Source organism: Nicotiana sylvestris, chromosome 5 (genome assembly GCF_000393655.2).
Source record: "Nicotiana sylvestris chromosome 5, ASM39365v2, whole genome shotgun sequence".
NCBI lineage: Eukaryota > Viridiplantae > Streptophyta > Magnoliopsida > Solanales > Solanaceae > Nicotiana > Nicotiana sylvestris.
This window is the reverse complement of record NC_091061.1, coordinates 62,605,617-62,677,705: the sequence shown is the minus strand read 5'-3', so window position 1 is coordinate 62,677,705 and position 72,089 is coordinate 62,605,617. Positions and strand designations below refer to the sequence as shown.

Sequence of the window (72,089 nt, the reverse complement as noted above, 5' to 3'; positions counted from 1 at the left end):
ACTGAATTCAACATAGCAAGTCAAACTGAATTTCAGCATTGAACTAAGATCAAACATACACAGGAGCATTGTCAATATACTGACAATGCCCTGTTCAGAAAACAACATATACAACATACATTTGAATTCACTGATTCGCAAACAAACATGATTTAATTGACGAGTATTAATCAGTTGACTATTTACAATATTTGTCCATAATCAGTCTAAAACAAAAAAACAGACTGTTTCAATCAGCATTATCATAAATGAGAATTCATAATATAACTAATCGACGAACTTAATCGAGTCGATTACTTACATTGTGAATAATCACAACCAACAGAAACAGTTTCATATTCTGATCATATAGACGAGTATGATACAGTATAACAACAAAAGATGGGAAAATTACAGACTAATGAAACAAACATAAAATACACGTAGAATACACAAAAGAAATAGAAAAAATACCTCTGAATCTTCAAATTTATTCAGACACAGACTCAAGTTGAATTCAGACATTTTTGAGGCTGAACAGACTTTATTCGAAGTATTCTCAGTTGAGAATACCTCGATTAAAGTCTATTAGACCTCAATCCTTCACTCGAATCAGAAAAATTCCAAAATTGGAAAATTTTTAGGGTTTCAGGTTCTTGGATCTTAAATCCGAACATTTTCGGGCTGATTCGAAGGGAACCAAAGATGACACAAGGGTGAGGGGAGCCTAGGGGTCATTTGGTGTCATTTTAGAACAAGTCTGAGTTTGTTCTTGTTTGGTCCGAATCTTCAAAAGAAGATTCGAGAAGCTCGGAAGTGAGTCGAGCCAAACAAGCAACAGATCCATACCTAGGGTGGTTAGGGGAAGCTATGGTGTTATTTTGGAAGCCATTGGAAAGGTTGGAGTTTTCAGACCCACCTTCGATTTAGTATTCGAAGAGTTGGGGTCTGATTCGAAGAAAACTAAGGTTAGATCTGTGTAGAGGATGTTCAGGGGATTCTAGGGTGTTATTTTGGTGACCGGCGGCGTTGATGCCGCCGGGTTTCAGGCGGTGGGAATCTAGGGCGGCTAGGGTTAGGAGTGGGGGTTTGGGGACGATGATGAACAGTGAGAGGAGGGGGGTGTTCAGTTCGGGGCCGGGGTAGGGGCTTGGGACTTATATAGGGGTGGGGTGGATTGATCTCATCCGTTGGATCAATTAAGATGCACGGTTGAGATCAATTCATTTAACCAAACGACATCGTTTGGTTTGAGTTGGGGAAAAGGGTCAGCCCGGGGTGATATGGATCGGGTTTTGGGTGAATTCCTGAGGCCGTTGGATCAAGATAGATGAACGGTTCAGATCTGACAGTGTAAAACGTCGTCGTTTCGTTTAAGCAATGGCTGAACTGGACCGTTTGATTGAAACGAATCAAAGGCCCAGATTTGAAGTGCCATACGGCGTCGTTTGGATTTGGTTGTATTGGACCGGTACCTGGGCTGCCTGGATTGGGCTGAGGGAGGGGTTAACTCGATTTGGGCCTGGATTTTAATCCAGGTCCGATTTTGTATATATATATATATATATATATATATATTTCATTTTTTCTAATTTAAATTTCTAATTTTAATTATAAAACAATTTTAACTTCACAAAAATATATTAATTACTCTATAACAGTTATTTAACACATAGACAAAACATCAATCACACAGTGAAATATTTAAAATAGAACTATTGCATATTTTTTGTGATTTTATTTAAATTATCTTTTAAATACATAATTAAATCCTATATGCATGCAACATGTATTTTATTTTAATTTTCAATTTATTATGACAAAGTAAACATTTACGGACATAACACAAATATTTAACTCCACGCAAATTCAAGAATTACACAGTAAAAGAAATTTATTTTATTTTTTGATTTATTTTGGAGTAGTTTTCGTAAGGCAAAAATCACGTGCTCACAGCTGCCCCTCTTTGTGCGGAAACTCGAAGAGTTTTCGTGCAAAGATAAAGTGAGCGGATACGAGCGATTTTTGCCCGTTCGAATACTCCGTGGGAAGCATTTTTTGAAAGATTTGACCGAACCTCTGCTTCAAAGGTTTCCTACATATCCTTGGCTATAAAGGAATCAGGTCAATGTAGTTCGGGAAGTTTTGGGTAGCTGGGACTACCTTGGGACTGTGATATTACTGCTGCTTCGTGCTGTTTTTACTACTTGCTGACCTCCTTATTACACCTTACTTCAAAGGAAATACAAAAAAGCTAAACTAGACTATGGTACATGAATTATAAAAATCTTATCTAGATCATGCCCTTGCGTTTCTTGTTGTCTTGATATCTTGGTGACTCTTGGGCATTTGGCTTATTCCGTATTCCTTTTCATTGTGTCCCGTATTTTCTTTTGGGACTCTTGTTGTTTCTTGCTGGGGATTTTGTTGGACTTCTCTGCTTTATTGATTCTAAATGTGCTCCTTTATCATATGAGCGGGCTTTTGATTTCAAAACTTCAATTGTATTCCCTCGTTCTCCAGGTGGGTGCCTTGACTGCTTCTTTTCTTTCTTCATCCTCGTTCTCCAGGTGGACGCCTGACTTCTTCAATTCTCCATCCTCATTCTCCAGGTGGACGCCAGATTTCTTCTTTTCTTCATCCTCATTCTCCAGGTGGACGCCTGACTTCTTCTTTTCTCATCCTCATTCTCCAGGTGGATGCCTGACTTTTTTAATTCTCATCCTCATTCTCCAGGTGGACGCCTGATTTCTTCACTTCTTCATCCTCATTCTCCAGGTGGACGCCTAACTTCTTTAATTCTTCATCCTCATTCTCCAGGTGGACGCCTGACTTCTTTAATTCTTATCCTCATTCTCCAGGTGGACGCCTGACTTCTTCTTTTCTTCATCCTCATTCTCCAGGTGGAAGCCTGACTTCTTCTTTTCTTCATCCTCATTCTCCAGGTGGACGCCTGACTTCTTCTTTTCTCATCCTCATTCTCCAGGTGGATGCCTGACTTCTTTAATTCTCATCCTCATTCTCCAGGTGGATGCCTGACTTCTTTAATTCTCATCCTCATTCTCCAGGTAGACGCCTGATTTCTTTAATTCTCATCCTCATTCTCCAGGTGGACGCCTGATTTCTTTAATTCTTTGTCCTCATTCTCCAGGTGGACGCCTGACTTCTTCTTTTCTCATCCTCATTCTCCAGGTGGACGTCTGACTTCTTCAATTCTTCATCCTCATTTTCCAGGTGGACGCTTGACTTCTTCTTTTCTCATCCTCATTCTCCAGGTGGACGCCTGACTTCTTTAATTCTCATCCTCATTCTCCAGGTGGACGCCTGATTTCTTCAATTCTTATCCTCATTCTCCAGGTGGACGCCTGATTTCTTCAATTCTTATCCTCATTCTCCAGGTGGACGCCTGACTTCTTCTTTTCTCATCCTCATTCTCCAGGTGGACGCCTGACTTCTTCTTTTCTTTGTCCTCATTCTCCAGGTGGACGCCTGACTTCTTCTTTTCTCATCCTCATTCTCCAGGTGGACGCCTGACTTCTTCTTTTCTTTGTCCTCATTCTCCAGGTGGACGCCTGACTTCTTCTTTTCTCATCCTCATTCTCCAGGTGGACGCCTGACTTCTTTAATTCTTCATCCTCATTCTCCAGGTGGACGCCTGACTTCTTCAATTCTTCATCCTCATTCTCCAGGTGGACGCCTGACTTCTTCTTTTCTTTGTCCTCATTCTCCAGGTGGACGCCTGACTTCTTCAATTCTTTATCCTCATTCTCCAGGTGGACGCCTGACTTCTTCTTTTCTTTGTCCTCATTCTCCAGGTGGACGCCTGACTTCTTCTTTTCTCATCCTCATTCTCCAGGTGGACGCCTGGCTTCTTCAATTCTTTACCAGGTATTTCCTAACACAAATATTGTATTTGCCCCTGTTTTAAATCAAAGAAAACTTCGTTAGTTTAAAGCAGGGTGGTTAACTGGGGTATTCTTGCCGATGGTGAGGCTTCTCTTCGTCTCTTTTTTATTGCCTTGGAATGGTTGAAAAAGACCGTTTTGTCCTTGTAATTGATCCTTGACTATAGGATTTCCCTCTGTATGTTTTCCTTCAAATCCTTTTAACTGTAATCATATGTCCCTTCTGACTTTGCTGATCCACTTTTGATTTCACTTTTCTTACACCAATATCTTTTTATCTCCCGCCTTTCATGGCCGTATTTTGCATCATGTAACCTTGAATCTTGGTAGTATACCTTGACATTCCTTCTTATTTGTTTGGAATAAAACTTATCTCAAAGCTTTTAGAAAAGTAAGATTATTAGTGACGAAACACGCTGATTTCGACAATTATAGAATGAAAAGAAAAATCCAAGTTTGGATGACTGTTGGAGAAAGAATAAAAACTTATCTGATTGGAGTTACTGACGCCAATGATCAGGGTATGCATTTCGGATTAATCAACCCAGTCTTTTAATCAATCTCCTCTTAATTGTCTCATTTTTTGTTTTCCCCAAAATTTCCATAATCCATCTTCACAGACCTGTTGGACTTGCAATATCTCAAAGAGTTTTTCACCGACAAACCTTCCTCATTTGTTCATTTCTCACTTTCTTTTCTCCTTATGGTGCCTACGAAGGTTTTCACCAATAAGACTCTTTTATTTTTACTTTTCTCTCAACTTTCGTCGTCTTATGGTGCCCGTGTGGGTTTTCACCTATAAGACTCTCTCATTTTTACTTTTTTTTTTGTACCAGAGTGTTATGAACCATCTTCATTTGCTTGTCTCAGCATTTTTCTAAGATTGATCGAAAGGTCTTTTTGGTATGGGGTTAGAAATGAAAAAGGTATTAAAAGCTAAATAGCTTTGGTATGGGTTTAAAATTACAACTCTTGGAATCTTTTCTTATTTCCAATACAATTCCTGCCCCAGTTTCTTGACTGGGGTCTCTTAATGTTTCTTTTCGTGCACATTGGGTATGTTGTGCACCCTATGACCGAGCCGTGAGGCGCCTACGTATCCTTCTTTGAGGAATCAGGTCAAACGTAGTTCACTAAGTAATAGTGATGTTTTTTTTGTACCAGATTTTCATTGCTTCCAAGAGGGGGTAGGAAAGAAACAAGTATGGCTCAAAGGGGGGAAACAAAGGGTATAGTGTTTGGATAGCAGAATAAATTGTCTTTGTCATTCCAATCTTCGAAATAATACTAAATACAAACATTCAAAAAGTTATGCATAATATCTCTTTACCGCGTCAGAATTGATTGCCATGTCTATGCATATGCCTTCAATGTCTGTTAAGCATAGTACACCATTTGATAATACTCTGGTCACAATGAATGGTCCTTGCCAATTCGGGGCAAATTTGCCTTTTGCCTCGACCTGATGTGGAAGAATACGTTTCAGCACATGCTGACCTACTTCAAACTTCCGGGGACGCACCTTTTTGTTGTATGCTCTTTCTATTCTTCTTTGATATAATTGACCATGACATACTGCGGCCAATCATTTTTCATCAATCAAGTTTAACTGTTCCAGACGGGTTTTGACCCATTCATCATCATCAATCTTTGCTTCGGCGATGATCCGAAGGGAAGGAATCTCAACTTCTGCAGGAATTACTGCTTCAGTGCCATATACCAACAAATAAGGAGTTGCTCCTACTGAAGTGCGAACAGTAGTGCGGTATCCCAATAATGCAAATGGTAATTTTTCATGCCATTGTTTTGAACCTTCTACCATTTTCCGAAGTATCTTCTTTATGTTTTTGTTGGCTGCTTCTACTGCTCCATTCGCCTTGGGCCGATATGGGGTAGAGTTACGATGTGTAATCTTAAACTGTTGACATACTTCCTTCATTAAGTTGCTGTTAAGATTAGCACCGTTATCTGTGATGATCACCTTCGGGATTCCGAATCGACATATGATATTTGAGTGGACAAAATCGACCACAGCTTTCTTGGTCACTGATTTGAATGTCTTTGGCCTCAACCCATTTGGTAAAATAATCAATAGCTACCAGAATGAACCTGTGCCCATTGGATGCTGCCGGCTCAATTGGTCCAATCACATCCATGCCCCAGGCAACGAAGGGCCATGGTGCCGACATTGTGTGCAACTCGGATGGTGGAGAATGAATCAAATCTCCGTGTATTTGGCATTGATGACACTTGCGCACAAAACTGATACAATCTCGCTCCATGGTAAGCCAATAGTAACCGGCTCGGAGGATTTTCTTTGCCAACACATATCCACTCATGTGGGGTCCGCAAACTCCTGAATGTACTTCAGACATGACAGTTGTAGCTTGTCTGGCATCTATGCATCTTAATAATCCAAGATCTGGTGTTCTTTTATACAAAACTCCTCCGCTTAAGAAGAATCCATTTGCCAATCGCCTAATGGTCCTCTTTTGATCTCCTGTGGCTTGTGCGGGATATATCCCCATTCTGATATACTCCTTGATGTCGTGGAACCATGGTTCACCATCAAATTCTTCTTCAACCATATTGCAATAAGCGTGCTGATCGTGGACTTGAATATGTATTGGATCTACATAAGCTTTGTCCGGATGGTGCAACATTGATGCCAGGGTAGCCAATGCATCGGCAACCTCATTATGGATTCTTGGAATATGTTGGAATTCCACTGATTGAAACCGCTGACAAAGATCATGTAGACATTGTCGGTATGGTATGAGCTTCAAGTCTCGGGTTTCCCATTCTCCTTGAATTTGATGTACCAAAAGATCCGAATCTCCCATGACTAAGATTTCTCGGATACCCATGTCTGCGGCTAGCCTTAACCCCAAAATGCAAGCTTCATATTCAGCCATATTATTGGTGCAATAAAATCGCAATTGAGCCGTAACAGGATAGTGATGCCCTGTTTCAGAAATGATTACAGCTCCTATTCCGACTCCTTTCATGTTGGCGGCTCCATCAAAGAAAAGTTTCCAGCCAGGTTTTTCAATTTGTTCCACCTCGTCGATATGCATTGTTTCTTCATCAGGAAAATAAGTCTTCAACGGCTCATATTCCTCATCGACCGGGTTTTCGGCTAAATGATCGGCCAGTGCTTGAGCCTTCATTGCAGTTCGAGTCACATAGATGATGTCGAATTCTGTGAGCAATATCTGCCACTTTGCAAGTCTTCCCGTTGGCATAGGCTTTTGAAAAATGTATTTCAATGGATCCAACCGAGAAATGAGGTAAGTAGTGTAGGATGACAAATAGTGTTTCAATTTTTGAGCTACCCATGTTAGGGCGCAACATGTCTTTTCCAGATGAGTATACTTAACCTCATAAGCTGTGAACTTCTTGCTAAGGTAGTAGATGGCCTGTTCTTTTCTGCCAGTGAGGTCATGTTGCCCCAATACACAACCAAATGAATTTTCCAAAACCGTCAAGTAAAGAATCAAAGGTCTTCCTGGCTCTGGCGGGACCAACACGGGTGGGTTTGACAAGTACCCTTTTATTTTATCGAACGCTTCTTGACACTCATCGGTCCATTTGACCGCAGCATCCTTTTTTAACAATTTGAAAATTGGCTCACAGGTTGTTGTGAGCTGAGCAATAAACCTGCTGATGTAATTTAACCTTCCCAACAAACTCATTACTTCAGTTTTGTTTCTTGGAGGTGGCAGTTCTTGGATGGCTTTGATCTTTGATGGGTCTAGCTCGATGCCTCGTCGACTGACTATGAATCCCAGCAACTTTCCAGATGGAACTCCAAATGCGCACTTGGCAGGGTTAAGCTTGAGGTTGTACCTGCGAAGTCTTAAGAAGAACTTCCTCAAATCCCCAACGTGGTTGGCCTGATGCTTTGATTTTATGATCACATCGTCCACGTATACCTCAATCTCCTTGTGTATCATATCATGAAACATTGTGGTCATTGCTCTCATATAGGTTGCTCCGGCGTTCTTTAAACCGAATGGCATTACCCGGTAGCAATAAGTTCCCCATGGTGTGATGAATGCCGTCTTTTCTGCATCTTCTTCATCCATTAGAATTTGATGATACCCGGCATAACAATCCACGAAAGACCCTATATCATGCTTGGCACAATTGTCGATCAAAATATGGATATTGGGTAATGGGAAATTATCCTTTGGACTTGCTTTGTTGAGATTGCGATAGTCGACGCATACTCTAATTTTGCCGTCTTTCTTTGGTACAGGAACGATATTAGCCAACCAAACAGGATATCGAGTGACTCGAATGACCTTTGCTTCCAATTGTTTGGTGATTTCTTCCTTAATTCTCACACTCATGTCAGGCTTGAATTTTCTCAGCCTCTGCTTGACAGGAGGCACCGTTGGATCGGTGGGCAATTTGTGAACCACTAAATCAGTGCTCAGGCCCGGCATGTCGTCATACGACCATGCAAAAACATCTTTGAATTCTATGAGTGCTTTAATTAACTCCTCTCGGATCTTTGGCTCAAGATGGACACTTATTTTAGTTTCCCTGACATTACTCGTGTCCCCTATATTGATGTCCTCGGTATCACTCAAGTTAGGTTTATTTTTTCCTCCAAGTGAATTAACTCTTTACTAATCTCTTCAAAAACCTCATCTTCATCATATTCTGACTCATAATCACAATATATTTCTTGAATTAATATTTCGGAACCAGATTGATTTTTAAGACTGGGCCGAGGATTCCTCATGCATGCCATATCACTAGAGCCAGCGTAAAAGGAACTGTACAGGAAAGAAGAAAAAGAAAAGAAAACTATCAGGAATGATAATAATAAAAGGGAAACTACTTTTTATTGGATGATGAATGATAACAAGGTTTTGCACACTTCAAACAAACTGTAAGATAAGCTTTGGGATTACAACCCTGAAGTAACCCAAACAAACTTGAAAGAAAATCAAAATAAACTACCAAGACTCCTTTCGAATGGGGAGAGGAGTGGCTTTCCAATTATTAAGCTTTGTTTCTGGCCCAACGAATTGAACTTCTGCGTTGCTACACCCTTCTCCGCTTTCCAACATATTCACATCATCAAACAATTTCTCGAATCTTTCAATTAATTCTTTTTTAGGAATTGTTGTTGTCGGGCGATTTTTAGCACCGGTCTTGACAAAAGACTTTGACAAACGTGGGACTGGTTTCGGAAGAACCCATGCTTGGTGTTTCAACTTCCTGGCCCTTATCACGTCATTGGCAGTGGGTATGAACCCTAAACCGAATGTTCCCCAGTTCTCGGGGAGAGATACTGGTTTTATAATTCCTTGTAAAGATAAGCCCAGACCTTTGCCGGGTATAAAGTCATTCTTTAACATTTCATAAGCTACCATGACTGATGCAGAGGATATCTTTGGATTCGGAAGGTATTTCCCCTCTGGAATTTTCTCTATCGACACTGTGTCGGACACTTGGTATACCCATGGTTCTTGGTCATTTTCTGTTCCCTTGACCGGTATAATGGTATTGCTGTGAGCATTTAAACTTTCTTCTCCATGCACGACTATTTCTTGATGATCCCATTCAAACTTGACAGCCTGATGTAGTGTTGACGGGACTACTTTAGCAGCATGGATCCATGGTCGACCCAACAATAAGTTGTAAGAAATAGTTATGTCCAACACTTGGAATTCCATTGTGAATTCAACTGGCCCTATTGTTAGTTCCAACACTATGTCACCAAATGAATCTCTGCTTCCACCGTCAAACCCCCGTACGTAGATACTATTCTTCTAGATCCTCTCCTCTTTAATTTTTAATTTGTTTAAAGTGGAGAGAGGGCATATGTTTGCACTTGACCCATTGTCAACCAATACCCGGGTTACTACGGAGTTTTCACATTTCACGGTGAGGTAAAGAGCTCTGTTGTGCTCGGTACCTTCCACAGGTAATTCATCATCAGCAAATGTAATTCTGTTTGTCTCAAAGATTCTGTTGGCTATTTTTCCCAAATGATTTACAGAGATCTTTTCAGGAACATGAGCTTCATTCAGGATTTTCATCAACGCCAGACGGTGTTCCTCTGAATGGATCAGTAATGACAACAATGAAATTTGAGCGGGGGTCTTCTTTAATTGATCCACAACAGAATAATCATGGAGTTTCATTTTTCTTAAAAACTCCTCCGCCTCTTCTTCCGTCACAGCTCTCTTTGTTGGCGTTGGATTATTTTTAGTTTTTCTTAACTCTTCGGGAGTAAAACATCTTCCCGAACGAGTCAAGCCTTGCACCTCACACACTTCTTCCTTGATTTCTTTGCCCTTGTACATTACAGTCACCCGTTCATAGTTCCATGGGATGGCTTTGTTGTTGATGACCGGCAGCTGGATTACAGGTGCAATAATAACCCGATCTGTACGGGCTCCTTCCACGAATACAATGGGTTTGTTAGCAACCCCTGGTACTATCACTTTCGGCCTTTCTTGTTTTGCGGCAACTTTGCTCGATGATCCCTCATCGACTATCATAGACGGTTCATCACCATTTTTGTTCTGCTTAGACACCGGCTTCTCCTCCATTAACTGCTTATCTGGCTTGGTTTCATGAGACTTGATCATCATGACAGTTTGTGACGGCTTCTTTGTCTCCCCATCAGCTTGTATGATTTCTATCATATTAGCCTCTTGATGGGCTGGCATTGGATTTCTATTGATATTTGGGGCTTCGGGGGTTTGAACCTCGATTTTATTAGTATCAATCAGCTCTTGTATTGCATTTTTCAAATGCCAGCATTTCTCCGTATCATGGCCTGGTGCACCGGAGCAATATTCACAGCTAATGGTGTAATCCAGATTCTTTGGAGGAGGATTGGGTAGCTTGGATTGTATTGGTCTCAGCATGTCTAGCTGTCTCAGCCTGTGGAACAGACTAGTGTAAGACTCTCCCAATGGAGTGTAAGTTTTCTTTTTCTGTTCCCTTTCTCCCCTGAATGCTGGCCTAGGCCTGAAACCTGGTCCGGGATAGGCTCGTGGGTAAGTATTTGGTGTGACAGGAGCACGCCAATTGGTGTGAACAGGTGGCTGATTGTATGCTTGAGCATGGTTAATGGAAAAATGAGGCTCTGAAGGGTGATAGTAGTGTTGGGATGAATCATGGTGGTAAGCTGATTGGTGAGGTCGTTGTTGATTATAGTAAAGCAGTGAACCTCTGGGTCCTGGCCAAATTCCTGAATCAACTACCGCTGCTTCCTCCCTCTTCTTTCTTCCGATTCCTCCTACCCCGCCTTGAATAGCTTGAGTAGTTGCCTTAATTGCTGAATAGCTCATGATTTTATTTGTCTTGAGGCCTTCTTCCACCATACCTCCCATCTTCACTACTTCGTTGAATGATTTCCCAACCGCTGAAACCAAATGGGCATAGTAAGTCGGTTCCAAGGCTTGGAGGAAGTAGTCTACCATTTCGCTCTCCTTCATAGGAGGATCCACTCTTGCTGCCTGTTCTCTCCACCGAAAACCATACTCTCTGAAACTTTCATTGTGTTTCTTCTCAAATTTTGTCAAAGATAATCGATCTGGGATGATTTCCAGATTGTATTGGAAATGGTATGCGAATGCCTGTGCCAGGTCATCCCAGGTGTACCATCTCCCATGGTCCTGGCGTGTATACCACTCCAAAGCTGATCCGCTTAAACTTTGACTGAAGTAAGCCATCAATAATTCATCCTTTCCCCCAGCTCCTCGCATCTTGCTACAGAAACCCCTTAAGTGGGCTACTGGGTCGCCGTGCCCGCTGTATAGGTCAAATTTGGGCATCTTGAAGCCAACTGGCAATTGTACATTGGGGAATAAGCATAAATCTTTGTATGCTACACTGACTTGCCCGCCTAATCCTCGCATGTCTCTGAACGATTGTTCTAGACTCTTGACCTTCCTGAACATCTCTTCTTGTTCGACATTTTTAGCTGGCTTGTCAATTTCGGTTGGGAGATCAAAACGAGGAGTAGTTCAATGAATTTCGGAAGCTTTGAGGGTGGGCTCCGGGGGCAATATTGGTTGTCCTGGGCCTGGAATGTAGGCTCACTAGGAGATTTGTGGAATGTAGCAAGGGGAGGTGCTACGAAAACAAGAGTCATAGGTGGAGGAAAATATGGAACGGGTTTCGGAGGAGGAGACTGCGGTGTCTGGGAGGTGGTGCCTCGGTAGTGCTGGTAAATGGGAAATTTGGGGATAATTCAGTGGTAATATTATCCTGAGTTTGGGTCGTTGATGGAGCAGGGTTATTTGGGTAAGATGGGGGTAACTGTCCTGTAGACCAGGCTTGGTACATCTCAGCCATTTGCTGCTTGAGTTTAAACATCTCTTCTTTCATTTTTCCGACATCCATCTCCTCTAGCTCCATACCTGTGTCAACATCTGGGATAGACATACTTTCGGGTATTGGTCCTTTTGATCTTGTGTGATAGTGATAATATGCCAGTATACTCTTTAGAGAAACTAACTGCTTGAATTCTGGAAATGAACAAACTTGTTAGTTTTGAGAGTTTAACACATATATAATCACACGTTGAGATGCAATGCTCCTAGACAAATAATCCCTTTCTATTATGCATTTGCTCGGCTGCTTGTGTCGTCCCAGCTTTCTTGAAATTTTTTATTGTTATTCACTTTTATTTATTATATATATCTTTTATCGTGGTGGTCGAATCTTAGAGATTGCCTACGTATCATGCCTTTACATGAATCAGACCTTGCGTAGTTAGGACTAAAGGCAATCACTTTTATTCATTACACAAAGATGGAATTACATTTGAAAACTTTAAGAAAATGGCTTGAAACACACACACTTAAATCAAAATAAAAGATACAATTCTTAACATCTCACAACGTGCCCCACTTTCCACTTGTGTTGTATATTATTAGACTATTTGCTCAATGTGGAGCTTGACCTGGATGACCTCCCAGCGTACGATACATCCTTTCCAATTCCAATGCTAGATGACGGGCAAAAGTGGGTGCATGTTCTGTAAACCTTTCATAGTCCATTCCCTGACAGTTTACGTAACTCTGAGAAGTGTAGACCGCCAGGTCGTGGATTTGTGCCCTGAAATCTTGGAGACGTTGGTCTTGGTTCTGCAATTGCTGCTGACGAGTGGTGGCTATATCTCTGACACGATTTTCCCGATCTAGAGCTGATTCTAATAGAGCTCGGAGTCTGGCCTGCTCTAATCTTGCTTGCGATCTTTCCTTGTCGAGGTCTGCTTGTTGATGTTCTCTGTTGTATCTTCTTGCCTCTTCTAGTTGTGCACGAAGCTGGTCTTCTGATTGCATCCAATAGTCTTTTTCCTTCTTGAATTGTGCCTTGTCTTTTTCGGATTGCCTATCTTGGCGTTCCTTGTTAGATCTGGCTTCTTCGTTTAATTGTTGGATCCTTTCTTTTGCTTTGCTCAATGCCCTTTCGTTTTCCGCAAGAATGGAATCATAATCTTGCATTCTTTCAAAGAGATTGGCGATGGTTTTTTGATCCTTCCAGCTCCTCTTTGGCGTTTCAGAAACTCTTTTCATTTTTTGGAATCGAGCATGAAGATTTTCATTCTCACAAGCTAGACTCTTTTTCTCGCCTTCGGCTTCTTGTGCTTGCAAATCTTTCTCCAAACTGAGGCTTCTTAGATTTTCTTTTAGGGCATGGATAGTTGCTTTGTACCCTTTTTCCTTTTCTCCCCAGATCAACCGTTCTTGGATTTTATCATTGAAGTTTTGAACATGGGGTCTTTTTGTTGGCCTTCTTAGCTCAGGCTCTGGTACATCATCCACGCGAGACCGTTTTTCAAACCACCTTGCATATCCAGGATTTATCTCACCCTTTGTAGTGTCTGGGACTTGAGTATCACTTTTTAAGTATCGACATCCATTCCACATCTGCTGAAGTAGAGCCTCGGGAATAGTGGCTTCTGGGTGTAATTCGATTACTTGCATACTCAAATCTTCATCATCAGGAACTACTTGATATCTCCCTAGTTGCCTTAAGACTCTTAGTGGCGCATACGGCTGAATGCTTCTCAATCCCAATAGTAGTAGATAACTATTTGAGGTTGACATGTGTATTACTTCCCTCATCGGGAGCCATCCCAAAGTCCATTCAATCTGATTTGCCGTTAAAGCCTTTAGATGAGATACCCATGCTTCTATCCCTTCTGGAGCCTGATAATTTTTTGTTCTTTCCTCATAGCTCTCGATGCAATTATCATTGTTTGACCCATACTGTATGATCTTGGGCTGTTGTTGGAGATGTTCCATCACCCACATTTGCAACAAAATTTTGCATCCTTCGAAGACTTTTGCTCCTGATTTACATAAAGTCAAAGCCCGATAAATATCTGATAGAATGATGGGGATAAGGGTGTGATTTTCTTTGGTGGTGAGGATTTGCACAACTTTCGCGGTGCGAATATCAATTGTTCGCTCTTTGTTTGGGAAGACCATGACTCCTAGAAAAGCCACCATGAAGGCAAAGCGACGGTGAATCTGCCAAGTGTCTTTGTTTTGCTTGTTGGTAAGGCCTTTCTCATGAATTTCGAACCCATCTGACTTTCCGAACCTTGAATACAAAAAGTTGAAGGAACAACATCCATTGATGACATTGTTTTTCCTGATTTGACTGCTGATGTTCAGAAGACCGAAGAATCGATGTACCGAAGGAGCCTTTGTGAATATCAAGCTTTGATTTCTTAGACTTCCGTCAAAACCAGCATATCCAGCTATCTCCTCTAATGTAGGAGTAAGCTCGAAGTCAGAGAAACGAAAGACATTGTGAACAGGGTCCCAAAAAGTTACTAACGCCGCAATCAGATCATCACGGGGTTTAACTTTCATAATGTCCGTGAGATTTCCCAAATGCTTGACGACCCATTTTTGACCATCTTCGCCTAAATCATACCACCACATTTGAAGCTGAAATAGAAATTCTTCTGTACTCGTGGATGAGGGGCTTTGTGTGGTGCTCATTTTGTATCTGAAATTTAATTTTAATAAAGTCAAAATTCATTTTGAAAGTTTATATTAAAACAAAATCATTTTCAAAAACTTTTTATTTATTAAATACCTTTATTTCAAGATTTAAAACTATTTTTCTTTTTCTTTTTTTTTTTAAAATTTTTTAAAACAACCCATTTTATTCCTCTCTTCTCACCATGATTTCATTTAAGCTGGTCAACAAGCATGTTCGAGGCAAATGAATGCACAAGTAGCAAGTAGGATGCATCATGATGGTCTTTTTATTTCGGGTTCACCTGTCCTAGACAGACCCAACCCCTGTGTTGAGTCTCCAAGGCCAAATGTACATGATGCAAATATACGTTCCTACTAGGGATCCGGTACATGGCTGAGTTATTCTAAGTGAAAAACCTGAGGTTGATTGTTCTAAACCTGGCTTACCCAAACGGACAGTTTGAGCCGAAGCGGGGGCAACGTACCGGGAGCACGAAAGTCTACCCGGCCTAGTTACTTGTCCCAACTTCGTCTTATTTGGTATGACTTTAACAGAAAGGTGGGTCACGCGCACGTGTACACCATAAATTTAGAAGACTCAGAAAGAAGGGGGTTTCGTAGCAGTTGTATATATTCACAATTCAAATAATATTAAAGCGGTAAAAAGCAACATTTAGCATATTAGCATATAAACAGTTGAAAATCATATAATAAATAAAGCCAATTAACACAGATATTTTCAGCTCGAATTCTTTAAACCCTGAATCAGAGATTCTGGGTTATAACACTTTGATCCCCAGCAGAGTCGCCAGAGCTGTCACACCTCCTTTTTACCGCGCTCGCGGGGCGCGTGGGGAGTTTTCTCCAATTGAAGGACAGTCGAAACGGGATTTATTTAATTATTTCAGAGTCGCCACCTGGGATTTTTAAGGCATCCCAAGTCACCTGTTTTAATCCCTGAATCGAGGAGAATATGACTTTGTTTATTATTCTGCGAACCAGAAATCCTGAGTAAGGAATTCTGTTAATCCGGAAGAAGGTGTTAGGCATTTCCGAATTCCGTGGTTCTAGCACGGTCGCTTAACTGTTTTTATTATTGGCTTAATTATCTTGATTTTACTAAATACGTTTTTATTGCATGATTTTACTACCGCTTTTTACTTATTGTTTACAATTATATGGACGAATTACGCGTACGTATATTCGTATTATATACTTTTTATAATTATCGGGGATTGTGCCACGCGTACGTGTACACAATAAAATTGTCCATGTTATAGTTTTTATAAAAAATATATATTCGAAAAAAAAATATAATCAGGGTACACAAACACATCCCTAATTGCGTAAAATTTTTGTAATAATATTATGGATTTTCCACAAAATTGTTTATTATATCTACACATTTTTTATATGAAATTCCTGTAAAATTCATATTTTAGGGGATGCCTTTAAATTCTTAAAAGAATTCACAATTTATTAAGTATTGCCCGTTGACTATAATTTCCGAGTATTAATTATGTTCATCCCAAGACTATTCAAATTCAAAGTAAAATAAGAACATGATTAATACTATCCTTCACAAATACAACATATACATATACCAAAGGATGAATGCCATATGAAACTCACAAAGATAATTTATGAAGGGAAGAAGTATTTTTGAACAATTTTTATTTATTTTCATTAATGCAAATTCTACTTTTATTTATCATTGATATAAAGTGTTGTGATTTGTTCTTATACATATCACCTCATTCTCACATGCTTGTTTTTGATCCAGAATTATAATTGCTCCGTTTATTTATAACGATAAATAATCAAATTGATGAGAATAGAGTTATTATGCAAATTGATTCAATTCGAATTGTATTACATACAACATAGTTGTACGCCTAAACATTCATAATATTCTTAACATCATGACGAGCTATACCAACTCACTTTACTCATATGATTATACCTGTCATCATACCATATAATAACTTATACTAATCTAAACAAAATCATATTTGTTACAAGATATACTACTAATGTAACTTCTTAATATTTTCATTCTACTTTACATTTAGCTAATGGTATTATGGGATGTAATCAATGGCCCATTTTTATGCCTTGCTCCCTGTTTTGACAATTCACATATACCTATACCCATGAGATTTCGGAATGGCTAACATTATTACAAAGCTTTATATGAATTTCAAAATAAGACAATTAACTCATAGCTATCAAATTGAATTCACTACTAGTTAACTAACATGAAATAGAAAAAATGAAATTTAAACTAATGAACTTGGGCAATTGGAAACAGAATTGCAATTCAGGCTTCATGAATTTGTCATGTTGAATCTCTTTTCAACATAAAATTCAAAAGATAAGTACCTGGAAATGAAGGTAGAAGAAGTAAATTTCAGCAGTAACAACAATACCAAAATACTGGCAGAATATCAGTATTTCCACAGATTTGAGCAATAACAAGACCCGAGAAATCCAGATTCACAAGAGTAAAGCTTCTTAAAGAACTTCAGATTTTAAAACCAAATAGTATCAGTACACAGACCCGAACAGATTCCAAAAAGAACAACAAAGTTTCGGATTTTTTTTCTATTTTTTCTGTTTCAGCTTCACTGTGTGTGTGTGTGTGCGAATACTTTCTTTTCTATTTCTTTTTCTAAAAGAGCTCCTAAATCAGATTTCTTCTCCTTTCAAAATCAGATTTTTCTTCTTAAAATCTTTCTGTTTTAAAATCTGCCTCTTATCAGATTTTTTTTTCTTTCAAAAATGTCTCTCCAGCTCTCTCTGAAAACTGATCTCTCTTTCAAAATCTCTCTGAAAACTCCTCAAAAACTCTCCCTCAAATCAGTCCCAATCCCCTCTATCTTATACAGGTCTGTCTGGACCCCTTTTATCTTTTAAAAAACAGAAAATTTCCATTAAAAATCTGTTTTTCCACTTTAAATCCCATTAAGCTAACTTTTCCCTGATTTTCAGCAACCCATTACCCTTTGTTTCCCATTACCCCATTAAATTAAAAGCCACTAACACTCCACTATCAGCACACTACTATCCTCACTGTTTCATTACCAGTAGTACCCCTGAAAGCTTACTGTTATTACTGCCCTCAAGGAAATCAGAATCTGATACAAAATAGATTTTAAAATTTGTTCAAAATCGATTATCCTTCTGAATTAAACAGCTATAACCAATCCTATCAAGTTCTGGACTGAATCTTGACTGAGAATGCACTTTTCTAACACAATGGTATCTAACCAACATTTGTGAAATTGAAATTAAACCTAATATCACAACAAATTATACTGAATTCAACATAGCAAGTCAAACTGAATTTCAGCATTGAACTAAGATCAAACATACACAGGAGCATTGTCAATATACTGACAATGCCCTGTTCAGAAAACAACATATACAACATACATTTGAATTCACTGATTCGCAAACAAACATGATTTAATTGACGAGTATTAATCAGTTGACTATTTACAACATTTGTCCATAATCAGTCTAAAACAAAAAAACAGACTGTTTCAATCAGCATTATCATAAATGATAATTCATAATATAACTAATCGACGAACTTAATCGAGTCGATTACTTACATTGTAAATAATCACAACCAACAGAAACAATTTCATATTCTGATCATATAGACGAGTATGATACAGTATAACAACAAAAGATGGGAAAATTACAGACTAATGAAACAAACATAAAATACAAGTAGAATACACAAAAGAAATAGAAAAAATACATCTGAATCTTCAAATTTATTCAGGCACAGACTCAACTTGAATTCAGACATTTTTGAGGCTGAACAGACTTTATTCGAAGTATTCTCAGTTGAGAATACCTCGATTAAAGTCTATTAGACCTCAATCCTTCACTCGAATCAGAAAAATTCCAAAATTGGAAAATTTTTAGGGTTTCAGGTTCTTGGATCTTAAATCCGAACATTTTCGGGCTGATTCGAAGGGAACCAAAGATGACACAAGGGTGAGGGGAGCCTAGGGGTCATTTGGTGTCATTTTAGAACAAGTCTGAGTTTGTTCTTGTTTGGTCCGAATCTTCAAAAGAAGATTCGAGAAGCTCGGAAGTGAGTCGAGCCAAACAAGCAACAGATCCATACCTAGGGTGGTTAGGGGAAGCTATGGTGTTATTTTGGAAGCCATTGGAAAGGTTGGAGTTTTCAGACCCACCTTCTATTTAGTATTCGAAGAGTTGGGGTCTGATTCGAAGAAAACTAAGGTTAGATCTGTGTAGAGGATGTTCAGGGGATTCTAGGGTGTTATTTTGGTGACCGGCGGCGTTGATGCCGCCGGGTTTCAGGCGGTGGGATTCTAGGGCGGCTAGGGTTAGGAGTGGGGGTTTGGGGACGATGATGAACAGTGAGAGGAGGGGGGGGGTGTTCAGTTCAGGGCCGGGGTAGGAGCTTGGGACTTATATAGGGGTGGGGTGGATTGATCTCATCCTTTGGATCAATTAAGATGCACGGTTGAGATCAATTCATTTAACCAAACGACATCGTTTGGTTTGAGTTGGGGAAAAGGGTCAGCCCGGGGTGATATGGATCGGGTTTTGGGTGAATTCCTGAGGCCGTTGGATCAAGATAGATGAACGGTTCAGATCTGACAGTGTAAACCGTCGTCGTTTCGTTTAAGCAATGGCTGAAGTGGACCGTTTGATTGAAACGAATCAAAGGCCCAGATTTGAAGTGCCCATACGGCGTCGTTTGGATTTGGTTGTATTGGACCGGTACCTGGGCTGCCTGGATTGGGCTGAGGGAGGGGTTAACTCGATTTGGGCCTGGATTTTAATCGAGGTCCGATTTTGTATATATATATATATTTTTTATTTTTTCTAATTTAAATTTCTAATTTTAATTATAAAACAATTTTAACTTCACAAAAATATATTAATTACTCTATAACAGTTATTTAACACATAGACAAAACATCAATCACACAGTGGAATATTTAAAATAGAACTATTGCTTATTTTTTGTGATTTTATTTAAATTATCTTTTAAATACATAATTAAATCCTATATGCATGCAACATGTATTTTATTTTAATTTTCAATTTATTATGACAAAGTAAACATTTACGGACATAACACAAATATTTAACTCCACGCAAATTTAAGAATTACACGGTAAAAGAAATTTATTTTATTTTTTGATTTATTTTGGAGTAGTTTTTGTAAGGCAAAAATCACGTGCTCACAGTCTGATACAACATAAGTCTAGAAAATGCGGAAAAGAACAAGATAAGAAGGAGAAAATAGGGTTGTGAACGCCATGCAGCTACCTTGAAATCTCCGGCAACTCTGGATCAGCGGAGGACCCTCACTCTGCCGCTCGGGCACCTGGATCTGCACACAAGGTGCAGGGAGTAACGTGAGTATGCCAACTTCGTAAGTAAGTAAGTAACTAGAGTAAATAAGGACTGAAAGCAGTGACGAGCAGTTAAAATCATATAACTGAATAAACAACAGGATAATAAATCCATTTCACAGTTTAAAACCAGTTTCGTCGTAAAATTATCAACTTCAGTTTAAACACTTCAAATCATATACTTAGCAATTTTTCCAACAGAAGATATTTTAAAAGAAGAGTTAAATCATTGAAAACATCATAACTGGGCCCCTCGGGCAAGGTATCACTCAAAACATGGCCTCTCGGGCAGCCTCTCAGTCACTCGTGACTCACTCTCGTCACTCAGTACTCACTCTCAGCACTCGGGCTCATTAATATCTCATAATAATAGAAATCATAGTAACCGCTGCGGCGTGCAGCCCGATCCATAATTTGTAGTCGACTACGCTCACTAGGGGTGTACAGACTCCGGAGGAGCTCCTGCAGCCCAAGCGTCATATCGCTGCGGTGTGTAACCCGATATATATATATATATATATATATATATATATATATATATATATATATATATATATATATCGCTGCAGCGTGCAGTCCGATCCACAACTAACACATATATAAATATCTTCACCATTAGGTTCTCAACCTCTCTCAGTCATTAACCTCACCGCCTCTCGGGCACAACAATAGAAATTAGAGAACTCAGTCCGAACAGTCCTCACATTTAAAAGTGGAGTGATAAAACCAGTTTTAAACATTTAAACAGGTAAAACATGACTGAGGATATGCTTTCAACAAGTAAAGTGAGGAAAAATAGTAAAAATGCCCTTAAGGATCTCGACCGGTCGGCACAAGGCCCCAAACATGGCATACAACCCATAATACAGTATAAAAGACTAAAGTACGGAATAATATAAGATTCCAAATCAAATACACGACTTAATAGTCGCTACGGGATGGACCAAGTCACAATCTCTATCGGTGCACGCCCACACGCTCGTCTCCTAGCATGTGCATCACTGTATTTATCAAAACAGTCAAATACCAAGGTTTGTACCCTCAGTGCCAGATTTACAATGGTTACTTACCTCAAACAGGTGAAAATACTACTCGGCAATGCCTTTGCCCCTCGAATCGACCTCCACTCGCGTCGAATCTATCCAAAATCAAAATTACGGCGTCAAAATATGCTAAGGGAACGAAGTCCAAGCAAAAATAATCAAATAATACCAAAAATCCCGAAATGGGCCAAACCCGGCCCCCGTGCCCACGTCTCGAAACTCGATAAAAATCACATCAACAGACTCCTTATCCTCCCACGAGTCCATACATACCAAGAACACTGAAATCGGAGTCCAAATGTCCCCTTAAATTCTCATTTTAAAGTCTCTTAATCTCAAGTCCTAATTCCTCAATTTTAGGCGTAGATTCTATGATTTATTAGGTAAATTTCACAATAGAATCGAGTTTTAAGTCCAAAATTCTTACCTCCAAGTGATTCCCCTTGAATCCTTCTTCAATCTCCTTCAAATAGCTCCAAAAACGACCAACAATAGAAGAAATAATCTCCACATTCACGGACAAGACGACCTTTTAAACCTTCTGCCCAGACCTGAAATCCTTCTTCGCGAACGCGGTCAAAGCCTTGCGTTCGCGAAGCACAAATTAACTTTGACCAAAAATCCTCTTATGCGAACTCGACATGACTATCGCGAATGTGGTGGTTCCTCAAACTTACCCTTCACGAACGCACTCCCTCTCTCGCGAACGCGATGAACAACTCGACCTCAAACGCAGTTGACCAATTTCTTCTACGCGAACGCACTCCCCTTCTCGCGAATGCGATGCACAAACATCCAGCCCTTCGCGAACGCGGAGCCTCCTTACGAACGCGAAGGCTAAATTTCTAGCTTCCTCAACTGACCCTTCGCGAATGCGAGGACCCTCTCGCGAACGCAAAGGTTATTTTTCTGCAGCACTGACCTGCAATTTTTCGCAGGTTCCAATTTCATGGAATGGCCCGATTGACCACCCAAAACTCTCCCAAGGCCACCGGGACCTTAACCAAAGGCACCAACATATCCCAAAACATTATTCAAACTTGTACCAATCTTCAAAACACCTCAACCAACATCAAATCGACAAAAATACATCGAATTCAAGCCTAAGTTTCTAAAACCTTCTAAATTCCGCTTTTGATCAAAAACCCAACCAAACCATGTCCGAATAACCTGAAATTTTGCACACACATCCCAAATGACACAATGGAACTACTGCAACTCTTGGAATTCCATTCCGACCCCTATATCAAAATCTCACCTATCAACCGGAAATCGCCAAAAATTCGATTTCGCCAATTCAAGCCTAAATCTACTCCGAATCTCCAAAACTCATTCCGATCATGCTCCTAAGTCCCAAATCACGTCCCGAAGCTAACTGGACCATCGGAAGTCACATCTGAGTGCTCTAACACACAAGTCAACATCCGGTTCACTTTTCCAACTTAAACTCACTCTAAAGAGATTAAGTGTCTCAAACTTACCAAATCCTTTCCGAACTCGATCCGACCGACCGATACCACATAACACAAGTAAAAAAAGCATAAAGAAGCAGAATGGGTAAAACGGAGTGGTAACTCATGAGACGACTAGCCGGATCGTCACATGTGTCTCCTAGGGATAAAACTCAATTTAGGAAGTGCATCTCCTAAAACAAAATATGACATGAAAGACCCAGACTAGGAAGTGCATTTCCTAGGGGTGATGTGTGATCTTCTCAATAGCCTTTGTGTAAGCAGAATTGGGGCATTACACCTGGAAAATTCAAGCTTCCAAGCTTTGATATGAATATAGCCTTCATCCTTGTTTCACACAAAGAAAACTTGTGAGTTTAAAACATGGTGGTTAGTTTGTGGCCTTGACCTTGAAGGCAACTGCTTCTATATTTGCCATAATAACTTTGATTTCAACTTGGAAGACCTTGATTGTTATTGGCTAACCACTTTCTCTGTCAGCCCTTATCACAGAAAATACCTCTGATCCGTTCATGCCCAATACCATGTATCTATTGCATTGTGCTCATGAATTGACATTTACCAAACCTTTGCATTTCACATGAATCCCAAAGCACGTCAATTGTTATCAACTCAGTGCGCATGCCACTTTCCTGACTTATACCGTTTTGATGTGCTAGCCAGATTCCGTTTTGTGCAATTGGAAAGCTAGTAGAAAATTTTAAAATCATTTCTCACTTGTTCTGACTAAACGGACTCAAAAGAGGACGTAAACAAAGAAAAAGGAATAGAGTAAAGGACAATGGGAAGGGATGATATCTAACTAGAAAATTACAAAGTAGAAACTTATTTGATGTGGATACCAACTCTAATGACCATGACATGCACTTTTGGATTAAGTAGCCTAATCTGTCAAGCAAGTCTAATATTCAACTCTTGTTGTACCTCTTCGCCGTGAAACTGGGCTTCAATGCTCCAATTATCCTATCTGATTCACGATCCTTATGCGACTTGTAGTGCCCGAAGGGTTTTCACCATCAAGCCTCTCTCATTTTTTCTTTCTCTCAACTCCATATCGCCTTATGGTGCCTGTGAAGGTTTTCACCGATAAGACTCTCTCATTTTTTCTTTTCTTCTTATTTCCTCTGATTATGCAGATGACAAGGCATTAACCACGATAGAAATATCATATATTCCTAGCATGTCTGACTCAGCACTCTCAAAGATTATCTGGGAGGTCTTTTGGACTGTAATGTGGATTTTGGACAGGGTTAGAAAGAAGGGATATCATAAAGGCTCAAAATAACTAAGACAATAGAGTTAATTTATCTACAATTTTTGGAATCCATATAAAAACTTTGCCCCAATTTTTAAAACAAGGGAACTTGATTCTTTTATTCTTTTTTTTAGATGGAATTTCTAAGAAAGACTGTCCCACTCTCGACTTCGTGAGATTATGAAATATTTTATTTGGTGCGATCGAACCTTAAGTTTGCCTACGTATCTTGTGGTGATAAGAATCAGGTCGAACATAGTTCAAAAGAATACTTTTTGTTACTATTTTTCTTTTTTCTTTTTTTTTCTTTTTTTTCTTTTTCCTTTTTTTTTTGAATTTTCCTTTTGGAATGAACTTTCTAAAACAAACCTATGGGGACATGAACTTTTTTTTTTGGTATCACTCTAACTTGATTCCAAAATAGGGGAAGTTAAAGAAATCAGCATAGGCTCAAAAGGGTATCGAAGGGTATATAGTGTTTGGGTAGCTGAAAGAGGGTCTCCCAATCTCTGAAAATGCCAAGTACAATACCTGCAACTTGAGGATGAAAAGTGAAGATCATGCACAATATTTCTTTTGCAGCTTCGACATTGATATCACTCATATGCCTTCCACTTTTTTTAGTGCCTTGTCAAATACATAACTCTCATTGGGTGATTTTTTCTCCACGATGGATACCCTCCGTCTATTTGAAGCAAATTACCTTGGCTTTATCTCGTAACTTGAGATGCATTTGAACTCAAAGTTGTTCACTTCATATTGTCCGGGATGCACTTTCCTTTAAAGAATTATTGTCATCCTATTAACTTCCCGAATTATCTGCCCTAGTTTCATACAGTTCGGGCTTTAAATGATCTCAAAATGTCCAAATCTCTACTTGTTTCCCTCAAACGTCCCTATCATCTTCAAAATTATTTCATTGCTTCATAATTAGACTAACCTTTAAGACCAGACCTAGAATTATATATGCACGTCATGTCACTAGAGCCAGCATGAAAAGAACTATAAAGGAAAAAGGGAACTAAACAAAACTGACTAGAAATAACAGAAAACAGGAAATTGCATTAGACAGACAGTAAAAGGGTTTGAACCACAAAACAAGCAAAATAAATTGGGGTTACAACCCTGGAACAAAAATAGATAACACTAAACGAGTTACTATGACTAAATGAACTAGGCAAAACAAAAGGATAGAAGGGTTTGAGTTACAAGATAATATCCGGATTACAACTTTGAAATAACCCGGACAACAAAAATGACAACAAGATAAACCACCAAGACTCCTCCCCAGCTAGCCAAGAAAAGAGCATCTTTTCAATTACCAAGCTCGACATCTTAGCCACTGAGTTCCATATCAATATTACCAAGACTATTTTCAATTTTAATATCATTAACTTCAGTCAGCAAGTTCTCAAGAGGATTCTCATACTCCTTGTCACCACACATCATCCTCACAAAGTGTGCATCATCATGTGCAGGTAAAGGATTCTGCGCAGTATTCTGGGTGTCACTTTCCTGGATCACAATGATCCCTTCTTGAATCATTCTTTCTATTTCCCTTTTCAAAGCTCGACAATCTTCAATGCTATGCCCTTGGACATTAGAGTGGTACATGCACCGTACAGTAGGATCAAAACCATTTGCATATGGTCCGGAGTATAGCCGAGGAGCGGCTCAATCAGGCTAGAATGTTTTAACTTTTCAAACAAGCTTGTGTAGGATTCTCCTATTAGCATGAAACTATTTCTTTGCCTTTGTTCCCCTCTATGCCCCAGTTTTCTAGAGTTGTTGGATGCTCGAAAACATTGTGAAGTCAAAAGTGCATTATTCGGTGTTGGCGCTTGCCATAAGGAGTGACGCGATGGTTGGATAGATGACCGAACGTTGTTCGGAGGATAATATTGGGGTGGACAATGTGGAGCTCGGGGATAGGTTTGGGGTTGGGGTTGAGGCTGAGTATATTAGTGAGGCAAACCCCTTGGACCATGTCGTGATCCTGAGACAACTATGGCAACATCATCATGTTCCTTCTGACCCAGCAAGCTTCCTGTGTCATTCTGAATTGCTTGTGTTGTGGATTTTAAAGCAGAATAGCTCATGATCTTGCTTGACTTCAGCCCATCTTCCACCATTTCTCCCATTTTTACCTTATCATTAAAAAGCTTACCCACAGCCGAGATCAAATGTCCAAAGTAAGTAGGCTCTTGAGCTTGAAGAAAGTACTCGACCATCTTGTCTTCTTCCATCGGGGGATTGACTCGGGCAGCTTGCTCTCTCCATCTGAGCCCGTATTCCCTGAAGCTTTCATTAGGCTTTTTTTCCATCTTGGTGAGGTACATGCGATTTGGGAGAATTTCTATATTGTATTGAAAGTGTCGGGCAAAGTCCTGAGCCATATCATCCCAGGTGTACCACCTTCTAGCGTCTTGGCAGGTGTACCACTCCAGAGCTGCCCCACTCAGACTCTGACTGAAATACGCCATCAATAATTTGTCCTTCCCACCGGCGCCTCTCATCTTACTGCAGTAGCCTCTCAAATGGGACACGGGATCTCCATGTCCGTCACAAAAATCAAATTTTGGCATCTTAAACCCTGTAGGCAGTTGGACGTCAGGAAACAAGCACAAGTCTTTGTAAGACACGCTCATATAGCTCCATATCCCTTGCATGTTTCTTAAAGACTGCTCTATGATTCTCACCTTCCTGAATATCTCATCTTGCTCCAATGTCTTAGCAAGTTTTTCAGTTTCACCTGGAGGCTCAAAATAAGGAGCGTGAGAGCATGGATCCGAGACTTTGAAAGTTGGTTCTGGAGCACAGTGTTGGGCGTTCGGGACTTTGAACACAGTCTCGCTAGAGGATCGATGAAGAATAGCTGGTGGAGGAGCTACAAAAAACATGAGTGGTCAAAGGAGCGGGATATGAGGTAGTTTTGGCGGGTGGAGTAGGGGTGGGCATAATATCGATCGAGCCGAAAATACCGACCGAACTGATAATTTTGGTTTGTTCGATTTTTCGATCGGTTTGTGGTTTATATTTTTTAAAAGTTTGGTGTTCAGTTTTAGTATTTCGGTTTTTCGATTAACCAAAAAACCGAAGTTTTTTTAGGTATGAGTCCTACAGCCTCTCATTTACCAATGATGGATCCAATCTGAACAAAAAAAGAAAACTTGAGGTACATCTAAAAATAGAAATATTAAATAGCCCAAATTTTATAAAACTGAATGGGCATGAAAAATGCCTTAGTCTACAACAAATTCTTTTGTTCTTTTTCTACTTTCCTTTCCAATTCTTGTTTAATTGAAAGTGATCATCAGAAGCTATGAGCAATACTCCCTCCAGCAGATTCTGAAGAATGACCATTGAAATCCATCATGTTCAAGCATTCTTGAATCTCATTATCCCATTTCATTAATTGATCCCAAAATTCTTCTTCTTTTCCAATACCAACATCTGTTTTAATTCCCTGCTCTAACTATATCGGCTCTTGTTGTTGCTGCTTTGAACAAGATATTGAAGTGGTAGTATTGTGCTGTTGAATTGATGTGTAATCAGCAAATGAGAAATTAAGTTTAGCTCTAGGACCTCTAAATTCAATAGTAGCTTTATCATAAGCTCGAGCTGCATCCTCTAATGTATTAAAAATTCCAAGCCATACTCTAGCTGCCCTTCTTGGATCTCTAATTTTCACCACCATGATCATTATTCAACAAATTATGATATTTTTTGGTTTCCTTATGATAACATAAATCTCATTTGTTACTTTCAGTTAATGTGCAAATCATAACTGCTATTACTAAGAAAATATCGAATTGAAAATTTAACAATAAAAAAAATATTCATTCCTACACATTCTTAGCAAATACAATAAACATATATTCTCAGTGCATACTTTAAGAAAGAAGTACAATTTGACAAGCCTAAAACCAAAATATAAAACCGAAATAATCGCACCAAACTGCAAGAAAATTGAACCGCACCGAAAATACTGTACCGAAAACCGAAAAAAACGAACCGAACTTCTACAAAATCGAACCGAACCGACTGACACCCACCCCTAGGGTGGAGTGTGAAAAGTTTGTGGGGAGATATCAGCAGCAGTGAGAATCTGGGTTTGTGACAATGGCGGAATGATGACGAGGCTTTCAGTGTAGTTAGTGAGAAATAACAGTGGAGGACGCCCACTAATCCAGGCTTGGTATACTTCGTCCATCTGTCGTTTCAACCGTAGGACCTCTTCTTTCAACTCAGATTATGATTCAACAATCTCCTTAGACAGATCAACAATACCTGTGTCCAAGTCTTTGCTAGTCATGGCTACCTTGCTCTTTGACCTTGTGTTGTATGGAAGAGTTGCTAGTTTAAGAACCACAAACCAACCACCTTTTTGCTATAATGAAAATAATAAAGAGGAACAAAATGAAGTCATCATGTTAGCATTAGGGCATTTAACAATTAAAAATATCACATTGCTTGCAATGCACCTAGCAACAATTAACGATTCTAGAATGACTTCGAGGGTCACAAGGTCACTTGGCATCATCCCAATTTTGTTCATTTCAATATTCTCTTTTCTTTCTTTTCTAGCACTTTTTGGCTTGCTCATTTTCCTTTCTCTCTATTTTTTCTTCTAATTATCACTCTTTTCTTTCCTCTTATTTCTCACATCCCATAATTTTATCTCTTTTTTTTCTTTTTTTTTTCTTTCAAAAACGATTCGATCAAACCCTATGTAGGTTGCCTACGTATCATGACGCTGCATAAATCAGATCTTTGCATAGTTCGAAAAAAGTAATGGACAAAATAAACTAAAACAAAATCTTTTTGAATTTTTCATTTATAACTTTTTTCAGTTTTCAAATACAAAACAGGAAATACGATAACGAGAAACTTGACAAACTCAACTGTACTACAACAAACTCTGACACCAACTAAAAGAATCAGTACTACTGGACTTGACTAAAAAGTACAAGACAACATAAAAAACACAGACTCAAAACATAAAAAAATCTCCTTAAGCAACTCCTGGATGCAACGGTCCTGACTAAGAGGGTCTTTGGCCGTCTGTCATGCTCAAGCTTCGGGAAGTAGATCCACACCTGTATGGAAAAAAATAAGACCAAATAGAGTTGAAGACTTAGAATGTTATGTGAGACAATAACACTTCCTATTGGACACATGCAAGACATGATTGTCGAGAAGTGCAAAGTCAACAAAAGCGCTCTAAGACATGGAAAAATTACTTTACGTACATGACCCATTTTGTAGAAATGACCTATGTGGCCCAAAAAATGGCTAAGCATGAAAATTCAACAGAATGGACCTTAAACAGAAAGGACACATTGTTATGGACTTAGGACTCTAAGACATGGGTCACTGAACCACTTCTGCGAAAATGACCCGATTTTGCAAGAACGACCGATGTGGCCAAGAGTGGCTAAATATGCAAATTCCCGCGAAAGACGAGAATCAGGTGTGCGTAGTTCGGGAAGATAGGATACGGGCAAGAATTTTATTAAAAAAACTGATTTTGGAGAAAACATATTTTTTGTCCTTTTTTTTATTTAAAAAAATGATGGGAAAATGCAAAATCTTTTTGGATTTTTCATTTTCTTTTTTTTTTTGGGTCTTTTTATTGAAAAATCAATTGTGAAAGAAAAAAAAATATAACTCAGTCCTACTTGCTTCATTTCCACACTTTACCCTCTTTTCTTTCTCATTTACCTCAACTATCATTGGTCCGCCAAATGACCCCCTTTGAACTTGAAGAATGCAACATGTAGCACATAAGATGAATCAGGATGGTCTTTCATTTTTGTGTACACCTGTGTTAGATGGACCCAACCCCTGTGTTGAGTCCCCTAAGTCAAATGCACGTGATGCAAACAAATGCTCCTACTAGAGATCCAGTATGAGGCTATGTTATTCTAGGTTTTAAAACCTTGGGGGTGTGTTCTACACATGGCTTACCCAAGCGGACAGCTCGAGCCGAGGTAGGGGCAACGTACCGGGAGCACGAGAGTCTACCCAGCCTAATTGTTGACCCAGCCTCGTTCTATTTGGTATGACTTCTAACAGAAAAGTGGGTCACGCGTACGTGTGCACCATATTTTTAGAAGACTCGGAAGGGAGGCGTAAGAAGACAATTTAATATAATTCAAATAATATGAAAACGGTAAATAAGCAGCAATTAGCACATTAGGTCCACAAATACAGTAATATCAACAAACAATAAAGCCAAGCATAGATCATATTAACAAGCTTGAATTCTGAATCCTGAATTAGAAGTTTTGGGTTCTTTTCCCCAGCAGAGTCGCTAGAGCTCACACCTTCTTTTTTCCCGAAGGGGATAGAGAGTTTTTTCCAATTAAAGTGACGTAATCGAAATGGAATTATTTATTTTATTCAGAGTCGCCACTTGAGATAATTTATGGTGTCCCAAGTCACCAGTTTATTTTAAATCCCAAATCGAGGAAATTTGACATTATTTTTGTGGTCTGCGAAGACAGAAGACCGGACAAGGAATTCTGATAACCCCTCAGAATGTGTTAGGGATTCCCGGATTTTGTGATTTTAGCATGGTCGATTTAATCATACCCGGCTTAATCAAATTATTTAATTACGTATTTTAGAACCTATGTGTTTTATCTGTTACCGCTTTTAATTGCTTGATTATTCGTATTTATGAAATTATCTTGAAACGAGTCATGCGTACGTGTACTTATTTTGTTCGGCTCGTCAAGAATCATGTCACGCATACGTGTACACAATTAATCACGCTTTGTTAATATTAAGAATGTTTGGCCGAAGTTGCGCGAACGCATACCTCGATTTATTTTGAAAATCGTAATTATGTCACGCGAACATGTACACAATTACAATGATAGATTAACTCGCGCCTAAAGCATTTTCTACGAACATTTATTTTTAAATCGTACTCGTGTCACATGAATGTGTACACAATTAATAACATTTTATTATTAAGATTGTTTGCCCAAAGTGGCGCGAACGCATAGTTCTAATTTTGGAACCCGTTAAACAAACATAATAATAATAATAATAATAACCATTGTTCTAATTCATGAAAATGAAAATGTTCTCATATTTGCACACATGTGTAATGAAACAGTAATTGCACAAAAACTCAATCCCAATACAATTTAAGAATCCAAACATTCCACATTCGAACAAAAAGGTTTTTCGGTTAATAAATTAATAACAAAACCAAATCAAGAAAAAAGGGGAACAAAAATGCAAAAGAAATGCTGAGTTGCGTGAAGAGAGAGAAAGAAAGATTGGAGTTTATATCAAAAATGACAAATTCTATACTTACTACTGCTTGAATACATAACAAGTAATGGAGTAATACCGTGGAAGAAGGAATTGGACCTTTATTGCTGCATATTTTCTCGAACCGGCAAAACTCGAATCACCTCTGTCTGAGGCGTACAAATGAGACCGGCCAGATCTCAAACGGCGACTCCGAATCTCGACGACAACCAGTGAATCTGAATCCACCTTCGCTCATTTGAATTCCATCATTTCGAAATTTAAATCAAAAACCAAAAATTGAAAATGAAGAGAGATGCTCCTTTTACATATAGTTCTGAACTTTTTAAGAAGAGTTGTTCCCTTTTTTCTCTCTGTTTTTATCTGTCTCCGTTGCAGCAGCAACAGAGCAAAGGGAAGACGACGAGAATGGTCAGGGGAGAGGAACGCTGTTGTTCTTAGGGTGTTTGTTTTTGGTGTGGAAATGACTGAAGCTCTGAGCTAAGGAATTAGGGGTTTTAAAAGGTTTTAATTTGGGTGTAAAGGGTATTAGGCTCAAATCTTGTGGGCCATTTCGAATTGGGCCAAAGAAATCTGAAACTTACCACAAAATAAGTCTTTTCTTGTTGAAAAAGACAAACTCAAAAATCCTTAAAATATTAATTAAAATTTAATTAACTAATATTAAAATAAAACTATTTTTGTTATTTTTCTTTAATTTTTAAATACTAAAACAATAAAATTAAACTAATAAAGTGGTAATAAAAAATAAATTAAAAATCGATAATAACTCAAGTAAATATTTAAAATGCTAAAACTAACTTAAAAATTGTGCGGGTCAAAAATTACGTGCTTACATCGGGTTTTGTCGTTTTTTCGATTTTTTCGGTTATTTATCGGTTTTTTCTTAAATATAAGACATACACTACCAAACACATATTCCGGCGACCACATTTTTAACGTAACACTATCAAATCAATTGCCCTTTGAGAAATCTATTATTTACCAAGATATATTGATGATAGTTGAATCAAATAGTGATGAATAATTTAAGGACTCAATTAAAAATATATTATTTTTAACACGAAATGGATTCTTACACTTAACAAAAGAAAACTACCAATCAAACTAGAATGTAAAGGTAAAAAACTATACTAAAAGTGCAAATTTTACCATAATTTTTTTGAAACTTTGTATAAAAATATACATATATATAAGTGTAATAATAAATTTAAAATAGCTACTCCTATAATCGGTTTGGTTCGATTTTTTCGGTTTTTTTCTGATTAAAACCAAAACCAAACCAAATTTGATCAGTTTTTAGAATTCAAAACCAAAACCAAACCACATAAAAAAGTATCGGTTTTTTTGGTCGATTTGGTTCGGGTTTTTATGAACACCCCTACATGTAGCTATGGCTTTAACTCTGTGTGTGTTGCTATTCCAAATCTGTGCTCGTGCCCACCAAATCCAGGGCATAAACGCTATGAGTTTTAGGTTGAAAACACAGGTTAAATATATGTGTAATCCTCTCTATACTTGTTTTCACATATATACATATAATGTTCGCGTCAGAGCTATGGGAATAATGAAGGCTGAAGTAATAAGCCATTCTAAAATTGTTAGCGCTGAGCTATGGGAATAATGAAGTCTTCTATGGAAAAAATGACTCTTTTCATTTGTTAATTTTATTGACATAAAAAGGGCATACCAAATAAGCCTCTATTAATTGATATTTTTAATCCAGCAAAACTTTCTTTTCAGATGTTCTGTACAAGAGCTGCCAACCAGTAAAACTCTATGGACATATTCACATGTCCAGGGTTTAGATTAGATTAGTTACAAGTCTAACCATGCTTACCACTAGAATAGCTGATCCTGAATATCACATACAAAGAGTGACAGAAGCTTTAAAACATGGATACTAGTCTCAAGTAAAAAATAAAGAATTTTCATTAATTTATGGTAAATGTTCAACTAAATGCATATGTGAGATAGAAACTAACCTCTTCTAACTTCAAATAGGAAATACCAATTGCTATATGTATAACTGAAGCATAATAACAAGAAAGCAAACCATCACAAATAAATCAAATAGAATCCAAGATTGAGTCAACATCTGGTGTTATAATGATACGTTTAGTAAGCTCCCCAATGTTAGAACAATGCTTCTCTTCTGTATTAACAGCGACAACATCCTGGGCAAACGAACAATCCATACCTGGAGAAACCTGCAGCGCATTTCCAGATCAGTATTTCAGTGCGTTTAAGTTATTTACCATCAGCGTGAAGATACTTATTTTAACAAATCTGTCTCATGATGAATACACTTCTCCAGTTAAATGATTTTTAAGGCATATGCTAGTTTAGCTAAGTGTAAATTAGTTGCTCCTTCCAAAGATACAAAATGAAATTCATATGAAACAAGTTCTAGTTATATAGTAATGAAGCAAACTTACATCATAAAGGGTATCACCAAGCTTCAATTTAATCGCACCACTCTTGTACACTAACATTTTACCCATGAAGCCCCTAGGTAATTCGTTTATACTATAGGCCTTAGCCTTTGAAGGCCTTGAGCTGCTCGCCTCACTGCCTTCTGTTTTAATCGATTGCTTCAACATTGGCATGGCCGTTGGTAATTGAATGAAGAACATCTTTTCCTCGAGATTCTCCTCCTAACAATTATTGATGTAAGTATTCGTGGCAATTACTTAATAATAAGTCTGAAGCCAAACCATCAAACAATTAACTAACCATTAGACCAAGCTCCATGGCTGGTTTTATGGTATTTTCATCGTAACTCGAGCTTCGCGAGGCTTCCCCAAATTCTTCCTCGTCAAGAAGTTCTGCAATATAAGATCAATACTTTGATTATGTATAATGGTTAAAGGTGCGTGTGAATGGTAAATCATCATATTAAAGAATCTGAAATAAGCAAACCACAACCCAAACTGAAAGAGTTCGGCTGCTTAATTAAGCTTTTCATGTCTCGATATAGGGTGTGCTCTTTGTCTTTCCTGAAAGATAGCAATTTGGTTTTCATAGCATTGGCTGAACTTTACCTGGATTTCCCGAATAGGGCCTCCTCAAGGGAAGAGTCGTAGGATAGTTGGTATAATAATCCTGAGATACAAAATGAGAAAGAAAACATCAGGCACAAGAACGTTTGCAGCGGAAAACACTGAATACGAAGTGCATTAATCTTTAAAACCAACCCATGGCTCAGTGTATTCTTTCTGCACTCGCTGCACGCCCGTACCACCTGTAAAACCAAGACGACGTCAAACAAGCTGCAAATATCCATATAGCAGAAAGTAAAATGGTTAGAGAAAACACTTGCCGTTGGACATTGAGCTGTCAAACTTTTTATGACCCTTGAGAGGGCCATAAGATTTCAATGCAGATGATGAACCTCCATAACCAAATGCAACTTGAGTAGGTCCTACAGAAATTCAAGGAAGAAATTCTAAGAATATCAAGATTAGTAGGTCCTATATATCTTGAAGTAAACTCATGACAGATTTCCAAAAAGCATTAAGAACTAGAAATGTAAAACAATTGATCAACATACGCTGAGGGTGGAAAAGGTATTGAATGCAGGAATTGTCAATTTCCAATGTTAGAAGCTGTAAGAGTTAAAATGCTGGACATGGGCTAGATTGTATAACTTCTTTGTTTTTCAGTATAATAGACATGTTAACAGCATTGGGGAACTGTCAAATGGCAAACTTCACCAGTAACTTCATAAGCGAAGATGCCAATGATGACGTATTGTTGACACTTGATGTAGATTCTTCTTGTTTATTGTCTCCCATCTTTGACACAAATATTATTTAATAGCTGACGACACAAATCAAGATTATTTCCTTTCTGGTGTGGAAGATCAGACTAAGCTGCAACCACAGAGCATACTCAGACAGAACCTTGACTCAGTTACCAAGATAAATCTTTTCTGATGTGGAAGATCAGACTATGCTGCAACCACAGAGCATACTTAGACAGTACCTTGGCTCTGATACCAATTGTTGCGGAAGCCAAATGTATATAGTGTGAATAAGTCACAACTACTATACCAAAAATTATGACAGCCACCAAATAATAAATAAGACAATAAAGCAACAATAAAGGGAACACCAGAATTTACGAGGTTCGGCTAATTTTGCCTACTCCTCGGACACAACCAATATTTTATTCCACTCCAAAAATACAAGTGAAATAATACTAAAGAGAGAAGATACAAATGCCTTAAACAGATGAGAAGGCAAATGAGAGGTGTGTTTAAATCCTAAACATTAGGCCTTCTTTTATAGGGGGAAAATCCCCCCAAAATTCAAGAGCCCACCGATGTGGGACAAATTTGCCAAACTTCAACAAATCTCCACCTTGGCAAAATTCCACATCTTCAATTTTCTCTCAATAACAAATTTTGATTGTGTCTTCATCTTTAATCTTCAGTTTTCAACAATGTTGATCAAATCCAAACAATGTTGAAACTTGACCGCAGTCACCACCTTTGTCAGCATATCAGCAGGATTCTCTGTAGTATGAATTTTCTTCACCGTGACTCCACCTTCTTCTATGATTTCTCGTACGAAATGATACCGAACATCAATGTGCTTCGTCCTTGCATGATACACTTGGTTCTTCGCTAATTGAATAGCACTTTGACTATCACAAAAAATTGTGATACCTTTTTGTTCAACACCAAGCTCCTTTAGCAATCCTTGAAGCCAAATTGCCTCTTTCACAGCCTCTGTAATAGCCATGTACTCTGCCTCTGTTGTAGACAAAGCAACTGTTGACTGCAAAGTAGACTTCCAACTAACTGATGCCTTTGCAAAAGTAAACACATAACCAGTAGTTGATCTTCGTTTGTCCAGATCACCCGCAAAATCTGAGTCACAATATCCAACTACAGACTGATTGTCTTCCTGCTCAAAAACTAACCCGACATCTACAGTATTATGAATATACCGTAGAATCCACTTCACAGCTTGCCAATGCTCCTTCCCTGGATTGTGCATATATCTGCTAATAACTCCAACAGCTTGTGAAATGTCAGGCCTTGTGCAAACCATTGCATACATCAAGCTACCAACAGCATTTGCGTATGGTACCTTTGACATATACTTTCGTTCAGCTTCATCCATTGGCGACATAGTAGTACTTAGCTTAAAATGGGAAGCAAGTGGAGTACTAACTGGCTTAGTCTTGTCATCTATGCCAAAACGTTGAAGTACTCTCTTCAAATATTCCTTTTGAGATAAACAGAGTTTCTTTGAACGTCTATCTCTAATTATCTCCATGCCAAGAATTTTCTTTGCCTCACCCAAATCCTTCATCTCGAACTCCTTCTTCAGTTGAATCTTCAACTTATCAATTTCTTCCAAATTCTTGGAAGCTATCAACATATCATCAACATATAGGAGAAGATATACAAAAGAACCATCTTTAAGCTTGTGCAAATACACACAATGATCGTATTTGCTTCTCTTGTACCCTTGCCGCAACATAAACTCGTCAAATCGCTTGTACCATTGTCTAGAAGATTGTTTCAATCCGTACAACGATTTTTCAAGTTTGCACACCATATTTTCTTTTCCAGCAACTTTGAATCCTTCTGGCTGAGTCATGTAGATTTCCTCCTCCAAGTTTCCATGTAAAAACGCAGTTTTTACATCCATCTGAACTAGTTCCAAATCCAATTGTGCTACCAAAGCCAACATAATTCTAATGGAGGAATGTTTTACAACTGGAGAAAACACTTCATTGTAATCAATTCCCTCCTTTTGAGCATATCCTTTGGCCACCAATCTTGCTTTGTAGCGAACATCTACTTGGTTAGGAAATCCTTCCTTCTTTGCAAATACCCATTTGCACCCAATTGCTTTCTTTCCCTTCGGGAGATTGGCCAATCTCCATGTATGATTCTGATGAAGGGACTGTATTTCATCATTCATGGCAATCCTCCACTTATCTTCTTCTGAACTTTGGACAACGTCTTTATAAGTGGTAGGAACATCATCAGCTACAATTGAGGTTGCACAAGCAACCGTCTCTATGAGACGAACATGTTTCGTTATTGTTCTTTTTGGCCTGCTGGTTGCTATTGATTCAAGTTGTTGTTGAGGTTCCTGAGTTGGAATCTCCTCTACTGGCTCTCCTTCCAGAGGGTAATCTTCATTTGTTTCCTCCTCTGCTTCTTGTGTAGGAAAAATAAATTTTCCCTCAAACTCCACCTGCTTAGAAGCACCTTTATTTTGTTTGGTATCTTCTGTTACCTTATTTACCATAGATTCATCAAAGGTAACATCCCTGCTGAATATTACTTTCTTTGTCATAGGACACCATAAGCGATATCCTTTGACTCCAGAAGTAATTCCCATAAAAATAGCCTTCTTTGCCCTTGGATCTAATTTTGACTCCGTCACATGATAATATGCAGTTGAGCCAAACACGTGCAAAGAGTTATAATCTACAGCAGGTTTTCCATACCATTTTTCAAATGGTGTCTTGCCATCAATAGCAGCAGATGGTAAGCGATTAATGAGGTGGCATGCATATGTAATTGCCTCAGCCCAAAATTCTTTGCCCAAGCCAGCATTGGACAACATACACCGTACCTTCTCCAGCAAGGTCCGGTTCATACGTTCTGCCACTCCATTCTGTTGTGGTGTATGTCTAACAGTGAAGTGTCGGACGATGCCATCATTTTCACAGACCTTATTGAAATGATCATTTTTGTATTCACCTCCATTGTCTGTGCGAATACACTTGATCCTCCTGCCTGTCTGATTCTCCACCATCGTCTTCCATTTGAGAAAAATTCCCAACACTTCATCTTTGCTCTTCATTGTATACACCCATACTCTTCGGGAAAAATCATCAACAAAGGTTACAAAATAGTGCTTCCCACCCAATGAAGGTGTTTTGGAAGGACCCCAAACATCAGAGTGTACATAATCCAAAATGCCTTTAGTATTATGGATCGCTGTACCAAATTTAACCCTTGTCTGTTTCCCTTTGACACAATGCTCACAAAACTCCAAGTTGCAAGCCTTTACTCCTTTTAACAATCCTTGATCTGATAGAGTTTTCAAGGATTTTCCTCCAGCATGTCCCAAGCGCATGTGCCATAGCTTGGTTGCTTCTGCCTCTTTGTCGTCACTGGATGTCACTGTCGCTGTCCCAATAACTGTACTGCCACGATAGCGGTACATATTATTATTCTTCCGATTAGCCTTCATTACCACTAGTGCACCGGAGCATACTCTCATCACTCCATTTTCTGCAATGATTTTGAACCCTTTTGATTCTAGGGCTCCCACAGAGATGAGATTCTTCTTCAAATCCGGTACATATCGAACATCTGTTAATGTTCTGATCATTCCATCATGGTTCCTTAATCGTATTGAACCAATGCCATATGAGGTAAGAGGGTTGTTATCCGCTGTGTGGATGACTCCATATTCTCCTTCTTGAAATTCCACAAACCAGTCCCTGTTGGGACACATATGATGGCTACAAGCCGAGTCCATCAACCATATGTCTGATGATGTTAATGACTCTGTTGTAACTAATGAGAAGTCTGAATCATCACAATCAGCTACATTTGAATCCATAATGGCCTTTCCATTGTTATGTTTGGCCTTATTCTTCAACTTCGGACAGTCTTTCTTCCAGTGCCCTTTTTCTCGACAAAAGGCACATTCATCTTTGCTGGGTCTGGATCTTGACTTGGATCTTCCCTTCTTTGTCCTCGTTTGACTTTGAGGACGACCCCTCACAAATAGTGCTTCTCCTTCTCCGCCCTTCTGTTTTTCTCGCTTTCTTTGTTCATAGCTGTACAAAGCCGAACAAACTTCTCTGAGAGAAACTTCGTCATTTCCATGGAGTAGAGTAGTTTCAAGGTGCTCGTACTCATCAGGAAGTGACGCCAACAACATCAAGGCCAAGTCACCATCATCATAAGTTGTATCCATATTTTGCAAATCTGTGACCAACTTATTGAAACTGGTGATATGTTCATTCATCGTGGTACCAGGAACATAGGTGAAGTGAAACAATCTCTTCTTCATGTACAATTTATTTTGACTGTTTTTCTTCAAAAATTTATCCTCCAGTGCTTTCCATAATCTACTTGCAGAAGTTTCCTTTGTGTATGGATATTTCTGCTCTCTAGCAAGGTAGGATCGAATGGTACCGCAAGCAACACGGTTGAGAATCTTCCAATCTTCTTCTCCAATAACATCTGGTTTCTTTTCTTCAATGGCCAGATCTAGCCCTTGTTGAAAAAGGACATCTAGAACCTCGCCTTGCCACATCCCAAAATGTCCGGACCCGTCAAAAATTTCTACCGCAAATTTCGCATTTGACACAATTCTTGTCATAAGCGAAGATGCCAATGATGACGTATTGTTGACACTTGATGTAGATTCTTCTTGTTTATTGTCTCCCATCTTTGACACAAATATTATTTAATAGCTGACGACACAAATCAAGATTATTTCCTTTCTGGTGTGGAAGATCAGACTAAGCTGCAACCACAGAGCATACTCAGACAGAACCTTGACTCAGTTACCAAGATAAATCTTTTCTGATGTGGAAGATCAGACTATGCTGCAACCACAGAGCATACTTAGACAGTACCTTGGCTCTGATACCAATTGTTGCGGAAGCCAAATGTATATAGTGTGAATAAGTCACAACTACTATACCAAAAATTATGACAGCCACCAAATAATAAATAAGACAATAAAGCAACAATAAAGGGAACACCAGAATTTACGAGGTTCGGCTAATTTTGCCTACTCCTCGGACACAACCAATATTTTATTCCACTCCAAAAATACAAGTGAAATAATACTAAAGAGAGAAGATACAAATGCCTTAAACAGATGAGAAGGCAAATGAGAGGTGTGTTTCAATCCTAAACATTAGGCCTTCTTTTATAGGGGAAAAATCCCCCCCAAACTTAACTCCCAACCAATGTGGGACTTTGGCATTTTGCCAAACTTCAACAAATCTCCACCTTGGCAAAATTCCACATTTTCAATTCTCTCTCAATAACAAATTTTGGTTGTGTCTTCATCTTCAATCTTCAGTGTTCAACAATGTTGATCAAATCCAAACAATGTTGAAACTTGACCGCAGTCACCACCTTTGTCAGCATATCAGCAGGATTCTCTGTAGTATGAATTTTCTTCACCGTGACTCCACCTTCTTCTATGATTTCTCGTACGAAATGATACCGAACATCAATGTGCTTCGTCCTTGCATGATAAACTTGGTTCTTCGCTAATTGAATAGCACTTTGACTATCACAAAAAATTGTGATACCTTTTTGTTCAACACCAAGCTCCTTTAGCAATCCTTGAAGCCAAATTGCCTCTTTCACAGCATCTGTAATAGAAAACTAGATACATCCAACAGATTCAAGTTTTTGATTATTACGGTTTAGGCAGAACAGTCTTTTGTGCTCTACGAGGAGGTCCTTTGGGTGCAAATCTCACCTGCATAAATCAAACAAACATTGTATTCAAACAACAATAATAAGAATCAATCAGATATATAAAACAACACACAAACATATCGAAAAGTATGTACCTTTCTAGGTGCTTTGGTTGTATTTGAAGCCAAAGGATCTGAATCCATGAGAGATCAATGCAGTAAACTTCTGTCACAAAAGAATCAAGAATGCAAAGTTTTTAATAACTCATGATCATACACAATTCACTAAGCTCTCAGAAGCATAGCTTATGTATACTACATATCACTTGTACTGGAAAAAATAGAAATACCCCATTTTAATATTCGCATAAAGAATCGATTTATGAGCACCAATGATAAATACAATAACCATTCAGCATCCATAAGAGAACCCCATTATAATTAACACACCTTGATTCTTTATTTATTGCTTTTAAAAGAATTAATAACTATTATTAAGATCAATTGATTGAGTATATTCATTATTGATTGTGAGAAATATCTCACCAGAGCAATAGGTGCACTTAATGGAGAGGAGGATTTTGTAGGCACGAGATAATAGGGGAAGAACTAAGAAGGGGGAGTTGGAACTGATAAGCGGCTGTGTAGGGTTTAAGAGAGGTTTCTAAAGTAAACATGTTCTTCTGTTAACTATTGTTTGGTCCTTGCCATTATGCCATATGCGTAGTGCTCGCGGTAGTACTATTCTATGCACACTTCGTCTCATTTAACAAAAAATAAAGATTTTTTATTTTATAAATATTTATGATATATTTATATGATAATAAATGATTCATTGATAACAAAATGAGAAATCTAATATTATTATTTTTTAAAATTTACTTTTTCGACAAATGAAAACTAAAATGTATCACATTAATTGAAAATACTCTTGCCCAGGGGTGTTCATGCTTCGGTTTGGATCGGTTTTTTCTTTAAAAAAATTCAAAACAAGTAAATCGACTTTTTTAATATTGGAACCAAAGCAAACCAATTAAGTCGGTTTGGATTGTTTTTTTTTTTTCGATTTTTTTGAATTTTGTTTTTCCTTTTATGTATCGATTCGGTTTGGATAGATTTTTGTTGATTTTTTGATTTTTTTCGGTTATTTATTGGATTTTTCTTAAATATGATACGTACGATACCAAATACATATTCCGAAGACTATATTTTCTACGTAATGCTATCAAACAAATTGCTCTTTGAAAGTTTTATCACTTACCAAGACATGTTGATGATAATTGAATCAATAGTGATAACTAATTTAAGGACGCAATTAAAAATAGATATTTTTAACATGACATAGATTCTTGTTCTTAGCAAAAGAAAACTACAAATCAAACTAAAATGCAAAGCCAAAGAACTAGATTACTATAATAGCAAAGAACTAGATTAATATAATAGCAAAGAACTATACTAAAGTGCAAACGATTAATATACCATAAACTTTTAGAAAATTTATATAAAAATATACATATATATATATATAGATGTAATAATAAATTTTAAATAGCTACTTCTATAGTCGATTTGGTTCAATTTTTTCAGTTATTTTTTATTAAAACCAAAACCAAACTAAATTTGATCGGTATTTAAAATTCAAAACCAAAACCAAACCAAACCAAAAACGTATCCATTTTTTAGTCGGTTTGGCTCGATTTTTTGAGTTTTTATGAACACCCCTACTCTTTCCCCACAATAAAAAATCGAATGACACTGCCACCGAATTACTTAAAACAAACTAAATATAACTAGAGCTTAGATTGTTCGGCCCGTCAAGAATCATGTCACGCATACGTGTACACAATTAATCACGCTTTGTTAATATTAAGAATGTTTGGCCGAAGTTGCGCGAACGCATACCTCGATTTATTTTGAAAATCGTAATTATGTCACGCGAACATGTACACAATTACGATGATAGATTAACTCGCGCCTAAAGCATTTTCTACGAACATTTATTTTTAAATCGTACTCGTGTCACATGAATGTGTACACAATTAATAACATTTTATTATTAAGATTGTTTGCCCAAAGTTGCGCGAACGCATAGTTCTAATTTAGGAACCCGTTAAACAAACATAATAATAATAATAATAACCATTGTTCTAATTCATGAAAATGAAAATGTTCTCATATTTGCACACATGTGTTATGAAACAGTAATTGCACAAAAACTCAATCCCAATACAATTTAAGAATCCAAACATTCCACATTCGAACAAAAAGGTTTTTCGGTTAATAAATTAATAACAAAACCAAATCAAGAAAAAAGGGGAACAAAAATGCAAAAGAAATGCTGAGTTGCGTGAAGAGAGAGAAAGAAAGATTGGAGTTTATATCAAAAATGACAAATTCTATACTTACTACTGCTTGAATACATAACAAGTAATGGAGTAATACCGTGGAAGAAGGAATTGGACCTTTATTGCTGCATATTTTCTCGAACCGGCAAAACTCGAATCACCTCTGTCTGAGGCGTACAAATGAGACCGGCCAGATCTCAAACGGCGACTCCGAATCTCGACGACAACCAGTGAATCTGAATCCACCTTCGCTCATTTGAATTCCATCATTTCGAAATTTAAATCAAAAACCAAAAATTGAAAATGAAGAGAGATGCTCCTTTAACATATAGTTCTGAACTTTTTAAGAAGAGTTGTTCCCTTTTTTTCTCTCTGTTTTTATCTGTCTCCGTTGCAGCAGCAACAGAGCAAAGGGAAGACGACGAGAATGGTCAGGGGAGAGGAACGCTGTTGTTCTTAGGGTGTTTGTTTTTGGTGTGGAAATGACTGAAGCTCTGAGCTAAGGAATTAGGGGTTTTAAAAGGTTTTAATTTGGGTGTAAAGGGTATTAGGCTCAAATCTTGTGGGCCATTTCGAATTGGGCCAAAGAAATCTGAAACTCACCACAAAATAAGTCTTTTCTTGTTGAAAAAGACAAACTCAAAAATCCTTAAAATATTAATTAAAATTTAATTAACTAATATTAAAATAAAACTATTTTTGTTATTTTTCTTTAATTTTTAAATACTAAAACAATAAAATTAAACTAATAAAGTGGTAATAAAAAATAAATTAAAAATCGATAATAACTCAAGTAAATATTTAAAATGCTAAAACTAACTTAAAAATTGTGCGGGTCAAAAATTACGTGCTTACATCGGGTTTTGTCGTTTTTTCGATTTTTTCGGTTATTTATCGGTTTTTTCTTAAATATAAGACATACACTACCAAACACATATTCCAGCGACCACATTTTCAACGTAACACTATCAAATCAATTGCCCTTTGAGAAATCTATTATTTACCAAGATATATTGATGATAGTTGAATCAAATAGTGATGAATAATTTAAGGACTCAATTAAAAATATATTATTTTTAACACGAAATGGATTCTTACACTTAAAAAAAGAAAACTACCAATCAAACTAGAATGTAAAGGTAAAAAACTATACTAAAAGTGCAAATTTTACCATAATTTTTTTGAAATTTGTATAAAAATATACATATATATAGGTGTAATAATAAATTTAAAATAGCTACTCCTATAATCGGTTTGGTTCGATTTTTTCGGTTTTTTTCTGATTAAAACCAAAACCAAACCAAATTTGATCAGTTTTTAAAATTCAAAACCAAAACCAAACCACATAAAAAAGTATCGGTTTTTTTGGTCGATTTGGTTCGGGTTTTTATGAACACCCCTACATGTAGCTATGGCTTTAACTCTGTGTGTGTTGCTATTCCAAATCTGTGCTCGTGCCCACCAAATCCAGGGCATAAACGCTATGAGTTTTAGGTTGAAAACACAGGTTAAATATATGTGTAATCCTCTCTATACTTGTTTTCACATATATACATATAATGTTCGCGTCAGAGCTATGGGAATAATGAAGGCTGAAGTAATAAGCCATTCTAAAATTGTTAGCGCTGAGCTATGGGAATAATGAAGTCTTCTATGGAAAAAATGACTCTTTTCATTTGTTAATTTTATTGACATAAAAAGGGCATACCAAATAAGCCTCTATTAATTGATATTTTTAATCCAGCAAAACTTTCTTTTCAGATGTTCTGTACAAGAGCTGCCAACCAGTAAAACTCTATGGACATATTCACATGTCCAGGGTTTAGATTAGATTAGTTACAAGTCTAACCATGCTTACCACTAGAATAGCTGATCCTGAATATCACATACAAAGAGTGACAGAAGCTTTAAAACATGGATACTAGTCTCAAGTAAAAAATAAAGAATTTTCATTAATTTATGGTAAATGTTCAACTAAATGCATATGTGAGATAGAAACTAACCTCTTCTAACTTCAAATAGGAAATACCAATTGCTATATGTATAACTGAAGCATAATAACAAGAAAGCAAACCATCACAAATAAATCAAATAGAATCCAAGATTGAGTCAACATCTGGTGTTATAATGATACGTTTAGTAAGCTCCCCAATGTTAGAACAATGCTTCTCTTCTGTATTAACAGCGACAACATCCTGGGCAAACGAACAATCCATACCTGGAGAAACCTGCAGCGCATTTCCAGATCAGTATTTCAGTGCGTTTAAGTTATTTACCATCAGCGTGAAGATACTTATTTTAACAAATCTGTCTCATGATGAATACACTTCTCCAGTTAAATGATTTTTAAGGCATATGCTAGTTTAGCTAAGTGTAAATTAGTTGCTCCTTCCAAAGATACAAAATGAAATTCATATGAAACAAGTTCTAGTTATATAGTAATGAAGCAAACTTACATCATAAAGGGTATCACCAAGCTTCAATTTAATCGCACCACTCTTGTACACTAACATTTTACCCATGAAGCCCCTAGGTAATTCGTTTATACTATAGGCCTTAGCCTTTGAAGGCCTTGAGCTGCTCGCCTCACTGCCTTCTGTTTTAATCGATTGCTTCAACATTGGCATGGCCGTTGGTAATTGAATGAAGAACATCTTTTCCTCGAGATTCTCCTCCTAACAATTATTGATGTAAATATTCGTGGCAATTACTTAATAATAAGTCTGAAGCCAAACCATCAAACAATTAACTAACCATTAGACCAAGCTCCATGGCTGGTTTTATGGTATTTTCATCGTAACTCGAGCTTCGCGAGGCTTCCCCAAATTCTTCCTCGTCAAGAAGTTCTGCAATATAAGATCAATACTTTGATTATGTATAATGGTTAAAGGTGCGTGTGAATGGTAAATCATCATATTAAAGAATCTGAAATAAGCAAACCACAACCCAAACTGAAAGAGTTCGGCTGCTTAATTAAGCTTTTCATGTCTCGATATAGGGTGTGCTCTTTGTCTTTCCTGAAAGATAGCAATTTGGTTTTCATAGCATTGGCTGAACTTTACCTGGATTTCCCGAATAGGGCCTCCTCAAGGGAAGAGTCGTAGGATAGTTGGTATAATAATCCTGAGATACAAAATGAGAAAGAAAACATCAGGCACAAGAACGTTTGCAGCGGAAAACACTGAATACGAAGTGCATTAATCTTTAAAACCAACCCATGGCTCAGTGTATTCTTTCTGCACTCGCTGCACGCCCGTACCACCTGTAAAACCAAGACGACGTCAAACAAGCTGCAAATATCCATATAGCAGAAAGTAAAATGGTTAGAGAAAACACTTGCCGTTGGACATTGAGCTGTCAAACTTTTTATGACCCTTGAGAGGGCCATACGATTTCAATGCAGATGATGAACCTCCATAACCAAATGCAACTTGAGTAGGTCCTACAGAAATTCAAGGAAGAAATTCTAAGAATATCAAGATTAGTAGGTCCTATATATCTTGAAGTAAACTCATGACAGATTTCCAAAAAGCATTAAGAACTAGAAATGTAAAACAATTGATCAACATATGCTGAGGGTGGAAAAGGTATTGAATGCAGGAATTGTCAATTTCCAATGTTAGAAGCTGTAAGAGTTAAAATGCTGGACATGGGCTAGATTGTATAACTTCTTTGTTTTTCAGTATAATAGACATGTTAACAGCATTGGGGAACTGTCAAATGGCAAACTTCACCAGTAACTACACTTGAGCAAAATTCAGAAGGGGTTGAGCAGCTTTCAAGAATTCTTGAGTATTATTTTTTTATGATTTTTAATGCTTTTATCTTTCAAAGGGAAGCCTTGGCGTACCTGGTAAAGTTGCTGCCATGTGACCAGGAGGTCACGGGTTCGAGCCGGGGAAACAGTCTCTTGCAGAAATGCAGGTCCGGCCCTTCCCCGGACTCGCGCATAGCGGGAAGTTTAGTGCACCAGGCTGCCCTTTAATGCTGAGAGGAGTCCAAATTCAATTCCTAAGATCAAATTTCTAGATCCAGATCCAATTATGGTATTTATATATATATCCCATAGACTATATGTTGCGGAAGCCAAATGTATATAGTGTGAATAAGTCACAACTACTATACCAAAAATTACGACAGCCACCAAATAATTTTTAAGACAATAAAGCAACAATAAAGGGAACACCAGAATTTACGAGGTTCGGCTAATTTTGCCTACTCCTCGGACACAACCAATATTTTATTCCACTCCAAAAATACAAGTTAAATAATACTAAAAAGAGAAGATACAAATGCCTTAAACAGATGAGAAGGCAAATGAGAGGTGTGTTTAAATCCTAAACATTAGGCCTTCTTTTATAGGGGGAAAATCCCCCCAAAATTCAAGTGCCCACCGATGTGGGACAAATTTGCCAAACTTCAACAAATCTCCACCTTGGCAAAATTCCACATCTTCAATTTTCTCTCAATAACAAATTTTGATTGTGTCTTCATCTTTAATCTTCAGTTTTCAACAATGTTGATCAAATCCAAACAATGTTGAAACTTGACCGCAGTCACCACCTTTGTCAGCATATCAGCAGGATTCTCTGTAGTATGAATTTTCTTCACCGTGACTCCACCTTCTTCTATGATTTCTCGTACGAAATGATACCGAACATCAATGTGCTTCGTCCTTGCATGATACACTTGGTTCTTCGCTAATTGAATAGCACTTTGACTATCACAAAAAATTGTGATACCTTTTTGTTCAACACCAAGCTCCTTTAGCAATCCTTGAAGCCAAATTGCCTCTTTCACAGCCTCTGTAATAGCCATGTACTCTGCCTCTGTTGTAGACAAAGCAACTGTTGACTGCAAAGTAGACTTCCAACTAACTGATGCCTTTGCAAAAGTAAACACATAACCAGTAGTTGATCTTCGTTTGTCCAGATCACCCGCAAAATCTGAGTCACAATATCCAACGACAGACTGATTGTCTTCCTGCTCAAAAACTAACCCGACATCTACAGTATTATGAATATACCGTAGAATCCACTTCACAGCTTGCCAATGCTCCTTCCCTGGATTGTGCATATATCTGCTAATAACTCCAACAGCTTGTGAAATGTCAGGCCTTGTGCAAACCATTGCATACATCAAGCTACCAACAGCATTTGCGTATGGTACCTTTGACATATACTTTCGTTCAGCTTCATCCATTGGCGACATAGTAGTACTTAGCTTAAAATGGGAAGCAAGTGGAGTACTAACTGGCTTAGTCTTGTCATCTATGCCAAAACGTTGAAGTACTCTCTTCAAATATTCCTTTTGAGATAAACAGAGTTTCTTTGAACGTCTATCTCTAATTATCTCCATGCCAAGAATTTTCTTTGCCTCACCCAAATCCTTCATCTCGAACTCCTTCTTCAGTTGAATCTTCAACTTATCAATTTCTTCCAAATTCTTGGAAGCTATCAACATATCATCAACATATAGGAGAAGATATACAAAGGAACCATCTTTAAGCTTGTGCAAATACACACAATGATCGTATTTGCTTCTCTTGTACCCTTGCCGCAACATAAACTCGTCAAATCGCTTGTACCATTGTCTAGAAGATTGTTTCAATCCGTACAACGATTTTTCAAGTTTGCACACCATATTTTCTTTTCCAGCAACTTTGAATCCTTCTGGCTGAGTCATGTAGATTTCCTCCTCCAAGTTTCCATGTAAAAACGCAGTTTTTACATCCATCTGAACTAGTTCCAAATCCAATTGTGCTACCAAAGCCAACATAATTCTAATGGAGGAATGTTTTACAACTGGAGAAAACACTTCATTGTAATCAATTCCCTCCTTTTGAGCATATCCTTTGGCCACCAATCTTGCTTTGTAGCGAACATTTACTTGGTTAGGAAATCCTTCCTTCTTTGCAAATACCCATTTGCACCCAATTGCTTTCTTTCCCTTCGGGAGATTGGCCAATCTCCATGTATGATTCTGATGAAGGGACTGTATTTCATCATTCATGGCAATCCTCCACTTATCTTCTTCTGAACTTTGGACAACGTCTTTATAAGTAGTAGGAACATCATCAGCTACAATTGAGGTTGCACAAGCAACCGTCTCTATGAGACGAACAGGTTTCGTTATTGTTCTTTTTGGCCTGCTGGTTGCTATTGATTCAAGTTGTTGTTGAGGTTCCTGAGTTGGAATCTCCTCTACTGGCTCTCCTTCCAGAGGGTAATCTTCATTTGTTTCCTCCTCTGCTTCTTGTGTAGGAAAAATAAATTTTCCCTCAAACTCCACCTGCTTAGAAGCACCTTTATTTTGTTTGGTATCTTCTGTTACCTTATTTACCATAGATTCATCAAAGGTAACATCCCTGCTGAATATTACTTTCTTTGTCATAGGACACCATAAGCGATATCCTTTGACTCCAGAAGTAATTCCCATAAAAATAGCCTTCTTTGCCCTTGGATCTAATTTTGACTCCGTCACATGATAATATGCAGTTGAGCCAAACACGTGCAAAGAGTTATAATCTACAACAGGTTTTCCATACCATTTTTCAAATGGTGTCTTGCCATCAATAGCAGCAGATGGTAAGCGATTAATGAGGTGGCATGCATATGTAATTGCCTCAGCCCAAAATTCTTTGCCCAAGCCAGCATTGGACAACATACACCGTACCTTCTCCAGCAAGGTCCGGTTCATACGTTCTGCCACTCCATTCTGTTGTGGTGTATGTCTAACAGTGAAGTGTCGGACGATGCCATCATTTTCACAGACCTTATTGAAATGATCATTTTTGTATTCACCTCCATTGTCTGTGCGAATACACTTGATCCTCCTGCCTGTCTGATTCTCCACCATCGTCTTCCATTTGAGAAAAATTCCCAACACTTCATCTTTGCTCTTCATTGTATACACCCATACTCTTCGGGAAAAATCATCAACAAAGGTTACAAAATAGTGCTTCCCACCCAATGAAGGTATTTTGGAAGGACCCCAAACATCAGAGTGTACATAATCCAAAATGCCTTTAGTATTATGGATCGCTGTACCAAATTTAACCCTTGTCTGTTTCCCTTTGACACAATGCTCACAAAACTCCAAGTTGCAAGCCTTTACTCCTTTTAACAATCCTTGATCTGATAGAGTTTTCAAGGATTTTCCTCCAGCATGTCCCAAGCGCATGTGCCATAGCTTGGTTGCTTCTGCCTCTTTGTCGTCACTGGATGTCACTGTCGCTGTCCCAATAACTGTACTGCCACGATAGCGGTACATATTATTATTCTTCCGATTAGCCTTCATTACCACTAGTGCACCGGAGCATACTCTCATCACTCCATTTTCTGCAATGATTTTGAACCCTTTTGATTCTAGGGCTCCCACAGAGATGAGATTCTTCTTCAAATCCGGTACATATCGAACATCTATCAATGTTCTGATCATTCCATCATGGTTCCTTAATCGTATTGAACCAATGCCATATGAGGTAAGAGGGCTGTTATCCGCTGTGTGGATGACTCCATATTCTCCTTCTTGAAATTCCACAAACCAGTCCCTGTTGGGACACATATGATGGCTACAAGCCGAGTCCATCAACCATATGTCTGATGATGTTAATGACTCTGTTGTAACTAATGAGAAGTCTGAATCATCACAATCAGCTACATTTGAATCCATAATGGCCTTTCCATTGTTATGTTTGGCCTTATTCTTCAACTTCGGACAGTCTTTCTTCCAGTGCCCTTTTTCTCGACAAAAGGCACATTCATCTTTGCTGGGTCTGGATCTTGACTTGGATCTTCCCTTCTTTGTCCTCGTTTGACTTTGAGGACGACCCCTCACAAATAGTGCTTTCTCCTTCTCCGCCCTTCTGTTTTTCTCGCTTTCTTTGTTCATAGCTGTACAAAGCCGAACAAACTTCTCTGAGAGAAACTTCGTCATTTCCATGGAGTAGAGTAGTTTCAAGGTGCTCGTACTCATCAGGAAGTGACGCCAACAACATCAAGGCCAAGTCACCATCATCATAAGTTGTATCCATATTTTGCAAATCTGTGACCAACTTATTGAAACTGGTGATATGTTCATTCATCGTGGTACCAGGAACATAGGTGAAGTGAAACAATCTCTTCTTCATGTACAATTTATTTTGACTGTTTTTCTTCAAAAATTTATCCTCCAGTGCTTTCCATAATCTACTTGCAGAAGTTTCCTTTGTGTATGGATATTTCTGCTCTCTAGCAAGGTAGGATCGAATGGTACCGCAAGCAACACGATTGATAATTCTCCAATCTTCTTCTCCAATAGCATCTGGTCTCTTTTCTTCAATAGCAAGATCTAGCCCTTGTTGAAAAAGGACATCTAGAACCTCGCCTTGCCACATCCCAAAATGTCCGGACCCGTCAAATATTTCTACCGCAAATTTCGCATTTGACACAATTCTTGTCATAAGCGAAGATGCCAATGATGACGTATTGTTGACACTTGATGTAGATTCTTCTTGTTTATTGTCTCCCATCTTTGACACAAATATTATTTAATAGCTGACGACACAAATCAAGATTATTTCCTTTCTGGTGTGGAAGATCAGACTAAGCTGCAACCACAGAGCATACTCAGACAGAACCTTGACTCAGTTACCAAGATAAATCTTTTCTGATGTGGAAGATCAGACTATGCTGCAACCACAGAGCATACTTAGACAGTACCTTGGCTCTGATACCAATTGTTGCGGAAGCCAAATGTATATAGTGTGAATAAGTCACAACTACTATACCAAAAATTATGACAGCCACCAAATAATAAATAAGACAATAAAGCAACAATAAAGGGAACACCAGAATTTACGAGGTTCGGCTAATTTTGCCTACTCCTCGGACACAACCAATATTTTATTCCACTCCAAAAATACAAGTGAAATAATACTAAAGAGAGAAGATACAAATGCCTTAAACAGATGAGAAGGCAAATGAGAGGTGTGTTTAAATCCTAAACATTAGGCCTTCTTTTATAGGGGGAAAATCCCCCCAAAATTCAAGAGCCCACCGATGTGGGACAAATTTGCCAAACTTCAACACTATAAACTCAACTTATTACAAATATCTACAGAATATTACCATCTAAAATTCAGGTGATTGGAGTCACACCATAAATGTCATACACACAATAAAGGGATATGATAGAGTTTATTTTTCTAAATAATGAACCGACTTCCTTCTTCGATCCACTCTTATTCACCCTTACTGATTATTGACATGTAAAAGTCGTTTTTTCAAAAAGATCAAAAAATCATCAGGTAAAAAGATGTACCTTTCTTTTCGGCTTTAGGTTTAATTTTAGCAGAAACTTCCTACAATTAAAAGCAGAACACTTTTATGTTAGACCACAAACCAAATCATTAAGCTATACTCTTTAATAAATTGAAACCAGCAAAAGTATAAATACATTGAACCGCTGCATCAATTCCTCTGCTTTAGCAGCATCAACCTCCTCTTCAACATTTTCTCTGGAAGCAATAAGAATAGCCATTTATAGTCCCAGTAAAGAATAAGAAAACTAGATACATCCAACAGATTCAAGTTTTTGATTATTACGGTTTAGGCAGAACAGTCTTTTGTGCTCTACGAGGAGGTCCTTTGGGTGCAAATCTCACCTGCATAAATCAAACAAACATTGTATTCAAACAACAATAATAAGAATCAATTAGATATATAAAACAACACACAAACATATCGAAAAGTATGTACCTTTCTAGGTGCTTTGGTTGTATTTGAAGCCAAAGGATCTGAATCCATGAGAGATCAATGCAGTAAACTTCTGTCACAAAAGAATCAAGAATGCAAAGTTTTTAATAACTCATGATCATACACAATTCACTAAGCTCTCAGAAGCATAGCTTATGTATACTACATATCACTTGTACTGGAAAAAATAGAAATACCCCATTTTAATATTCGCATAAAGAATCGATTTATGAGCACCAATGATAAATACAATAACCATTCAGCATCCATAAGAGAACCCCATTATAATTAACACACCTTGATTCTTTATTTATTGCTTTTAAAAGAATTAATAACTATTATTAAGATCAATTGATTGAGTATATTCATTATTGATTGTGAGAAATATCTCACCAGAGCAATAGGTGCACTTAATGGAGAGGAGGATTTTGTAGGCACGAGATAATAGGGGAAGAACTAAGAAGGGGGAGTTGGAACTGATAAGCGGCTGTGTAGGGTTTAAGAGAGGTTTCTAAAGTAAACATGTTCTTCTGTTAACTATTGTTTGGTCCTTGCCATTATGCCATATGCGTAGTGCTCGCGGTAGTACTATTCTATGCACACTTCGTCTCATTTAACAAAAAATAAAGATTTTTTATTTTATAAATATTTATGATATATTTATATGATAATAAATGATTCATTGATAACAAAATGAGAAATCTAATATTATTATTTTTTAAAATTTACTTTTCGACAAATGAAAACTAAAATGTATCACATTAATTGAAAATACTCTTGCCCAGGGGTGTTCATGCTTCGGTTTGGATCGGTTTTTTCTTTAAAAAAATTCAAAACAAGTAAATCGACTTTTTTAATATTGGAACCAAAGCAAACCAATTAAGTAGGTTTGGATTGTTTTTTTTTTCGATTTTTTTGAATTTTGTTTTTCCTTTTATGTATCGATTCGGTTTGGATAGATTTTTGTTGATTTTTTGATTTTTTCGGTTATTTATTGGATTTTTCTTAAATATGATACGTACGATACCAAATACATATTCCGAAGACTATATTTTCTACGTAATGCTATCAAACAAATTGCTCTTTGAAAGTTTTATCACTTACCAAGACATGTTGATGATAATTGAATCAATAGTGATAACTAATTTAAGGACGCAATTAAAAATAGATATTTTTAACATGACATAGATTCTTGTTCTTAGCAAAAGAAAACTACAAATCAAACTAAAATGCAAAGCCAAAGAACTAGATTACTATAACAGCAAAGAACTAGATTAATATAATAGCAAAGAACTATACTAAAGTGCAAACGATTAATATACCATAAACTTTTAGAAAATTTATATAAAAATATACATATATATATATAGATGTAATAATAAATTTTAAATAGCTACTTCTATAGTCGATTTGGTTCAATTTTTTCAGTTATTTTTTATTAAAACCAAAACCAAACTAAATTTGATCGGTATTTAAAATTCAAAACCAAAACCAAACCAAACCAAAAACGTATCCATTTTTTAGTCGGTTTGGCTCGATTTTTTGAGTTTTTATGAACACCCCTACTCTTTCCCCACAATAAAAAATCGAATGACACTGCCACTGAATTACTTAAAACAAACTAAATATAACTAGAGCTTAGATTGTTCGGCCCGTCAAGAATCATGTCACGCATACGTGTACACAATTAATCACGCTTTGTTAATATTAAGAATGTTTGGCCGAAGTTGCGCGAACGCATACCTCGATTTATTTTGAAAATCGTAATTATGTCACGCGAACATGTACACAATTACGATGATAGATTAACTTGCGCCTAAAGCATTTTCTACGAACATTTATTTTTAAATCGTACTCGTGTCACATGAATGTGTACACAATTAATAACATTTTATTATTAAGATTGTTTGCCCAAAGTTGCGCGAACGCATAGTTCTAATTTTGGAACCCGTTAAACAAACATAATAATAATAATAATAACCATTGTTCTAATTCATGAAAATGAAAATGTTCTCATATTTGCACACATGTGTAATGAAACAGTAATTGCACAAAAACTCAATCCCAATACAATTTAAGAATCCAAACATTCCACATTCGAACAAAAAGGTTTTTCGGTTAATAAATTAATAACAAAACCAAATCAAGAAAAAAGGGGAACAAAAATGCAAAAGAAATGCTGAGTTGCGTGAAGAGAGAGAAAGAAAGATTGGAGTTTATATCAAAAATGACAAATTCTATACTTACTACTGCTTGAATACATAACAAGTAATGGAGAAATACTGTGGAAGAAGGAATTGGACCTTTATTGCTGCATATTTTCTCGAACCGGCAAAACTCGAATCACCTCTGTCTGAGGCGTACAAATGAGACCGGCCAGATCTCAAACGGCGACTCCGAATCTCGACGACAACCAGTGAATCTGAATCCACCTTCGCTCATTTGAATTCCATCATTTCGAAATTTAAATCAAAAACCAAAAATTGAAAATGAAGAGAGATGCTCCTTTTACATATAGTTCTGAACTTTTTAAGAAGAGTTGTTCCCTTTTTTCTCTCTGTTTTTATCTGTCTCCGTTGCAGCAGCAACAGAGCAAAGGGAAGACGACGAGAATGGTCAGGGGAGAGGAACGCTGTTGTTCTTAGGGTGTTTGTTTTTGGTGTGGAAATGACTGAAGCTCTGAGCTAAGGAATTAGGGGTTTTAAAAGGTTTTAATTTGGGTGTAAAGGGTATTAGGCTCAAATCTTGTGGGCCATTTCGAATTGGGCCAAAGAAATCTGAAACTCACCACAAAATAAGTCTTTTCTTGTTGAAAAAGACAAACTCAAAAATCCTTAAAATATTAATTAAAATTTAATTAACTAATATTAAAATAAAACTATTTTTGTTATTTTTCTTTAATTTTTAAATACTAAAACAATAAAATTAAACTAATAAAGTGGTAATAAAAAATAAATTAAAAATCGATAATAACTCAAGTAAATATTTAAAATGCTAAAACTAACTTAAAAATTGTGCGGGTCAAAAATTACGTGCTTACATCGGGTTTTGTCGTTTTTTCGATTTTTTCGGTTATTTATCGGTTTTTTCTTAAATATAAGACATACACTACCAAACACATATTCCGGCGACCACATTTTTAACGTAACACTATCAAATCAATTGCCCTTTGAGAAATCTATTATTTACCAAGATATATTGATGATAGTTGAATCAAATAGTGATGAATAATTTAAGGACTCAATTAAAAATATATTATTTTTAACACGAAATGGATTCTTACACTTAACAAAAGAAAACTACCAATCAAACTAGAATGTAAAGGTAAAAAACTATACTAAAAGTGCAAATTTTACCATAATTTTTTTGAAACTTTGTATAAAAATATACATATATATAGGTGTAATAATAAATTTAAAATAGCTACTCCTATAATCGGTTTGGTTCGATTTTTTCGGTTTTTTTCTGATTAAAACCAAAACCAAACCAAATTTGATCAGTTTTTAAAATTCAAAACCAAAACCAAACCACATAAAAAAGTATCGGTTTTTTTGGTCGATTTGGTTCGGGTTTTTATGAACACCCCTACATGTAGCTATGGCTTTAACTCTGTGTGTGTTGCTATTCCAAATCTGTGCTCGTGCCCACCAAATCCAGGGCATAAACGCTATGAGTTTTAGGTTGAAAACACAGGTTAAATATATGTGTAATCCTCTCTATACTTGTTTTCACATATATACATATAATGTTCGCGTCAGAGCTATGGGAATAATGAAGGCTGAAGTAATAAGCCATTCTAAAATTGTTAGCGCTGAGCTATGGGAATAATGAAGTCTTCTATGGAAAAAATGACTCTTTTCATTTGTTAATTTTATTGACATAAAAAGGGCATACCAAATAAGCCTCTATTAATTGATATTTTTAATCCAGCAAAACTTTCTTTTCAGATGTTCTGTACAAGAGCTGCCAACCAGTAAAACTCTATGGACATATTCACATGTCCAGGGTTTAGATTAGATTAGTTACAAGTCTAACCATGCTTACCACTAGAATAGCTGATCCTGAATATCACATACAAAGAGTGACAGAAGCTTTAAAACATGGATACTAGTCTCAAGTAAAAAATAAAGAATTTTCATTAATTTATGGTAAATGTTCAACTAAATGCATATGTGAGATAGAAACTAACCTCTTCTAACTTCAAATAGGAAATACCAATTGCTATATGTATAACTGAAGCATAATAACAAGAAAGCAAACCATCACAAATAAATCAAATAGAATCCAAGATTGAGTCAACATCTGGTGTTATAATGATACGTTTAGTAAGCTCCCCAATGTTAGAACAATGCTTCTCTTCTGTATTAACAGCGACAACATCCTGGGCAAACGAACAATCCATACCTGGAGAAACCTGCAGCGCATTTCCAGATCAGTATTTCAGTGCGTTTAAGTTATTTACCATCAGCGTGAAGATACTTATTTTAACAAATCTGTCTCATGATGAATACACTTCTCCAGTTAAATGATTTTTAAGGCATATGCTAGTTTAGCTAAGTGTAAATTAGTTGCTCCTTCCAAAGATACAAAATGAAATTCATATGAAACAAGTTCTAGTTATATAGTAATGAAGCAAACTTACATCATAAAGGGTATCACCAAGCTTCAATTTAATCGCACCACTCTTGTACACTAACATTTTACCCATGAAGCCCCTAGGTAATTCGTTTATACTATAGGCCTTAGCCTTTGAAGGCCTTGAGCTGCTCGCCTCACTGCCTTCTGTTTTAATCGATTGCTTCAACATTGGCATGGCCGTTGGTAATTGAATGAAGAACATCTTTTCCTCGAGATTCTCCTCCTAACAATTATTGATGTAAATATTCGTGGCAATTACTTAATAATAAGTCTGAAGCCAAACCATCAAACAATTAACTAACCATTAGACCAAGCTCCATGGCTGGTTTTATGGTATTTTCATCGTAACTCGAGCTTCGCGAGGCTTCCCCAAATTCTTCCTCGTCAAGAAGTTCTGCAATATAAGATCAATACTTTGATTATGTATAATGGTTAAAGGTGCGTGTGAATGGTAAATCATCATATTAAAGAATCTGAAATAAGCAAACCACAACCCAAACTGAAAGAGTTCGGCTGCTTAATTAAGCTTTTCATGTCTCGATATAGGGTGTGCTCTTTGTCTTTCCTGAAAGATAGCAATTTGGTTTTCATAGCATTGGCTGAACTTTACCTGGATTTCCCGAATAGGGCCTCCTCAAGGGAAGAGTCGTAGGATAGTTGGTATAATAATCCTGAGATACAAAATGAGAAAGAAAACATCAGGCACAAGAACGTTTGCAGCGGAAAACACTGAATACGAAGTGCATTAATCTTTAAAACCAACCCATGGCTCAGTGTATTCTTTCTGCACTCGCTGCACGCCCGTACCACCTGTAAAACCAAGACGACGTCAAACAAGCTGCAAATATCCATATAGCAGAAAGTAAAATGGTTAGAGAAAACACTTGCCGTTGGACATTGAGCTGTCAAACTTTTTATGACCCTTGAGAGGGCCATACGATTTCAATGCAGATGATGAACCTCCATAACCAAATGCAACTTGAGTAGGTCCTACAGAAATTCAAGGAAGAAATTCTAAGAATATCAAGATTAGTAGGTCCTATATATCTTGAAGTAAACTCATGACAGATTTCCAAAAAGCATTAAGAACTAGAAATGTAAAACAATTGATCAACATATGCTGAGGGTGGAAAAGGTATTGAATGCAGGAATTGTCAATTTCCAATGTTAGAAGCTGTAAGAGTTAAAATGCTGGACATGGGCTAGATTGTATAACTTCTTTGTTTTTCAGTATAATAGACATGTTAACAGCATTGGGGAACTGTCAAATGGCAAACTTCACCAGTAACTACACTTGCGCAAATTTCGCATTTGACACAATTCTTGTCATAAGCGAAGATGCCAATGATGACGTATTGTTGACACTTGATGTAGATTCTTCTTGTTTATTGTCTCCCATATTTGACACAAATATTATTTAATAGCTGACGACACAAATCAAGATTATTTCCTTTCTGATGTAGAAGATCAGACTAAGCTGCAACTACAGAGCATACTCAGACAGAACCTTGACTCAGTTACCAAGATAAATCTTTTCTGATGTGGAAGATCAGACTATGCTGCAACCACAGAGCATACTTAGACAGTACCTTGGCTCTGATACCAATTGTTGCGGAAGCCAAATGTATATAGTGTGAATAAGTCACAACTACTATACCAAAAATTATGACAGCCACCAAATAATAAATAAGACAATAAAGCAACAATAAAGGGAACACCAGAATTTACGAGGTTCGGCTAATTTTGCCTACTCCTCGGACACAACCAATATTTTATTCCACTCCAAAAATACAAGTGAAATAATACTAAAGAGAGAAGATACAAATGCCTTAAACAGATGAGAAGGCAAATGAGAGGTGTGTTTAAATCCTAAACATTAGGCCTTCTTTTATAGGGGGTAAATCCCCCCAAAATTCAAGTGCCCACCGATGTGGGACAAATTTGCCAAACTTCAACAAATCTCCACCTTGGCAAAATTCCACATCTTCAATTTTCTCTCAATAACAAATTTTGATTGTGTCTTCATCTTTAATCTTCAGTTTTCAACAATGTTGATCAAATCCAAACAATGTTGAAACTTGACCGCAGTCACCACCTTTGTCAGCATATCAGCAGGATTCTCTGTAGTATGAATTTTCTTCACCGTGACTCCACCTTCTTCTATGATTTCTCGTACGAAATGATACCGAACATCAATGTGCTTCGTCCTTGCATGATACACTTGGTTCTTCGCTAATTGAATAGCACTTTGACTATCACAAAAAATTGTGATACCTTTTTGTTCAACACCAAGCTCCTTTAGCAATCCTTGAAGCCAAATTGCCTCTTTCACAGCCTCTGTAATAGCCATGTACTCTGCCTCTGTTGTAGACAAAGCAACTGTTGACTGCAAAGTAGACTTCCAACTAACTGATGCCTTTGCAAAAGTAAACACATAACCAGTAGTTGATCTTCGTTTGTCCAGATCACCCGCAAAATCTGAGTCACAATATCCAACGACAGACTGATTGTCTTCCTGCTCAAAAACTAACCCGACATCTACAGTATTATGAATATACCGTAGAATCCACTTCACAGCTTGCCAATGCTCCTTCCCTGGATTGTGCATATATCTGCTAATAACTCCAACAGCTTGTGAAATGTCAGGCCTTGTGCAAACCATTGCATACATCAAGCTACCAACAGCATTTGCGTATGGTACCTTTGACATATACTTTCGTTCAGCTTCATCCATTGGCGACATAGTAGTACTTAGCTTAAAATGGGAAGCAAGTGGAGTACTAACTGGCTTAGTCTTGTCATCTATGCCAAAACGTTGAAGTACTCTCTTCAAATATTCCTTTTGAGATAAACAGAGTTTCTTTGAACGTCTATCTCTAATTATCTCCATGCCAAGAATTTTCTTTGCCTCACCCAAATCCTTCATCTCGAACTCCTTCTTCAGTTGAATCTTCAACTTATCAATTTCTTCCAAATTCTTGGAAGCTATCAACATATCATCAACATATAGGAGAAGATATACAAAAGAACCATCTTTAAGCTTGTGCAAATACACACAATGATCGTATTTGCTTCTCTTGTACCCTTGCCGCAACATAAACTCGTCAAATCGCTTGTACCATTGTCTAGAAGATTGTTTCAATCCGTACAACGATTTTTCAAGTTTGCACACCATATTTTCTTTTCCAGCAACTTTGAATCCTTCTGGCTGAGTCATGTAGATTTCCTCCTCCAAGTTTCCATGTAAAAACGCAGTTTTTACATCCATCTGAACTAGTTCCAAATCCAATTGTGCTACCAAAGCCAACATAATTCTAATGGAGGAATGTTTTACAACTGGAGAAAACACTTCATTGTAATCAATTCCCTCCTTTTGAGCATATCCTTTGGCCACCAATCTTGCTTTGTAGCGAACATCTACTTGGTTAGGAAATCCTTCCTTCTTTGCAAATACCCATTTGCACCCAATTGCTTTCTTTCCCTTCGGGAGATTGGCCAATCTCCATGTATGATTCTGATGAAGGGACTGTATTTCATCATTCATGGCAATCCTCCACTTATCTTCTTCTGAACTTTGGACAACGTCTTTATAAGTGGTAGGAACATCATCAGCTACAATTGAGGTTGCACAAGCAACCGTCTCTATGAGACGAACAGGTTTCGTTATTGTTCTTTTTGGCCTGCTGGTTGCTATTGATTCAAGTTGTTGTTGAGGTTCCTGAGTTGGAATCTCCTCTACTGGCTCTCCTTCCAGAGGGTAATCTTCATTTGTTTCCTCCTCTGCTTCTTGTGTAGGAAAAATAAATTTTCCCTCAAACTCCACCTGCTTAGAAGCACCTTTATTTTGTTTGGTATCTTCTGTTACCTTATTTACCATAGATTCATCAAAGGTAACATCCCTGCTGAATATTACTTTCTTTGTCATAGGACACCATAAGCGATATCCTTTGACTCCAGAAGTAATTCCCATAAAAATAGCCTTCTTTGCCCTTGGATCTAATTTTGACTCCGTCACATGATAATATGCAGTTGAGCCAAACACGTGCAAAGAGTTATAATCTACAGCAGGTTTTCCATACCATTTTTCAAATGGTGTCTTGCCATCAATAGCAGCAGATGGTAAGCGATTAATGAGGTGGCATGCATATGTAATTGCCTCAGCCCAAAATTCTTTGCCCAAGCCAGCATTGGACAACATACACCGTACCTTCTCCAGCAAGGTCCGGTTCATACGTTCTGCCACTCCATTCTGTTGTGGTGTATGTCTAACAGTGAAGTGTCGGACGATGCCATCATTTTCACAGACCTTATTGAAATGATCATTTTTGTATTCACCTCCATTGTCTGTGCGAATACACTTGATCCTCCTGCCTGTCTGATTCTCCACCATCGTCTTCCATTTGAGAAAAATTCCCAACACTTCATCTTTGCTCTTCATTGTATACACCCATACTCTTCGGGAAAAATCATCAACAAAGGTTACAAAATAGTGCTTCCCACCCAATGAAGGTGTTTTGGAAGGACCCCAAACATCAGAGTGTACATAATCCAAAATGCCTTTAGTATTATGGATCGTTGTACCAAATTTAACCCTTGTCTGTTTCCCTTTGACACAATGCTCACAAAACTCCAAGTTGCAAGCCTTTACTCCTTTTAACAATCCTTGATCTGATAGAGTTTTCAAGGATTTTCCTCCAGCATGTCCCAAGCGCATGTGCCATAGCTTGGTTGCTTCTGCCTCTTTGTCGTCACTGGATGTCACTGTCGCTGTCCCAATAACTGTACTGCCACGATAGCGGTACATATTATTATTCTTCCGATTAGCCTTCATTACCACTAGTGCACCGGAGCATACTCTCATCACTCCATTTTCTGCAATGATTTTGAACCCTTTTGATTCTAGGGCTCCCACAGAGATGAGATTCTTCTTCAAATCCGGTACATATCGAACATCTGTTAATGTTCTGATCATTCCATCATGGTTCCTTAATCGTATTGAACCAATGCCATATGAGGTAAGAGGGCTGTTATCCGCTGTGTGGATGACTCCATATTCTCCTTCTTGAAATTCCACAAACCAGTCCCTGTTGGGACACATATGATGGCTACAAGCCGAGTCCATCAACCATATGTCTGATGATGTTAATGACTCTGTTGTAACTAATGAGAAGTCTGAATCATCACAATCAGCTACATTTGAATCCATAATGGCCTTTCCATTGTTATGTTTGGCCTTATTCTTCAACTTCGGACAGTCTTTCTTCCAGTGCCCTTTTTCTCGACAAAAGGCACATTCATCTTTGCTGGGTCTGGATCTTGACTTGGATCTTCCCTTCTTTGTCCTCGTTTGACTTTGAGGACGACCCCTCACAAATAGTGCTTCTCCTTCTCCGCCCTTCTGTTTTTCTCGCTTTCTTTGTTCATAGCTGTACAAAGCCGAACAAACTTCTCTGAGAGAAACTTCGTCATTTCCATGGAGTAGAGTAGTTTCAAGGTGCTCGTACTCATCAGGAAGTGACGCCAACAACATCAAGGCCAAGTCACCATCATCATAAGTTGTATCCATATTTTGCAAATCTGTGACCAACTTATTGAAACTGGTGATATGTTCATTCATCGTGGTACCAGGAACATAGGTGAAGTGAAACAGTCTCTTCTTCATGTACAATTTATTTTGACTGTTTTTCTTCAAAAATTTATCCTCCAGTGCTTTCCATAATTTACTTGCAGAAGTTTCCTTTGTGTATGGATATTTCTGCTCTCTAGCAAGGTAGGATCGAATGGTACCGCAAGCAACACGGTTGAGAATCTTCCAATCTTCTTCTCCAATAACATCTGGTTTCTTTTCTTCAATGGCCAGATCTAGCCCTTGTTGAAAAAGGACATCTAGAACCTCGCCTTGCCACATCCCAAAATGTCCGGACCCGTCAAAAATTTCTACCGCAAATTTCGCATTTGACACAATTCTTGTCATAAGCGAAGATGCCAATGATGACGTATTGTTGACACTTGATGTAGATTCTTCTTGTTTATTGTCTCCCATCTTTGACACAAATATTATTTAATAGCTGACGACACAAATCAAGATTATTTCCTTTCTGGTGTGGAAGATCAGACTAAGCTGCAACCACAGAGCATACTCAGACAGAACCTTGACTCAGTTACCAAGATAAATCTTTTCTGATGTGGAAGATCAGACTATGCTGCAACCACAGAGCATACTTAGACAGTACCTTGGCTCTGATACCAATTGTTGCGGAAGCCAAATGTATATAGTGTGAATAAGTCACAACTACTATACCAAAAATTATGACAGCCACCAAATAATAAATAAGACAATAAAGCAACAATAAAGGGAACACCAGAATTTACGAGGTTCGGCTAATTTTGCCTACTCCTCGGACACAACCAATATTTTATTCCACTCCAAAAATACAAGTGAAATAATACTAAAGAGAGAAGATACAAATGCCTTAAACAGATGAGAAGGCAAATGAGAGGTGTGTTTAAATCCTAAACATTAGGCCTTCTTTTATAGGGGGAAAATCCCCCCAAAATTCAAGAGCCCACCGATGTGGGACAAATTTGCCAAACTTCAACACTATAAACTCAACTTATTACAAATATCTACAGAATATTACCATCTAAAATTCAGGTGATTGGAGTCACACCATAAATGTCATACACACAATAAAGGGATATGATAGAGTTTATTTTTCTAAATAATGAACCGACTTCCTTCTTCGATCCACTCTTATTCACCCTTACTGATTATTGACATGTAAAAGTCGTTTTTTCAAAAAGATCAAAAAATCATCAGGTAAAAAGATGTACCTTTCTTTTCGGCTTTAGGTTTAATTTTAGCAGAAACTTCCTACAATTAAAAGCAGAACACTTTTATGTTAGACCACAAACCAAATCATTAAGCTATACTCTTTAATAAATTGAAACCAGCAAAAGTATAAATACATTGAACCGCTGCATCAATTCCTCTGCTTTAGCAGCATCAACCTCCTCTTCAACATTTTCTCTGGAAGCAATAAGAATAGCCATTTATAGTCCCAGTAAAGAATAAGAAAACTAGATACATCCAACAGATTCAAGTTTTTGATTATTACGGTTTAGGCAGAACAGTCTTTTGTGCTCTACGAGGAGGTCCTTTGGGTGCAAATCTCACCTGCATAAATCAAACAAACATTGTATTCAAACAACAATAATAAGAATCAATCAGATATATAAAACAACACACAAACATATCGAAAAGTATGTACCTTTCTAGGTGCTTTGGTTGTATTTGAAGCCAAAGGATCTGAATCCATGAGAGATCAATGCAGTAAACTTCTGTCACAAAAGAATCAAGAATGCAAAGTTTTTAATAACTCATGATCATACACAATTCACTAAGCTCTCAGAAGCATAGCTTATGTATACTACATATCACTTGTACTGGAAAAAATAGAAATACCCCATTTTAATATTCGCATAAAGAATCGATTTATGAGCACCAATGATAAATACAATAACCATTCAGCATCCATAAGAGAACCCCATTATAATTAACACACCTTGATTCTTTATTTATTGCTTTTAAAAGAATTAATAACTATTATTAAGATCAATTGATTGAGTATATTCATTATTGATTGTGAGAAATATCTCACCAGAGCAATAGGTGCACTTAATGGAGAGGAGGATTTTGTAGGCACGAGATAATAGGGGAAGAACTAAGAACGGGGAGTTGGAACTGATAAGCGGTTGTGTAGGGTTTAAGAGAGGTTTCTAAAGTAAACATGTTCTTCTGTTAACTATTGTTTGGTCCTTGCCATTATGCCATATGCGTAGTGCTCGCGGTAGTACTATTCTATGCACACTTCGTCTCATTTAACAAAAAATAAAGATTTTTTATTTTATAAATATTTATGATATATTTATATGATAATAAATGATTCATTGATAACAAAATGAGAAATCTAATATTATTATTTTTTAAAATTTACTTTTTCGACAAATGAAAACTAAAATGTATCACATTAATTGAAAATACTCTTGCCCAGGGGTGTTCATGCTTCGGTTTGGATCGATTTTTTCTTTAAAAAAATTCAAAACAAGTAAATCGACTTTTTTAATATTGGAACCAAAGCAAACCAATTAAGTCGGTTTGGATTGTTTTTTTTTTCGATTTTTTTGAATTTTGTTTTTCCTTTTATGTATCGATTCGGTTTGGATAGATTTTTGTTGATTTTTTGATTTTTTCGGTTATTTATTGGATTTTTCTTAAATATGATACGTACGCTACCAAATACATATTCCGAAGACTATATTTTCTACGTAATGCTATCAAACAAATTGCTCTTTGAAAGTTTTATCACTTACCAAGACATGTTGATGATAATTGAATCAATAGTGATGACTAATTTAAGGACGCAATTAAAAATAGATATTTTTAACATGAGATAGATTTTGTTCTTAGCAAAAGAAAACTACAAATCAAACTAAAATGCAAAGCCAAAGAACTAGATTACTATAATAGCAAAGAACTAGATTAATATAATAGCAAAGAACTATACTAAAGTGCAAACGATTAATATACCATAAACTTTTAGAAAATTTATATAAAAATATACATATATATATAGATGTAATAATAAATTTTAAATAGCTACTTCTATAGTCGGTTTGGTTCAATTTTTTCAGTTATTTTTTATTAAAACCAAAACCAAACTAAATTTGACCGGTATTTAAAATTCAAAACCAAAACCAAACCAAACCAAAAACGTATCCATTTTTTAGTCGGTTTGGCTCGATTTTTTGAGTTTTTATGAACACCCCTACTCTTTCCCCACAATAAAAAATCGAATGACACTGCCACCGAATTACTTAAAACAAACTAAATATAACTAGAGTTTAGATTGATAACCTATAAAGGAATCTCTTGAATATTAATAGTAATTAAATAATGTTTTTTAAAAAATCTATACTAAATCTTTATGTATGTCATTTGTTGAGATGGTTAGAATGACAGCTGGTGACAGTTGTGAAGCTGAATGCTTAGAAGGTGACAAAGTCAGTTAGGTGACAACTGTATACTGTAGAAGATTTAATTAGTTAGTTAGTTAGTGGAGTATATGTTAACGTGTATAGTGTGTTAGGATGATTTTAGCCATTGTAATCATTTTCATTCTTTGCAATTGAGATCTAATTACTTCAAAACCCTTCTTTTTCTTCTTTCTTCCTTTGATTTGATCTGAGCTTCAATTCTCCACTCTTCAATGGTGGAATTTATCGTGGTATTAGAGCTTGAGTAAATCGATCGAGGTCAGAATAGATTCAAGTTAGCTTTTGTGAAGCTAATTCTATTCGTCTAAGTATTTCTTTTCTCAGAGCTTTCAGGAATTCAACTATGGTGACTTTAGATATTGAGAATCCTAAACATTCGTTATTTATGTAGCCATCGCACAATCCTAGCAATGTAATCATCTCAGTTCAGCTAAAAGGAATTGAAAGTTATTCAGTTTAGAGCAAGGCGATGGTGATTGCATTGCGAGCGAAGAGAAAATTAGGGTTTATCGACGGAAGTTGCACGAAATCTCAGTTCACTAAATATCTGGGCGAGGACTGGGAGCGTGTCAATGCAACAGTGTTGACATAGATTATGAGGTTTGGTTGGATCTTGAGGATCGATTCAACAAGGTCAATGGTTCTAGAGTCTACAATCTTTGGCGAGAGATAGCTACAGTTTCTCAAGGTATCTCTAGCATCTCTGTTTATCACTCTAGGTTGAAGTAATTGTGGGATGAATATGGCTCTCTTATACCCTCACTTCCCGTTACTGCTGGAACAAGAGATTTCACTGAACATTTAGAACAACATAAACTTTTTCAATTCTTAATGAGATTAAATGAATCGTATGGGAAAATGAGGAGTCAAATTTTGTTGCAATGTCCATCACCTTCAGTTAGTCGTGCTTTTGCAATGCTGATAAATGAGGAGAATCATAGGAAAGTCTGTATGTCTAATTCACATATTAGTTTGGCAAATGAGATGAGTGATGCTACAGTATTCATGAGTACTAGGGGGAATCCAGACGAAATTTAAGAAGTTCAATGACTTATACTGTGAGTATTGCCATTTCAAAGGTCACACCAAATACACTTGTCACAAATTACATGGGTATCCACCTGGTTACAAAGGAAAAAAACAGCAGCAACAATACATAAAAGCAAATGCAGCTATGAATAATAACAGTCATGGTCAAGAAAGTGTAGTGATCAAAGGAAAAGTTGAAATGCCTCATGGAATGTCAAACTTCTTGATTGAGGAACAATATGGTTAGATAATGAAGCTGGTGAACAAAGAAAAGGCAGAGGAGCACACAACTAATATGGAAGGTAATAAAAATTCATATTTATTGGAGAATTGTAGGGACCCTTGGATCATAGATACTGGAGCAACTGATCATATGGATTCAGATCATAACATGTTGATTGATGTGGTGAGACTACCTAAAAATAGGATAGGTAATGTTGGCCTACCCAATGGTAAGTTTGTTCCTATTACTTATCAAGGCAGCTATAATCTCACAGGAGATGATACCATACATGATGTATTGTGTGTGCCTGAATTTAGATACAACTTAGTGTCAGTCTCAAAGCTAACAAAAGAGTTGCAACATTCAGTGAATTTTTTCCTAATATTTTGTGTCTTTCAAGATTTGTACACTGGGAGGGTGAAGGGGATTGGTAAGGAAAAGGGTGACATGTATCTCCTAATCCCAAGAAAGATATACAAACACAAGGAGACACAAAGGATTAGAAGTTGTCTTGCAGCACGAATAAAGATTGATGTTGGAACCTGTCACAGAAGTCTTGGGCATATTCCAACAGCAATCATGAAGAATCTAGATTTTCTAAAGGCTAAATACTTCTTAGGTTGTAGTCTCAATAAATGTATGGTATGCCCTTTGGCTAGGCAAACTCGAAAACCTTTTTCCTCTTAGTAGCAGTAGGGCAAGTGATGTTTTTCAATTAGTTCATGTGGACATTTGGGGCCATATAGAGTTCAAACATACGATGGTAATAGATACTTCTTAATGCTTGTAGATGATAATTCCAAGATGATTTGGGTGTTTCTAATGAAATTGAAGAGTGACACTATTGTTTTGCCAAAATCGTTATTTAAACTGGTGCATGTGCAATTTAGAAATGTCATTAAGATGTTAAGGACTGATAATGGTGCAGAATTCTTAATTAAAGAGTGTAAGGATTTCCTATCAGGTTGTGGAGTCCTTCATCAAAGTAGCTGTCCACACACTTCACAGCAAAATGAAGTGGTAGAAAGAAGACATAGGTACATCTTGGAGGTGGCAATGGCATTGAGATTTCAAGGCAGCATTCCACTACATTTCTATGGAGATTGTGTGTTAACAACTGTCTACCTTATAAATAGAGCACCATCCTCAGTTCTGGGTGGAAGATCTCCTTATGAGGTATTTCATAAGTCTAAGCTAAGTCTATTGCATTTGAGAGTCATGGGTTGTTTGTGCTATGTCACTATTACAGAAAAGATTGACAAGTTTTCACCTAGAGCTATAGCTGCAGTTCTCATGGGGTACTTAGTGTCTTAGAAAAGCTATAGTTTGTATGTTCTTAAGGCTAAGAGATTCTTTGTGAGTAGAGATGTGACATTCCAAGACAATTTTTTTCCTTTTCAATCAATGAAGAGATATGTAGACTTGCCATTGTTTCTGAAGCTCCAAGATAGTCAGATGAAAAACCAAAGGGCACCTGCACAAGTAACAACTTAGGGTGCATGAAGTTGATGCAAGACAGAGTGAAGTCACACACAAGCACCATTGCATGATGAACCAGCTTATGACACTCAGTTAGCAGCGGTTGATGAACATACATCTGTTGAACATGTTTAACATGATGAATTTCCTGTCACTAAGCATGTTGTTCCAACACCTTAACTAAGGAGATCCTTAAGAGATCCAAGACCACCAACATGGTTGAAAGACTGTGTATCCAGGGAAAGGAAGTTCATCCTCCAATTGTATCTATCACATGTCTAACTACTTGGACTACTCTTCTCTATCAATATAATAACATTCATTTCTAGTTGCCACATCTGAGATAGAGCATGCATCTTATGTTGAAGAAATGAAGGACCCTAGGTGGATTGAAGCTATGTAGACAGAAATTGATGCTCTTGTCTTAATAACACCTGGGAAATATTTGAAGTACCCAAAGGCAAGGTTCCCAATGGATGTAGGTGGGTGTACAAGATCAAGTATAAATCAAATGGGGGAGATTGATAGGTTCAAGGCCAGGCTAGTGACAAAGAGTTATAGTCAACAAGAGGGGACTGGACTATCAGGAGTCATTTTCTCCTGTGATTAAAATGGTCACAGTGAGGGTGGTCGTTTCTCTTGCAACTATGAACCAGTGGAATCTTTACCAGATGGATGTTTACAATGCTTTCCTTCAAGGTGATCTTGAGGAGGAAGTCTACATGCAGCCTCCACCAAGTTTTGGTAGTCAAAGGGGGAACAAGGCTTGTAGACTACACACATCCTTGTATGGGCTAAAACAAGCATCAAGACAGTGCAACTTGAAGCTCACTGAAGCACTATTAAAGGCAAACTTTGTGCAAAGCAAGCATGATCATTCTCTGTTCACCTAGAAGAAAGACAACAAGCTTGTCATCATCCTTGTTTATATTGATGACCTTCTTATCACAGGAAATGATGCAACCTTGAATCAAGAAGCCAAGACCATACTTCACAAGGCCTTCAAAATGAAGGACTTGGGTCTTTTGAAATACTTCTTGGGAATTAAAGTTAGTAGATAATAGAAAGGCATATTACTGTGTCAAAAAAATATGCAATGGAACTTATAGCAGTATTGGGACTACCAGGATCAAAACCTGCAATTACATCAATGGAGCAAAATAGGAAGTTCATCACAGTCGAGTATGATGAACATTGCAGCTTAAAGGATGATCCAACACTCACAAATGTAAAAGGATATCAAAAGCTTATAGGGAAGCTTCTATATTTGACATTAACTAGGCATGACATTGCCTGTACAGTGCAGACTTTAAGCCAGTTTATGCAAGCCCCTAAAAGGTCTCACTTGGAGGCAGCACATAGGTTGGTGAGATATTTGAAGAATGAACCGGGATTCTTATGAGTGCAGACGGTGATATGACTTTAAGAGCATACTGTGATGTAGACTGGGCAAGTTGCCCAAACTCAAGAAAGTCAGTAACATGCTACTTAGTAAAGTTTGGAGAATCTCTAGTCTCATAACATGCTACTTAGTAAAGTTTGGAGAATCTCTAGTCTCATGGAAGTCAAAGAGGCAGAATACAGTAGCAAGGAGTTCAGCAGAATCAGAATATAGAAGTATGGCACTAATAGTCTCTGAATTAATCTGGTTGCTGGGAGTTTTCAAGGAACTGGGAGTTGATTTATCCATTCCAATTTAGTTGTTCACTGATTGTAAAGCAGCAATGCAGGTAGCAAGCAATCCAGTGTTTCATGAACGAATCAAACATATAAAGATTGATTGCCATTTTATAAGAGAAAAGGTGTAAGAGGGATTGATTCAACTTGTGTATGTCCTAATAGAAGAACAAGTAGCAGACTTGTTAACTAAGGGACTTGGGAGTGTGCAGCATTACCACCTGATGTGCGAGATAGGTATTTTGAACATCTTTAATAAGTTATGCGTCTTTTGTTTTGATGATTTGATAAACTTCATGAGAGAACTAGATAAGGAACCTGATACAATTATTCTCTTGTGCTCAGAGTAACTAGTCAGATGTCTGGTTCAATTCTCAATGAAATCAGATAAGGGAACAACAGAGGGAACATATATGGATCAGTTCCCTGGTCGTCGTATAGTCAACTCTACAGCTTTAAACATTCTCATGACATTAAGATCACAAGGTTTCAGGTTGGATCCAGTCTGGGATATGGATCAACTCTTCAGAGTAAAAGGAACATCTGAACCAGTTCTTGAGGCGATTATACGAAGTCAACTCTCTAGTTGGAAAGTTGCTACTTACACACGCTAAAATACAGGAACAGTGTAGTAGTCAACTTTCTGTGGAAAGCTTTTACCTACCTTGCTTACATTATTGTAAGTGATGTCACACATGTATTATTAACATCAAGGAAGGTAAAACAATTACTTGAACACTTGAAAATCAAAAGAAAAAAATTCTCTCAAGTGCTAGCCACCACATCTCTCAAGAACAAAGCTACTGCAACCTTAAGGACCAGATTCAAAGATTGAAGATATCTTAAGTCCTTAGGTTTGTTGAGTCTTTGTTATTTTGTTCTTTACTTGTAATTCCTACTTACCTTTGTTAGAACCATTGTGTAGGAAACCCTTTGTAAATCATAAACCTTTGTGTTTGTGTCTTGGCTAGAGTTAGTCGAGTTGTGAAGTCTTTGTAATAGAGTTATTACAAAGTGGCTTGTAATAGTATTGTTACAAGTTAGTGAGTGATTATGTCTTTGTAATAGAGTTATTATAAAGTGACTTGTAATAGTGTAGTTACAAGTTAGTGAGGAATTAAGAGTTTAATTCCTAGGT

The 72,089-nt window shown here is 37.4% G+C and overlaps 2 protein-coding genes and 2 long non-coding RNA genes across 9 annotated transcripts; all 4 read right to left on the bottom strand.

Annotated features, from left to right (window-relative positions):
• Positions 1-28,853: 28,853 nt before the first annotated feature.
• On the bottom strand, positions 28,854-31,872 carry LOC138891077 (uncharacterized). Its single transcript, XR_011407386.1, has 2 exons — positions 31,414-31,872; positions 28,854-29,143 (listed from the first exon to the last, which is right to left on the bottom strand). It is a non-coding gene; the product is annotated as an uncharacterized lncRNA (long non-coding RNA).
• Positions 31,873-33,243: 1,371 nt separating this feature from the next.
• Positions 33,244-55,521, bottom strand: LOC104224099 (uncharacterized). 5 transcript variants are annotated; one of them, XM_070174421.1, is made up of 11 exons: positions 55,152-55,516; positions 52,852-52,921; positions 52,699-52,757; positions 52,550-52,610; positions 52,415-52,454; positions 34,657-34,758; positions 34,532-34,578; positions 34,379-34,439; positions 34,071-34,162; positions 33,773-33,991; positions 33,244-33,544 (listed from the first exon to the last, which is right to left on the bottom strand). In XM_070174421.1, exons 2-11 carry the CDS (start codon positions 52,897-52,899, stop codon positions 33,404-33,406), a joined length of 870 nt encoding a protein of 289 aa, XP_070030522.1. In that variant the 5' UTR covers positions 52,900-52,921; positions 55,152-55,516; the 3' UTR covers positions 33,244-33,403. The 5 variants fall into 5 exon arrangements, with proteins under 5 accessions (XP_070030522.1, XP_070030519.1, XP_070030520.1 ...); XM_070174418.1 differs by lacking the exons at positions 33,244-33,544; positions 33,773-33,991; positions 34,071-34,162; ... (1 more) ...; positions 34,532-34,578; positions 34,657-34,758 and adding exons at positions 45,039-45,339; positions 45,568-45,786; positions 45,866-45,957; ... (1 more) ...; positions 46,327-46,373; positions 46,452-46,553 and having other exon boundaries at positions 55,132-55,521; XM_070174419.1 differs by lacking the exons at positions 33,244-33,544; positions 33,773-33,991; positions 34,071-34,162; ... (1 more) ...; positions 34,532-34,578; positions 34,657-34,758 and adding exons at positions 45,039-45,339; positions 45,568-45,786; positions 45,866-45,957; ... (1 more) ...; positions 46,327-46,373; positions 46,452-46,553 and having other exon boundaries at positions 52,852-52,918; positions 55,132-55,521.
• Positions 40,770-43,645, bottom strand: LOC138891076 (uncharacterized). Of its 2 annotated transcripts, none has more exons than XR_011407385.1 (3): positions 43,209-43,645; positions 40,923-40,992; positions 40,770-40,828 (listed from the first exon to the last, which is right to left on the bottom strand). It is a non-coding gene; the product is annotated as an uncharacterized lncRNA (long non-coding RNA). The 2 variants fall into 2 exon arrangements; XR_011407384.1 differs by having other exon boundaries at positions 43,229-43,642.
• A 1,440-nt stretch (positions 55,522-56,961) lies between the features above and the next one.
• On the bottom strand, positions 56,962-64,875 carry LOC138891227 (uncharacterized). The gene is made up of 10 exons (XM_070174415.1): positions 64,758-64,875; positions 64,605-64,663; positions 64,456-64,516; positions 64,321-64,360; positions 58,375-58,476; positions 58,250-58,296; positions 58,097-58,157; positions 57,789-57,880; positions 57,491-57,709; positions 56,962-57,262 (listed from the first exon to the last, which is right to left on the bottom strand). The coding sequence occupies exons 1-10, from the start codon at positions 64,803-64,805 to the stop codon at positions 57,122-57,124; spliced, it is 870 nt and encodes a 289-aa protein (XP_070030516.1). The 5' UTR covers positions 64,806-64,875; the 3' UTR covers positions 56,962-57,121.
• Between the last annotated feature and the right edge of the window lie 7,214 nt (positions 64,876-72,089).

Excerpts from the sequence above, each read along its gene's own strand:
- LOC104224099 (XM_070174418.1), bottom strand. The coding sequence starts at position 52,899 with ATGGATTCAGATCCTTTGGCTTCAAATACAACCAAAGCACCTAGAAAG. Across the intron at positions 46,235-46,326 it reads AAGAATACACTGAGCCATGG|GATTATTATACCAACTATCC; the intron begins GTTGGTTTTAAA and ends TTTGTATCTCAG. Across the intron at positions 45,958-46,173 it reads GCCCTATTCGGGAAATCCAG|AACTTCTTGACGAGGAAGAA; the intron begins GTAAAGTTCAGC and ends CTTATATTGCAG.
- LOC138891227 (XM_070174415.1), bottom strand. The coding sequence starts at position 64,805 with ATGGATTCAGATCCTTTGGCTTCAAATACAACCAAAGCACCTAGAAAG. Across the intron at positions 58,297-58,374 it reads TGACAGCTCAATGTCCAACG|GTGGTACGGGCGTGCAGCGA; the intron begins GCAAGTGTTTTC and ends TTGGTTTTACAG. Across the intron at positions 57,881-58,096 it reads GCCCTATTCGGGAAATCCAG|AACTTCTTGACGAGGAAGAA; the intron begins GTAAAGTTCAGC and ends CTTATATTGCAG.